Source organism: Passer montanus, unplaced genomic scaffold (assembly GCF_014805655.1).
Source record: "Passer montanus isolate IOZ18808 unplaced genomic scaffold, ASM1480565v1 scaffold8, whole genome shotgun sequence".
In the NCBI taxonomy this organism is placed as follows: domain Eukaryota; kingdom Metazoa; phylum Chordata; class Aves; order Passeriformes; family Passeridae; genus Passer; species Passer montanus.
The window spans coordinates 7,573,179-7,644,555 of NW_024373256.1; the positions used below are offsets into that span (position 1 = coordinate 7,573,179).

The 71,377-nt window shown below is 41.6% G+C and overlaps 4 protein-coding genes across 5 annotated transcripts in view; 1 reads left to right on the plus strand and 3 right to left on the minus strand.

The window, feature by feature from the left end:
* Positions 1-9,542, minus strand: part of LOC120513012 (acyl-coenzyme A synthetase ACSM4, mitochondrial-like) — a 21,580-nt gene extending 12,038 nt beyond the window's left edge. The window contains exon 1 of the mRNA XM_039731937.1: positions 9,465-9,542. The gene's annotated coding sequence lies outside the window, so the exon portion shown is untranslated. The remainder of the gene's footprint in view (positions 1-9,464) is intronic.
* LOC120513011 (acyl-coenzyme A synthetase ACSM4, mitochondrial-like) overlaps positions 1-9,585 on the minus strand; it is a 12,598-nt gene extending 3,013 nt beyond the window's left edge. The window contains exons 1-8 of one of the 2 annotated variants that reach the window (XM_039731935.1): positions 9,465-9,585; positions 4,776-5,041; positions 3,805-4,015; positions 3,150-3,357; positions 2,611-2,754; positions 2,043-2,199; positions 1,510-1,589; positions 703-826 (exon numbers count right to left, since the gene is read on the minus strand). In XM_039731935.1, the coding sequence (XP_039587869.1) occupies positions 703-826; positions 1,510-1,589; positions 2,043-2,199; positions 2,611-2,754; positions 3,150-3,357; positions 3,805-4,015; positions 4,776-4,976 (1,125 nt within the window). In that variant the 5' untranslated portion in view covers positions 4,977-5,041; positions 9,465-9,585. Of the gene's footprint in view, positions 1-702; positions 827-1,509; positions 1,590-2,042; positions 2,200-2,610; positions 2,755-3,149; positions 3,358-3,804; positions 4,016-4,775; positions 5,042-9,401 lie in introns of both variants that reach the window. The other variant, XM_039731934.1, reaches the window with a different exon arrangement.
* A 297-nt stretch (positions 9,586-9,882) lies between these two features.
* LOC120513015 (acyl-coenzyme A synthetase ACSM3, mitochondrial-like) lies at positions 9,883-15,845 on the minus strand. The gene is made up of 10 exons (XM_039731939.1): positions 15,708-15,845; positions 15,004-15,160; positions 14,391-14,470; positions 13,319-13,442; positions 12,936-13,016; positions 12,706-12,807; positions 11,903-12,030; positions 11,706-11,805; positions 10,949-11,068; positions 9,883-10,331 (listed from the first exon to the last, which is right to left on the minus strand). The coding sequence occupies exons 1-10, from the start codon at positions 15,800-15,802 to the stop codon at positions 10,245-10,247; spliced, it is 1,074 nt and encodes a 357-aa protein (XP_039587873.1). The 5' UTR covers positions 15,803-15,845; the 3' UTR covers positions 9,883-10,244.
* A 4,311-nt stretch (positions 15,846-20,156) lies between these two features.
* Positions 20,157-43,764, plus strand: PDILT (protein disulfide isomerase like, testis expressed). The gene is made up of 11 exons (XM_039731938.1): positions 20,157-20,509; positions 28,218-28,424; positions 31,325-31,458; positions 33,211-33,348; positions 33,933-34,043; positions 35,056-35,181; positions 36,140-36,337; positions 37,609-37,729; positions 39,079-39,260; positions 41,740-41,829; positions 43,569-43,764. Exons 1-11 carry the CDS (start codon positions 20,311-20,313, stop codon positions 43,635-43,637), a joined length of 1,575 nt encoding a protein of 524 aa, XP_039587872.1. The 5' UTR covers positions 20,157-20,310; the 3' UTR covers positions 43,638-43,764.
* The last annotated feature ends 27,613 nt before the right edge of the window (positions 43,765-71,377 follow it).

The window sequence follows — 71,377 nt, forward strand, 5'->3', positions numbered from 1 at the left end:
AAAATTGTTGCAACTTCTTGTAAATTTTATTATTGTTTGCATTAGGCATCTTTCCATGACGTTGTTGTGACAAGGGCTGAATCAGGACCAAAGCGCTGTGGGTTTTTGAGAACATCTGAGAGGGGTTGAGAGGCAGTTCAGGTCAGACCTGTGAGAGTTTTGTTTTGTTGAGTCTGAACCAGTGGATTGTCCTGCAAACACTTGACATTTATTTTGCAGGACAGCAGATTATTACCACAGATCTTATTTCCATACTGGGACAATTAATTTGGGACCATTTCAAGGGCAAAATGAGAGAAAGCCTGAGATCTGGCTCTTAATAGTTTTGTTAATGTTCACTTACAGAGAAGTCTGGGATGTGAGCTGGTTTAATATTTACCATTAAAACTCAAACAGGCCAAATTGATAGCTGGAGCAAATTATGTTTTCAGGGTTTTTTTGAAGTAAAGATGACAAAGAAATCTCCTACAATTATTTGATTTGAAGTGTCTCTGGCATGGTTTTTGCAGGGGTCTAAATCATTAAAATATGCAGCTTGCTGATTCTGGAACTGTATAATCATAATTATACATAGTTTTTTGTTTTGTTTTTTTTTTAATAATGTAAGTGATTCTCACCTTTTCCATTGATTTATCAAGGACATTGTGGCTGTGGTATTCTTACCTTTGAATGGGTATTCTACAAGAATTAATGCAAACGTACTGTTTCGGACTGGCCATAACCTTCATGGATATCCAGCCCTGTCTGGATTTTCCACTTTGAAAACACTTCAGGATTGAGTGCTTCCCCTCCAGTTACACAGTGCTTCAGACTTGGGAACTTGTAGCTTGAGAGGAACAGCAAATTAAATAATTCTCTTAACTCCTAAAATGAGCAGTGAGCAACCTTAACTAAACAGACTTCATTAGCTTTCCAAGTACACCTAAGCTGAAGGAAAGGCTGAATAGGAAGACAGAGCCTGAGCTCTCTGCTAAAGCTGGGTTGGCTTTTGGCAGGATGAAAACCTCTGTGACAAGAATGAGTACCTTACCAAAGATGTGAAAACTCCTTACAAACCACTTCTCGAAAGCTGGGTATTTTACAGAGTGACAAACTGGGGGGAACAGCTGCCAAATAACTCTCAGCACGTGGAACTCCTCTAACTGCTCCCTTCATTCCCAAACATGTGAGAACAACTCCATGGTGCACCAGTAACTCCCTGATCCAATGCTGCCTAAATCATTGACTTAAATTGAACTGTGAAGCCTAAGTTCAGAGGAAGTAATAGCTTAAAAAAATCTCCTCTCTTTCCTCTGTGCTGTCTATTCAAAGACCCAGTCCTGAAGTCCAAGTAGCCTATGGTGTGGCTAATTCTTCTCACATTTCAAAACTGAGAGCCTTCTTTACTGAGAGCAAACTTTGCTAATTAGGTTTCCTTGAACTGAAAAAGAGAATTAAGGAGCCTAAGGAGCTAACCTTGCAGAGCTGTCCCAGCAGTATACCCCAGCCTCCCTCCTCTCCCTGCTGTACCTGCTCACATCATGTTGGACCAACATGCGGAAGGCAATGGGAGGCGTGCAGAAGGTGGTGATGGGATATCTTGACAGAGTCTAGAAAAATAGGAAGTTATCGTGCTGAAAACCTTGTAATGCTGGGTCTGACCTTGTGAATGTGCAGGTGATTAACACAATTTACATGCTCAAATGCCTGTAAGATGGAAACCCTAAAAATGCTGTATCAGGCAGTCCAACTCCTGCATAACATGGAACTTTCTGTCCAACAGAAGTCACTCATGTAAATGAAGGACTGGTGAGAGCAGTAGTTCCAATTAAGGGGTTTTTTGGGTTTTCCAAGGCATCTGTATCCCAAGCTCAAGCCTAATTGGTGATAGGAAATTATACCACAGCTTTTCCAGTATTATTCTTGGGAAAGTCAAAGTTTCCACCCCACACAAGAGGCCAATGTTGAGGAGAATCATCCAGCTGAGTGGTTTTGAAAAAGAGCTGGGGAGAGGAAGAGGCACTCTGGTATCTTTGGATTGTTTGGGATGTGGGACTACTCACCTCTGCAATAACTTCTGGTAGAAACTGTGGCATACTGTGTACAAAGACACAGGCTCCACAGATCCATGGTGAAAAAACACTGCCATAGGCTGATTTTGCCCAGCCAGTATCAGAGGTATTCCACATTATATCAGAAGGAGTCAAGTCCAGCCAATACCTGATGAAAAAGCAGAGATGGAAAAAACTTTCAGGGAAAGCAAATCAGTACCAAACCACAGATTTAACTTTTGAGGTATAATGAAATGGCCCAAGGTTGCTTTGGTTCTCAGGGAAGGTTGACCCAACATGAGAGCACTTGACTTCCTCTGGTGTGGTTGTAGGGACACTTTCCTTATTGCTCCTCTGCTTTCAGTCCTGCGAGTGACACAACTCTGCACATGATGAGCTCAAATGGGCCTTCAAGAAGCTTTTAATAACAAGGGTTTTACCATGAGAGCAGAAAAATGAAGGAAGTTCAAATCCTACAGTCATGAAATGCCTGCATAACTGGAATGTTATGGTCTCGTGTTCACTTTAATGCTGATCACAGCACTTAATCAGGACCCTAGGAGGAACTGCAAGGTAATACCTGCCAGTGGTTGCAAATCCAATGCCATAACTGCTGTAGGAATGCAGCACCATTTTTGGGAAGCCCGTAGTTCCACTGGTAAAATACACGAGCATTGGGTCATGACTCCTTGTCTTGATACATATTTGATCAGCAGATGCAACCCTTCAGAAGAAATGATATATTCCAGTCACTACATGCAGTTTTCCACTAGGGAAGCAGTATTTTTAATGTTTAAGAGTTCAACAGGAAAGCTGCCCCAAATTATGTGATCTTACTAAATCCATTATATATCACGGGGAAAAGTTAGAGAACACATTTTGCGTGTCACATACACTCTGAACCACAAGGCTGAGGAGCAAGAAGAAGCTGAACTTGGGTCCCAAAACCTTGATTGCATGAATCTGTATTTAATGCAGTGTAATCACAGTGCTGCAAGTTGACAGAGAAACATAACTAATTTGCATTCTAAAAATTACCCCCACAACTCAGCAATGTCACCTGACTGATACAGCTCCCTTCACCTCAAAGAACTGGGAAGAAAAGAGCTGGATACTCACGCAAGGAGTTCTTGGAGGTTCAGCCAGCCATCCCTCCTCCCTTGGCCTACAAGGAGTTTACTTTTCAGGAACTGGCTGCCAGGCAGGACAGATTCCACTGCAGGTGCCAGCGTCTCATTGGTAACGATGCACTTGGCCTTTGAAGCCTGCAGTCGGTATAAGATGTCTTTGGCTGTTAATAGAGTTGTTCCTGGAAAAAAGACAATTCCTGGAAAAAAGCAAGAAGCAATTGAGAAAACTCCGCATTTCCCAAAAAGCCATGATTGTGTCTCTCTGTTGATGCTGATTTTTTCCATCATGGATGTTTATCAGTTTACAAACAGAGCTAAATAGATATATTGAATTATTAATGACACCAATGATAGAAGTTCTTCCATTATAAACTCAGCTCCCTTCCCATGTATGTGGTCAAGTCTGGCCTTAGGTTGCAGCCATTCAGCCCTCCCTGGCTTCACCTGAGGATGCCATTTGACTGGACCAGCTCTGGCCCTGTGCTTCCTGTGCCAATTCTCCTTGGAGGCACAGGAGAACAGGATCAGTTGTAGAGGTCCCAAGAGAATATTGCTGTTTGCATGTTCTTCACCCCAGTCTAGTACATGGTTTATAGGCTCTATTTGCTTTCTGTCTGCCCCCAACAAGTCAGCGAGTCACTCACCTGCTCGCATGCAGGCCACGTTCAGGAGCCACCACTCAGGCACACGAGGCAGAATTGCTACAACTCTGTCTCCTCTCCTCAAGCCACAGGCCTCAGAAAGGACATTGGCTGCCTTCCTGGACAGAGAGCCCAGCTCCTCAAAGCTCCACTTCACCTCCTCTCCCTTATCACTGACCCACCAAAAAGCTGGATTTGCTGGTTTTTTTCCACTCTACAAGACATGAGAAGACATTAAAATAAGAAAAACCTTAAAAGGCTTTACTTCAATACAAAATAACTCTAAACTAAGCAAATAATCCCTGGCAATCACTCTCTTAGGGTGACACCTGTATTTCTGATAAACAAAATAAATTAGTGCTTTCCACTCTGCAGCCAATCCTGCCCAGTACCTATGAGGAAAACGGATTTGTGTCACCTGAGATTCTTTCCACTGTGTCCTCGTTTTGGCTGGAATAGAGTAATTTTCTTACTATGTCCTGGTAAAGTGCTGTGGTTTATGAATTTAGGATCAGTGTAGTGTTGATAACACACTGATGTTTTAGTTGTTGCTAAGCAGTGCTTACTTTAAGTCAAGGACTTTCCAGTTTCCCACACTCCACCAACAAAGAGGCACACAAGAAGCTGGGAGAGATCATGGACAGGACAGCTGACCTGAAGTGCCTGAAGGGATATTCCACATCACAGGAGGTCCTGCTCAGTTTATAACCTGGGAGGAAGTTTGTTGGGAGGTGTTTGGGGATGGGCTGGGCATCAATCAGTGGGCAGTGAGCTACTACTGCTACTAATATGATGATTATTATTATATTTCAATTCTTAAACTCTTCTTTCCTCAAGCCATGGGTTTTACCTTTTTTTTTCTCCTGATTCTCCTCCCCATCCCACTGGACGTGTGTGTGTGTGTGTGTGGTTCTTAGTTGACAGATGGGGTTAAGGTACAATTCAATGTATATAAAATAAAAGACAAGTACTACCTTTTCCAGTTGTGTCCACTTATCTAAGACATCACTTGCAAAGTTGAAATATTCTGGCAGTTCCCTTTCACCCTGGTTTATAGATTCATAATAGGAAACAATCGGAGATGTAAGAAGCCTGTTGTTTCCATGGAATGTTCTGGAAGGTGACCTGAGAATCCACAAACACTGAGGAATCCAGGATTTAAGAAATGTTCTCATGATAAATGATGTTTTATCAGATAGTGAGGGGAAGGAATCAGATGTACACCTAAGGAGTCAGTCACCTGGAATGAAAGAAAATACATTTAAGTGAATCCAGCTATTGGATGCTGTCCCATGTATAATGTTAGAATGCAAACTAGCTTGAATAAATAGGTTATTTACACACATCCTCATTTTATGTCATGTTACCTGTATTTTTGTGATGTGAGTATTTAACATTATGGTATACAAAAGGAATAAGCACAGTCATCTTGAGGTTAATAAAATTAGCAGAATTGCTGTTATGAATGCTGCAACAAAAACAGCAACTGTGGAGTCTCGTCCAGCTGGGAGAAATGGTGGTCTAACCTCAGTAGCATATGCAGGGGGCATCAACCTGAGGCCATGGGAAACAGGACACTGAAAAAAGGACACCTAGCCATGTCATGGCGAGAAGAGTGGGATCATGGGAGTCAGTATGTTAACAGAACTATCCTCTATTTGGGTCATCTTTCTGGTTCTTGTTCTCAGTTGGTTCGGTATCTTTTACAAATAAGTCAAGTTCTGAGTTCACATTCCTGATTGGATCCTTGCCCTCAGAAAACCCCCATACCTTATGATGTTTGCCACGCTCCCCCCATCTTTCGACCTTGCCCCTAGACTCTGTGGTTTCTACCCTTGTTATTTTGCTTCTAAAGTTTGTTGTTTTGTTTTTTTTTTGGGTAAAACGATTGTTCCCATCCCTTATTTTGAAAGTTCCCCCAGCCAGGTTGAACTAGGGGTCCAAGCGAGTGAAGACTACAATAACTGGTGCTCAAACAGGGACCTCATATTGAGGGATCTTTTTGTGATGTGAGTATTTAACATTATGGTATACAAAAGGAATAAGCACAGTTATCTTCAGTTCAATTTTGCTTGGTTTTGGCCAATCGATTGGACCCTTTTTTTTTTTTTTTCTGCTGTGGATTAATTCAGCAGGCCTGACATGGTTACAAGCAACCCTTGGAGTCAGATCTTTCAGATGCCTGCTCGAAAAAGCAGGTAAGCAGAGAAAAGAGACATTCCTGCCATTCCTACCCCAACCAGGCGGGCACACCCCACCTAATCCTGATTATTATGGGAATAAGACCATCAAGACTAGACAGCGACAGATATGACAGCTTTAAATTATTCTTAGCAGCCCACAGAAGAAAGGCCCAAAATTACAAGTTAAAAAACTTCCTAAAATGGCTGGTTTGGAACTTTGCGGCAACTGTAGCCAGTGGCACCGCAGCAGGCCCTGCCAGTGCCAGGCCCTGCCAGTGCCAGGCCCTGCCAGTGCCAGGCCCTGAGCTGCCTGCCCAGGGCCCTGCCCGGCCTGGCCGCTGCTGCCTCCCCAGCTGCAGCCTGTGGGACAGGCCTGCCCGCTGCCACTGGGCCCCGCAGAGCGCGGCGGAGAACAGCACGGACTGGGGATTCTCTCTGCGGGATTTTGGGGTTTTGTGGGTGTCAGCTTTACGACCCAGCTACCAGGGGACTCTCTCGTGGCGTGTCTGCTGCCTGCTTTCCGTGTGATTCTCAGAACGCTCAAAGCCAAAGAGCAACAACTCGCGGCGCTCGGCCCTCCCAGGCCTTGCTGGCGTGGCAGGAATCCGGGGGGTCTGGGGCCACTCCACCGTGCAGGACCCCTTCCCAAACCCAGACTGCTTTTAACCCATCACCCTGGAGATGGAACTCGAGGGAAGAACCTGTCCCAGGCACAGGAAGCAGCGCAAATCGCAACGCCTGCCCCTTCACCCAGCAAACTCCCCTAGCATGGAACTTGACAAGTTCCAACAAGTTACTCAGCGACCCCATATCCCCTTCTGCCTCCTCTGCTCAGGATCCCTCTTGGATCCCCCCACCTTCCCTGCTCCTTCACCATGCTAACCTCTCTCCTGTTCATCTGAGTGCCCTGTTCTATTACCTGCTAACCACACTTCTAACGTCTATGCCACCAGAGGCACCATGTTGCCTCAAGCCTCCCCCCTCAACGCCACCTCCACCACTCATGACTACAACTCCCAGCATGCCTCGGGCCACGCCCCTCCCGGGGAACGAGAGCCACGCCCACCATGTCCCGGAAGCGCTGCTCTCCAACATGGCCGCGCCCGTGTCCCCATGGCAGTAGAGGAAGCCATGCCGGAGAACAAGCGCTGCAATAACAACACTGTGCTCGCATCCTCCCCCCTCCTCAGAAGAAAACCTAATCCCTTCTAGATCCAGTGATTCCCCATGGAATCACTGGATCTAGCAGGGATCCATGGCAGAAGGCCCAGACAGTATGGTAAAGAACAGAAGGAGAGGGACTGGTCCAACATGTAAATCTCTAACCTACAGAGAAATACAAAGACATATAAAGCTGCCAAAACTATGGAAAGGCTTCTCCTTTCTTGAGCAGTCTAGTGCAAGCTGCTTTCACTGCATATCTTTGATCCCCTCATGATTTGAAGCACGAGATGACTCTGCTGCTGTCTCCAGCTGAATTTGCCCTGTGGGAAAGGGGGTGGAAGAGATGGTTAAATCAATTGTTGCTTGTTAAATCAATTGTTGCTTTACAGTGCTGATTTGCCCTGTGGGAAAGGGGGTGGAAGAGATGGTTAAATCAATTGTTGCTTTTCAGTGCTGTAGACCAGGCATGGGCAGTGCTAACGCTAGAACACTCTGCTGGGGAGGGAGCACATACCAGCCCCATAATCAGGCTGCAAACCTCCCACAGCCAGTGCTTGATGATATTAAAAATGAGCAAGGAAAGCACTCATGCAAATGCCTGATGGTAACACACCTGCTCCAGACTTTGTAGGTATAAAGAAAAGCCTAGTAAACCATGCATAAAGCTGAAGTTTTGGCCCCCCTTCACCAGAATAATCCACAAACAATTGTTTATCATTATATGGATAATATACTTATTGCAGCTGAAAATGATCCATCTTTGCATTCAACTTTGAAAGCCACCATCACAGCCATGCAGCAAGCAGGACTGACCATCACAGAGGAAAAGATACAGCAAACATCACCCTAGAAATATGTGGGACTTAAAATTCTCTCTCAGACTGTTACAAATCATTAATTGGGCTAAGCCTTTGCTAAAGATCATTAATAAAGATTTAGTCCTGTTGTTTGTTTTGTTACATGCCTTTTTAATTTGGTAAGTGATCCTGCTTATTTTACAGGTATCTTTGAGAGAGCTGAAAATTCATCCCTAGAGACAATTACTAGTGATCAGTTATGCTCCTTCTTAAAACTTGTTATTCTTTCTCAGAAACAGCATCTCTATTTTGTCATGCATGTATGTTTTCATTCTTCTTTGCCAAGATTCCTAACAGAAGGTAATAAATAAACTGACACACATTGTCACTGCATGCCCTGACTGCCAGAAATATTCTCTGCTGTCTGTTGGGGCAGGAGTAAATCCTAGAGAGCTTCACAGTTTGCAAATTTGGCAAAGCAATGTGACCCATTATGTGTCTTTTGTTTGCTTTAAATCTACACATGTTTCCATAGACAGATTCTCAGGAGCAATCTGCTCACATAGCTGACATTATTAAACATTTCCCACAAGCATTTTCAACTCTAGGCATCCCACAAGAGATAAAAACAGATCATGGGCCTGCCTGTCTTTTACCCCTTGTACCATGTCTTCAGTTGTAGCTGTTTATTCTCACATCTTTGATGCACAGATGTCAGCATTGGTCAAATTTTATTCCTCAAGAAAAGTTACTTATTTAACATTGGAACTATTGCCTTACTCCTTAGTAGAACCTTATACAGTAATATTTAATCTGCCCATCAGGCAAAGGAGTTCAAATAGCCAGAGCTTAACACAACTTAATCTTTTCAGTGGTGTCTGCCAATATAAACAATCTGGATGCAGATTTTCCCCACCAAAGAGATATTTTGTCAAAAGCAGCAGAAATTCGTGGTGTTCTCCACAATCTTTGGACATTGTGGCAGAGAAACACTGACTACTTGTAAATCATCCTTAATCACTTGGGGAGATGTTTCTCCTTTCTCAGTCTGCTCTAATTCTCTGCTTTAGCTGTAACTTGCATTTTTTGGAGCATTACAATGACAAAATCTACACAATAGCCTATCAGAGAAAGAGGAAGGACATGATATTTAGGAATATTTAGGGAGATTATATTCAAGACTGACAAGATGAAACACATTTGGAGTTTGGGATTCCCAAGTGCTCTACAACAACTTCTGCCAAGAAAACTGTGAGAACCTTCACGTTTTTAGCACTTTCTCACCTGCAAATGTAGCGATGAAAATGAAGACAGAAAACTGAGGAAAAGACTCAGTAATGGCAAAGTTCTCAGAATGAGGAGTGAGAATCAAAAATTATTATTCCTGATTGAATACTATTTGCTTTGCACAGTGATCATCAATACATAGAGTGCAGATAAATAACATTTTCCTCACCTTTCTGCTGTGGACAGGAGATCAGGAGCTGCTGGGGGAGATCCTCTTCATTCATTCACTCACCTCTCAGGACAGGTTTCCCATGTGAGGCACTGTAAGGATCAGCTGTTCCCTGGAGATGTCAAACCTGGAAACTCCTTCATAAAGGTTTTGCAGTGAAATCCTTCTGGCTTTATTGCTCACCTCTTCTGAGTAATGAGAGTGTGGCACAAAACAGACCAAGCAGCAGAACTCTTTCTGTGGAGTAACTTTTTTCTTGTAATCATTTACACCATTGTTAATTGTGCGTAATTTGCACCTTAACCTAAAGCACTTTTTCCTCCAGTTTAACCATTTAAGTACATCACAAATTCGTCATGATGAAGAGAAGCATTAAAAAGAAATGCATTTTTCCTTCTACTCTGAAAGAATTTGAGCTTGTTACAGTGGTAGGTTTTGGATGTTAATTAATTGCTGATACCCACCTCAGGACAAACATATCTTCATATTAATTTCTCATTTATTTGTAATTTTCAAAGCCTTGTAGTTTCACCCATTTTTTTAAGGAAGATGTTTATACAAATTGTGGTAAAAAAAATTAGATCTCTGTATGCACCTGAGTCTTTGTCCCATCCCACACTTTGAATCACTTGTACTTCCTTCCTTCGAAAATTTGTAGGTTGATGGCCAAAGCGGTTCCAATACCACACATCCTCAAGAATGTTTTCTCCTTTTTCTTCTACAGTTTGTTTTTCCTGATGTTCTTGTTCTGCTGTGGGTCATGACAACCTGCTCTGTGTCTTGTGTTATGGCTGGTACACACGATGGAGAGTTTCCTTGTTTTCCAGATCACTCTTGCTCTTTTTATACCTTTCCCCACTCTTTGTTCTTTAGAACCTTTCTCTGGATTTTCCCAGTAGCTGTCTTTGGCAGATCCTGAACAAACTCCACCTGAAAAGCAAAAATGCTCCCTGTAGCCAAATAACTTGTGGGTAATTTCCCAGGTGCAAGAAAAGATTGTGAAAACACTTTTAGCACAGGATAGCTGGGGATAAATGGACGGCAAGCTGCAGAACCAGGGCTGGAATGGTGAAATTCCTTACTACACCTTGTAGCTACTGCACAGACAGTACTTGCAGGGAGATGTACCATGATCTCTAGGAGCTGAGTGCTTCAGCTTTCAGGACAGGGAGTTACTGGTGTCTTTCCTAGTGGGAAGAGATGGATTCCAACCCACTGATGCTAGCAGGAACTTTTGATTTAGCCATCTGTCAGAGGAGAGCTCAAGGTAGAACTGGTTAGAATGGAATGCCTTGCACATTTGAGCTGCTGTGAAAAGCCCAGTACTCCATGAAAGAAAGACTGGGCCCTCATGAAGTAAAATTTCATGACCATTGCCTGCCCCTGGGTCCATTCTAGCACACACAGCCAACCCAAGGCATCTATTTTTATTTTATCTAATTCTGGTTGGAGTGTTTTCAGAAAAGGCTGAAAAAGAGCTAAGGCGGGACAAAAATGGCATAATTTCTGGTACAATGAGAGAACCTGTCTTTTTGGGCTGTACTTACCTTCCTTGGATACTTGTATGGTGCAGTCACCTTCTTGACATGTTGTTGAAGGTCATGAATTAATTTTTTTTGATCATGTGACGCAAAAGCAGGAGCTAAAACAATGAAGGCTTTGACCACCTGTGCCACAAAAAGGAAGGGGTTCCATTAACTTCCACAGCTGGCAGTAAAGAGATATATTTGATGTGAAAAGCTAGTGTCAAAATTCAGAATGCCAAAATTTGATCTTTTTCCTTAATTTCCCTTTTCATTAGCTGTTTGTTATCAACTACTGTGCTATGAAGGACCCATTCTGGAGCAGAGAATGTTTTGCTATTTTCCACTTTTTTTCTAACTTTATATATTATTAAACTTTCAAAAAGTTCTAGTATAGAAAATAAAGAGAGTTTAAAATATTGTCCCAGTTGCTCAAAGAAATGTTGCAAAGTTGGAAAAATATAAAGCAAAAATTCAACACTCTGGGTATCATTGCCACCATATGCTTATTGGTAAAGGAAAAATAATCAAAATTTCACTGCTTAGACAAGAAGGTCACATGATTAGTCTGAAAAATCAAATTTTCTTCCCACGAAAAACATTGCAATTAAATAATTCTGATATTGTAAGATGTGTCAAGGTATGGATTTTAAAAATGTTTACGGCCACCTAATTTCAAAAGTCTGCAACACTGAATCCCAAGGAAGCCTAGTACATACAAGGAAGTTGATACTTAGCACAAAGGGTATTTCTTTCACATTTTTTCCCTAGTTTGTTTTACCTCCCCTCGCTCTGGGTCGGGACTGCTGACAACAGCCACCTCTGCGACTGCTGGGTGCTCTATCAATGCACTCTCCACCTCAAAGGGGCCAATGCGGTACCTGGGAGCACAGAGACACCTCAGCCAGCAGCACGGACCAGCCCTCTGGGCTTTCCAGGCTGCATTTCATGAGGCAGATCTAAAAGGAAGTGCCTTACCCAGCAGAGTTAATGATATCATCAGCTCTTCCAACAAACGAGATATATCCCTCTTCATCCATAACGCCTCTGTCCCCGGTGACATAAAAATCTCCTTGCACAGAGGCAGCAGTTTTCTCTGGATTATCCTGGCAACAATCAAACATTTCCAGAAAAGTATCTTATTGTTAGTGAATTGTAATGCATTTCCTTAACAGTGATGACTAAAAATGAACAAAAAATGGTACTCAAAATGAGTGTGTTCAATACAGCTTTATATTTTCACTGAGGTGTCACTACCTCCGAGCCACATGCTCATCTCCTTGTGAGGGGTTTGTGCTGTAGCTTGTGTTTGTGCTGTTGATCTTGTGCACATGTTGTGTGTGACAGGCATCTGTACAGAGGTTTCTCTGACTGCAGTGCCTGATGGAATGGGGGTACCTCTGACAGTGGTATGAGGGAATAAAATACCTGTGCCTTGGAAAGCCTCCCTGAGCTTCTGTTGTATAAGAGTAGAATTTATGGGCTTTCTTCAGTAACGTTTAACCAAAGATAGGAATGGAACAGAGGGAATAATGGTGCTCTGAACATGAAGCAGATGGCACATATCTGGAACAAGGTATCCCCTGGTTCACGTTCCGTTTTGAAGCTACACTCTGTCAGTCAGTCTGTTCCTGAAACTATGCACTGATCAGGCTCAAAGTCCTGAAGTAACCCAGTGAGACTTTCTGAGGATCCTGCATGGGATTCTGCTCCTGGCAGACCTTTGCCCTGAGTCTCTCCTGAGCCCCTCAACAGACACAGACACAGCAGGTCAGGCTCACCAAGTACTCAGAGAACAGGCAGAAGGGTCGTGTGGGTTTCACTCGGATGGCAATGGTGCCCTCTTCTCCTTTAGGCACAACAGCCCCATGGTCATCTACGATCTGCAGAAGGGACAGACACAGCAGGGGTGCTTTGATCAGCTCAGAGGAACATGTGCTGCAGCTCAGTGCAGGGCACAGAAGGGACACAGACAGCACTGCCTTCTGTTCTGCCCACAACTGCCTCCTACCTGCACATCATAAGGAGGAACAGGTTTTCCCAAAGAGCCAGGTTTAATTTTCATTCCTTTCAGATTGGCACAGATTGTCACCTGCAGAATAGATTTTTAAAAGATTTTTTAAATAATTGTTGCAGCTTCTTGTAAATTTTATTATTGTTTGCATTAGACAGGACTCCTCCTTGTGACTTTGTTGTGACAAGGGCTGAATCAGGACCAAAGCGCTGTGGTTCTCAAGAACATCAGTCTGGGATGAGAGCTGCTTTAATATTTTTCATTAAAACCTCACACAGGACAAATTGTTACCCAGAGCAAATAATAAATTTTAGTTTTGCTTTTGAAGTAAAGATGGTGAAGGGTTTTACTACCAGTAATAACATTTATTGTAAACATACTGTTTCAGTCTGGCCATAACCTTCATGGATATCCACCCCTGTCTGGATTTTCCACTTTGCCAACACTTCAGGATTGAGTGCTTCCCCTCCAGTTACACAGTGCTTCAGACTTGGGAACTTGTAGCTTGAGAGAAAGAGCAGATAAAATAATTTTCTTAACTCTTGCGAAGAACAGTAAATAGATTTAACCAAACAGCCTCCTTCAGCTTTCCAAAAAGGAAGGACACCTAAAAATTCACAAGCTCCTTTGGAAATGATAATCATCATCCTGTTATGAACACCTTGACTAGAATCCTAGTCTGCTTGAGTTGCCACTGAAGATGATGTGGTTTATGCATGTGTCAACAGAAGTAGGTTTTTCTACTGGAATATGCATGAGCAAAAGTGTTTCCTTGGGAGAACTGTTCATAAAAGGAGAAATATGAACAAGCACGTCAGATATGTGTGGAAAGCTGAGTTATGTGCCAACATCTAAGATCAGATATAACAAAGAGAATTTTCTAGAGCAAAAGGAAGGATGAATAGATATACAGAAGCTGAGCTCTGCTAAATCTGGGTTGGCTTTTTGCAGGATGAAAACCTCTGTGACAAGAATGAGTGCCTTACCAAAGATGTGGAAACTTCTTGCAAACGACTTCTCACAAGCTGGGTATTTTACAGGAAGAACAGCTGCCAAATAACTCTCAGCATGTGGAACTCCTCTAACTGCTCCCTTCATTCCCAAACATGTGAGAACAACTCCATGGTGCACCAGTAACTCCCTGATCCAATGCTGCCTAAATCATTGACTTAAATTGAACTGTGAAGCCTAAGTTCAGAGGAAGTAATAGCTTAAAAAAATCTCCTCTCTTTCCTCTGTGCTGTCTATTCAAAGACCCAGTCCTGAAGTCCAAGTAGCCTATGGTGTGGCTAATTCTTCTCACATTTCAAAACTGAGAGCCTTCTTTACTGAGAGCAAACTTTGCTAATTAGGTTTCCTTGAACTGAAAAAGAGAATTAAGGAGCCTAAGGAGCTAACCTTGCAGAGCTGTCCCAGCAGTATACCCCAGCCTCCCTCCCCTCCCTGCTGTACCTGCTCACATCATGTTTGACCAGCATGAGGAAGGCAGTGGGAGCTGTGCAGAAGGTGGTGATGGGATATCTTGACAGAGTCTAGAAAAATAGGAAGTTATTGTGCTGAAAACCTTGTGAATGTGCAGGTGATTAACAAAAAAGGTCAATTTTGAGGGGCATCAATCAGCTGATTGGTTTAAAGTGACTTAAGGGAGGAATAAGCACTCTGGCAACTCACTGAAAATTCAGAAATATAGAGCCTTAATTCAGGTTTACGCCTTATTCTGAATACTGGCCCATACTCAGCCTGACCCCAAAGCAGCTGGAAGTCCATACCTGAAGTAAGGTTTAGGTTCAATATTGGACAATACAGCAGTGATCCCAAGATCTTTATATCCTGCATCTTTATCCAATTCTTCTCTACACTTGAACAATGACACATGGCCTAACCAGGAGGGAAAACACTTGTTCCTTGATCTTAATGGGCACCAAATGGAGAGATGATTCCTTGGGTGTGGGAAGTACTATCCCTGCTGCTACTAATCAATGGTACCCATGGACTAAAGCTCAGTTTGTTTTTTTCACTTTTGAACAATGGAAATAAATATCACAGTATAAGATATTAAGCTTACCTCTGCAATAACTTCTGGTTTAAACTGTGGCATATTGTGTACAAAGACACAAGATCCACAGATCCATGGTGAAAAAACACTGCTCCAAGCTGCTTTTACCCAGCCAGTATCAGAGGTATTCCACAATATATCTGAAGGAGTCAAGTTCAACCAATACCTGATGAAAAAGCAGAGATGAAAGAAATAATGCAGAGAATGTGAGAGACTCAGGTCCAGGTCACAGCAGGAGGCTTCCATTAGAAGATGGTGTCAGCAAGTAGGGCTCTGTAGAAAGTTTGAGAGAGTTGAAGAGTCTTAAATATTCTCTGATTTCCCTTCCTTCCCTCCTGCTTAACATTTTGAGCATTTATTTTTCCTGTGAGCAGTGCAAAACATCTGTATCTTGAGTTGCAGAATCTGGATCTAGAACAGAACCCAAACAGATCATCTGAGTAGGCTTTCCCTACCTGGTGCAGTTGAGACATCAGCTAAGTCACAGCTCATTTCTCCAGGAAACTAAACAAGTTACTTCTCTGGACCCTTGATCACCAGCTTCCAACTCAGAATGCTTTGGGAAAGGTATCCTTTAACTTTCAAGATGAGGAAGAGGCAAGATCCCACAGTCATGAGATGCCTGCATTTACTGGAATGTTACGGCCTCAGGTTCAGTTTAATGCTCATCACAGCACTCAGTCAGGACCCTGGGAGGAGCTGCAAGGTAATACCTGCCACTGACTGCAAATCCAATGCCGTAACTGCTGTGGGAGTGCAGCACCATTTTTGGGAAGCCTGTAGTTCCACTGGTAAAATAGATCAGCATTGGGTCTTGACTCCTTGTCTTGACACACTGGTGGTCAGCAGATGCAACCCTTCAGAAGAAATGATATATTCCAGTCACTACATGCAGTTTTCCACCAGGCCAACAGCATTTTTATAGTTTAGGAGTTCAACAGGAAAATTTCCCCAACGTGAACAATCTCAGTAAATAAGTGGTAACACAGGTAACAACAGTTAGAGAGCACATTTTGCTTGTAACAAGTGTGTCCTGTATGCCAGCACTTTTAAGATATGAGCACCTACAGAATATTTCAGTGACTTTGTCCTCAACTGTTTTAGCAAGGGCACTCCAGATGCTGATTATGGAAGAGCAGCCAGAAATCAGTGTCTGCCTCACACAAGCAAAAACCAGTTAGGAAATCGATAACTACGGTTATTGTGCAAGTACATTAATCTTATTACAAATAGTAGATCATTCATGTTCAAGAGACTGATGGATAATTCAGATCCTCTGAGCTCCCAGGATAGCATAGGGAAGAAAGAACTGAGCACCAAGAGCTAGCAATATTTTCCCTTTTAATCAAGAGCCATTAGAATGGGCTCCAGCAGACAAGCTCATAACAATTGTTTAGAACTTTGTGAGCTTGTGTGGTGATCACAGTAGAGAGCTTCTAAAACCTGGCAGGCTGCTAAGTGAAGCTGAAGAACATGAACTAAGTCCCAAAACCTGGATTGGATGAACGTCTACCAGTATAATCACAAGAAAGGGAGCTGATAGAGGAATGCAAATATGTAACTCATTTGTATTTTGAAAATTACCCCCACAAGTCAGCAATGTCACCTGACTGATACAGCTCCCTTCACCTCAAAGAACTGAGAAGAAAAGAGCTGGATACTAGAGATCCAGGGGCTCTGTGGTTCTTAGTTGACAGCTGGGGTTAAGCTACAACTCAGTGTCTATAAAATAAAAGACAAATACTACCTTTTCCAGTCGTGCCCATTCATCTAAGACATCACTTGCAAAGTTGAAATATTCTGGCAGTTCCTTTTTACCCTGGTTTATAGATTCATAATGGGAAGTAATCTGAGATGTAAGAAGCCTGTTGTTTCCATGGAATGTTCTGGAAGGTGACCTGAGAATCCACAAACACTGAGGAATCCAGGATTTAAGAAATGTTCTCATGATAAATGATGTTTTATCAGATGGTGAGGGGAAGGAATCAGGCGTGCACCTAAGGAATCAGTCACCTGGAATGAAAGAAAATACATTTAAAACCAGACAGTTATTGGATGCTGTCTAGTTTCTCATGCTGGATGAATTAATGCAAACCAGCTTGAATAAATAGGTTGTTTGAACACATCCATGTTTTCCCTATTGTTTTATGTTGCTTCTTTTCTTGTAAAGGGATTGTGCACTGCTTTTCATTAGAATATTTGTCCTCTACTTTGTCAGCTGATGAATGACCCTCATATCTCATCTCTAAAATTTCACTTGCCATTCCTTTTCTCAATATCTATGTCTGGATTCCTGTAAATTTTATGTTACTTTGCCTGCTTACAGAAATGAAATACCACTACTTTTGAAGGGTTTTAGGAGACTATCACCTTGACTTAAAACTGTCTCTGTAATTATGTTATACCCTAAACCTGCACTAGATGGCGAGTCACACTGAATTTATGCACCAATAAAACTGATGAATCTCTGATTTATTTTCTTATAAGTTCTATTTCCTTTGAGGGCATGGAATAAACACAAAATAGACAGTAGGTGAGCAAAGGTGAAGTGCCAAAGACTTCCATTTGCTTTGCACTTCAGCTGAAGTGTGAAGCTTGGGAAAAGATACATGTTGTAAAATAAACTTGCAAAGAAAGTGCCAACATTTCCAGTTTCTCCTAGTCTTTCCTACACAACATACAGGTACATGTGGAAGAGACAGAATGGATAACGCTACAGGTATTTAAAGCCCAGCCCTGAAAGTCAAGAAAACTGGATTTTCACTCACAGGACCTTAATCATCAGATAAACTTGTTTTGAGTGTAATTAAGTCCTTAAGGATGTACCTATATATCTGAGGGATTTTTTACTCAATTCTATAAAATCAGCTTAGCTTTTAAACTTTTTTGTGCCATGATGTTGTCCTTATTTAACAGCCAGCAGTACATACCTGTCTCCCAGGGATTCTATGCAGTTTCTCTCACCTTTGCATTATTTATTGCAAGTGTAGGAGTAGTGAGAGGTTCCAGTGCTCAGTGCCAATAAATAACAGTAAGTGGCATCACTCTGAAATCACTGTATTTGTGAGGCAAACCAGAGAAATTGAGACAGAAGGTGCACGTCAGGCAATCTCAATGGTTCTTGGCCACTTATTTGACAGGGTGTGAGTGGTAACTAAGTAGAAGGCTCTAGAATATTATTGATCCTGAATCCAATGTTTCCTGCTGACTGGACTGTGACTTCTGCAGGGGGCAGGTTTTCCACATTTCTCAAACTGCAAAGCACAAAAGGAAAGCCAAAGCTAGCTAGCACTGATGAAGAAATACACAGAATGTGGTCTTATCTGCTCTGTGTCTAACAGAAAACATTGTTCTCCACCAGTTCAGTTCCATTAAATCTCACTCCTTTCCTCATTGCACATCTGTCCTGGCAGGATGGACTGTTGTATGATCCTCCTTTTTTCTGCAGTTTCCTTTCAGTACATTGAGGTTAGAAACCCTCTCCATGATGGAGCCTATTTCCTGGTAGGAGGTTTCCAGGAGGGATTTAAGTTGATGGCTATTTGTTTTAGTGACAGACAGGGGAAAACCAGATCTCTCAGCAAATGGTTTTGTCATCCTAGGTTTGTTCTGGGAGCCTTAGGCTGTGCTCTGAGCTCAAATAACTGCGTGCCCAGCTCAAACAGGCCTTGTTAGTTTTGGTTTTGTCATCCTAGGTTTGTTCTGGGAGCCTTAGGCTGTGCTCTGAGCTCAAACACTGCTTGCCCAGCTCAAACAGGCCTTGTTAGTTTCAACCTGCAATTCTGAGAGATGCTTTTTAACCTTACTAGTATGTTACTTGAAAGACATCTTTGAAAAGAGCTGTTGTGAAGAGAAAGAGACCACAAAGTCAAATGGGAGAAGCTTATCTTTCTGCTTGTTTTTCTCCTTTAGTACCTGATTGCTGAATCTGTATTTATGTGTGATCTTATCTTGCCAGCAGCCTGACCACACAGCTCCTGATTGCATTAGGCACGCTCTGCCAGTGCCAATGGAACACATCTCAAGGTGCATTACAACACAAAGCTTCGGAGCCTGGTAGAAAAGAGTTTGCTGGAAACCAAGTCCCACTCACAGCAGGCATGAAGACAGAATAAATTGCAGCAATATGCCCCCCAAGAGCCTTCACCCACAGAAAATGGAGGCTGCCACATCAACCCCCATTATGAACATTCCTTCTTTTTACTGGTGCCCTCCTGAATAAAAAGTCTGCTAAAGGCACAAAGTGCAAAGAATACTTGCTGCTCCTCAAGAAGAAAGAATGAATCATTATTGAAGGAATTTCTTCTTGATTTTACTAATCCAGACCCACCTGTTGTCAAGTCAGCTCTGTCCTTCATGCCACTGAAATACTCTGTCCTTTGTGACTGGTCTCCTCTATCAGCTACAGCTCTGGGGGTAAAGTTCACAAATTTCATCAGAGTTTAAGGGTCAAAGATATTTCTGCTACAACTGTAGACTGGCAGGTATTTACAGAAATAATTCCATAGTAATTGAAGGAATTCCAGAATCTCAATATTTCTGTAAAATATTTTTTTAAATGTTCTGAAAGGGCTGTCTTGGGAGGCCTCGTAGTTCACATGCACAGCTGATAGCAATCCTAAGGATGAACTGGTACATTTAGCCCCTTCCATTTATTGCACAGACTCTGTGACCACTGAAAACCAATTGCAAAACCTTCTGGTTTAACCCACAAAGTAGTATCTTACTTGAGCTACAACTTGGCACTTAAGTACAGAGGGGCCTCATAGACAAGTCATCAAAGAGTTACAGACATTAAAATTACCTGTGCAAAGAAATGAGAGTTCTCCCCTGACTTCAGCACACTCTCAGCCCCACAATTAGTAGATCCATAAGTGCAAGAGACAAGCAAACCTGAGGCAGAGGAGCAGCCCTCAAATACTGTTCCAGGTACCTGAGCTTTGTCTGCAGCCCTGACAAGAGAAGGGTTTCTAATTACACCAGCACACTTGGAATCCACTGGTGCTTCTGTAGGCATTTCCTCCTGTGCTCTCTCACCTTCTCCTGGGGTTGTTTATTTTCAGACACAGTAAACCCAACTTCCCCATACTTCTTCCCAACTCCTCCACCCCTGAACCACTACTAAAGATGGGGAAGTACTTAACTAATTTAATCTTCCCATGGAAAGGTGCAGTTGGCTCCACTGGTGGTGGACTTATCAACCTTATCAGCCTCTTGGTCTGGCTGATACAGCTGCAGACATTTGAGCAGCAAACCCTACTGCTTAATGCTGCTTTGTTTCTTTCTTTCTCAGTATCTGGATAAAGGCAGGACAAGATGAGGACACATCCATTTTCCCTTCTTCTATTGTTGTTTCTCACAGGCTTCCTGGCAGCAGACAGCATAAGCCCAAATGAAGCAAAGCTAAAGAAAACCAAGCTCCCCAAAATAAAGAAGGAGAATCATGTCCTTCTGCTGAAAAAGAGCAACTTTGACAGAGCATTGAAGGAAACCAAATACCTCCTGGTGAAGTTCTGTGAGTATCAATTTCCCCTCCCTTACCCTGGTGGCTCTGCAGAGAATGACTGATGTTGGGGCACTCAAGACTGCTTGTTTTACCATTGCTTTGTCCCCTAGTAGTCCTTGTTTGTTTTGGTTTCCTCTACGTATCTATTTCTGATCGTAACTACAGTAATTTATTCTTTTTTGGGTGGTTAAATACCAGTCTGCTACATAAGACAGTGCTGAGTTGGCATTCTTTGCTTCCATTGCCTAATTCTGCAAGTCTGTGTTTCACAGCAGTGATGGGTAAAACATATTTTAAAAAAAACCCAACCAAACAAAAGTTAATCAGAGAGTGCTTTTCTCCCTCTTGCATTTTCATCAGCACTTTGTATGAGATTTTTTGGATGGCATCTCTCCTCTGCGAGCATTTGGGCTTCAGGGATTGTCTTTTTACAATATTTTGATATCTGTAGTTGCATTATATTGTTCTTCTTCCCTGAAAGGAGCGCTTGATTAGGTAGAGGCAGGTTTGTGGTCCTTCCTTTAGGTTTGTGTTCATTTCTTCTGGGCACAAAATTGGTGGGGTTTTGGAATAACTAACTTTGTTTTAAGGTCTGGCCATCAAGTAGATCACAAAGGCAAAAGCCAAGAGGCAGATCTTTGTGATGTTACCCATCTAAAAGTTCAGATGTTGCATAATCTCCCGTGCCCCAAACTGGGATCTGCACTGGCCAGCAGCTGGCTGGTGGCAGAAACCCTTTGATCAGCCTAAGGCAGAGAAATCTTTGTCTCTGTTGCTTGGGCTTGACCTGGCTCTGCTGAGCCAAACTCCCTGAGCTCAGTGCACACATCCCCTTAACCTTAAATTACACAAATACTTGCAAACCAGACCCCCTTTGGAGGCAGGTGCCAGACACAGGCACAAGCTGAACCCCCAAACTGTTCCATATTTGGAAGGAATATTCAAAATTAAGGCAATATCCTAATTTTGCAGAAGTGCATCTAATTTGTTCTTTTGCATCACTATCAAATGTGAATTTTACTCCTGCTGATTAAATATAGCATAATATAATATAATATAATATAATCTATTAAAATATTAAATATTAATATGAATATATAATATATGCAGCATAATAGTATAGCAATAAACAATAAAACTGATCATAGCATAAAGAATACAATTAAGACAATAATAATAATAATAATAATAATAATAATAATAATAATAATAATAATAATAATAATAATAATATTGTTGTAGTGTAGGTCAACCTGAAATGAAAATACTTGTATTTTCAACAACAAAATCTAAAATATACTAACAGATTCAGGAAACTAAAAATATGTTTGGATCATACCAATCATTTCATTAGTCCTGAAACAAGGTTATAAAACTTCAAGAGTTTTTAATCTTTCAGAATAATCACATTAGAAAATGATTTAAAACAGAGTGTTTAAAATTTTTAGATACTTCTGCAAGTGTTGAAATTTAGAAGATTTCGTTTACTAATTGTGGAGGATTTAAAGCTATTTGCCAAATTCAATCGGCAGTTGTGTACTGTTTTATTTCTCTGAAGATGTATCATTTTGGTGAAAAAATAACTTATCAGAAAACAACCTTAGTCATTCTGCATTCTCACCTTTGTAAGAGGTTTCAAAGCACAGGATCTAAGTGACCAGGTCAGAGGAGAGTTTGTAAACAAACTTTCTCAGTACTGGCAGAGATTATCAACAGTGAGATATTGCAACACTCTTCAGGATTGCAACCAGGTATGAGTGGAAAACAGACATGGAAAAATTCAGAAAGAGACAGGAGATGGAGAAAGGATTGTTCAGAATAGAGTAGCCCAGGGACTTGGGCACTGCAGGGATGTGGGGGTCTAAAGCAGGCTTCCTTGCCCCTTCTTCAGAGCAGTCTTGGAGCTCTCTGACCTCCCACACCCTCACACCTGGCTCCCTCAGAAGGGAAGGACAAACAGACTCTTCCCTTCCCCACCACATCTTCCAAAACACAGAGGTGAAGCTCTGCTCCCCAAACACATCTTGCTCCAGTGATCCTCATCACTCTCTGGTTTGGATCAAAGGCCAGCATGTCAATCTAAGGCCTTGCTGAAAACCCATGGGTTGCCTTTCCCCCACAGCCATAAAGGCATCCACAGTTCCTGGAAAGAATTATGGAATCATTTCCAGGAGGGATGAGCTCCACAGCACTGATCCATTATCTGGAAATCACTGGCCTCAATCTCTGTAGCTCCCTTTGGAGACATGCCACTGGACAGCCTCTGGGGCAGTGACAAACTATCCTGCAGTGAGGCACTGCCCTGGGGTGGAGGAAACCTGACTCCACAATGCTGAATGAGCTGACTCATTTGCTGGAATAATTTCATTGCCACAACACAAGGAGACTAAAGATGGGACCTGCACAGAAAAGCCATAAAGCCCATATCTGTTATATGCTACTTCTAAAAAGTCTATCTAAATAAACAATCTATGTTAACAAGGAACTATTAAAGAAACTTAGGTAATGTGAGAGAAAACAATATTGCCCAGATACCCAGGAAATCTGTGAGGCTACGAGGAATTAGCTTCAGATATCCAGAATGAATGTGAGACCTGAGATCTTTTTCTTCCTGACTCATTAGAGATCACAGAGACAGAGAGTGGGAAGGGATCCCAGAATTCCCAGAAAATGGGATTTTTTTCTGGTGCTGCACCAACTCCAGAAAAGTTTGAGCTACAAACTTTCATTCAAGACTGTGCCTTAGACCTCTCAGTTATAAGAAAACCCCAATGCTTTCCCTGTTGTATAATATTATTTACTCACCAGTCCCACAGTATTTGTCAGGTGAGGTCAGCTTTGACGTTGTCTACCCAGTGACATTCAAGCCTTTGTAATACCTGTCAGTTCCACCCTGACAGTGTCCCAGGTCTGCCTTCCTTCAGGAAGGGTTACTATAAATACATGCTGACTTTCAGCCAGGCAATGTACAGATCCCTCTGGAGCTGGGCAAAGTTCACAGGGCAAGTATTCAGTGTGAGAGCAAAGCATTGACCCAGGAATCCAGCGCTCCTCCTCTCTCATCCCAGCTGTCCTGTGCCACAAGACTTGTCTGAAAACGATGCAAGCATCACCAGCAATGTGTGTCCTGCACCTCATCTCAGCACTCAGTTGGAAGTGCTCTTCTGCTGCAGGCTGGGGCATCTCCCAATCCCCGTTAAACTGACCTGAATTCCACAGAAATGCTTATGAGCACAGGGAATTCAGAGCACTTGTCACCAGCAGAAGGTAGACCTTAGATCAGTGCTGCCTGCATGGGAGAGTTTCAGTGTTTGCACTACACGCTGCCTGAATATAATCCCTCTGTTGACTTTCACTGCAGAGAAAAGCAAATAAGCACCATAAAAGGTCTCAATCACTCTAACAAATATGTCTATCACAGAGAAAATAAAGTTTGTACACTTAGTAAAAGCACAGCCGTCAGAGCACATGCTAACACCATTTCTTCCAACTTATCAGAAGAATTCATGGAAAGACACGGACCCTAGGGAATGCCTGACTCCACAGGCTTCTGAGAATGCCTGCTGCTGTTCTTTCCAGTGAAAAGTTTTCAGATCCTAGATAAACATGGGGATAACCTAAAGACAAGCACACAAGTGGTGCAGACATTGTGCTGCTGCTTTGTGTGCTAAGCACGCTCTCATTTTTGAGAAGGTGATGTTTACCTTTTCTAGCAGAACATTTGTACATCTACTGAGGCATTGGGTCAGCCACAGTATTCCTGCAACCTGTGACTGAGATAATGACATTTAATAGGCAAGATGAGGGTTACTCTTGAAGAAACTTCTCCTTTTTAAGGCACAAAAGCTGAAGGTGATGTTATTAAGAAGAAATTGCAGTTACCTGCAGCAGAATTACTTACTAGCATGGGTCCCTCATGTTGGTGTCTCCCACACACTTATTTTAGTGAATGCTTATAATAATCCAAACTTAGAATAAAGCCTGGTGTTTACATAGAAGGAAATATCAAATGAATTGCAAACTTCAGTTAAGAAGTAGAGAGGTCAGCACAGGAGGTTATGGCTGTATCTCACTCTAGAAGAGAAGGGGAGAATTCAAGGTCACACAAGCAAGCTTGCAACTGCAGCAAGATCAACATCCTTCTACTCTGATACGTTAAACATTAATCTATCCTTCATCTCAACACTCTTCTACAGGGAAATTTATTTATCTGTAGTGCAACTGTAAAAGCAGTCTGCACAGATGAGAAATGGGACTGCTGAAATAGTTTTGTGACCATGTCAGAAACTAACAGCCAGGAAATCAGTATCTGGCAGGACAACAGGCACATTCACAATGACTGCTGCAATCCCTAAAGCATCCATTCAGACAGAATAATGAGATTGGAGGACACCAGCAATTAGCTAAAGGAAAATTAACTCATTGTGCTTCTAAGTACACCCACTTCAAGAATTCTTTAGGGTCATTAAACACATTCATGTCTCAGCAAAAGATTTATCTGTCCACATTTCAATATATTGTAGCTCAGTAAACTGCACCATGAAACAGAAGTAGCAGCTTACTCAGGTTGTCAATGTACTGAAGAGGTAAGAGTCAAAATACAGGATTTCTGGTTCTCTTCCCACTTTTAATTTTCGAACCCTTACTTTATCCTTGTTTTTATTTACAACCCAGCTAAAACTACTGATATGGAAACATTCTCCCATGTTAATACAATGTGCTGACAGCCTTTGAAGGGCCTCTTGCTTCTGGCAGCTGTGGCACAGCACACTGGCTTACACAGGTGTCCTGCCACCCACTCTGCCTTCCCTGGTGACCTTGCCACCAGCTCTGCTGCCTCTTATCCGTGTCTGCTCTTGTTCCCTGCTGATGCTCCTCGAGTTTGGAGCCTGTGATGCCACATTAGCCCCAGCAGCTGCTTCCTCATCCCACGGCCTGAAGTGATCGGTGTCAATAAAAATCTAAACCAGAGGAAGTGAAAAAAAAACCTCAAGAAAAGGTTCCAAATAAAAGGAGTGATGATTTCCTGCAACACTCAAATGACTTGAAAGATAAAGCACCTGGGAGGCAAACAGAGAATGAGTGGAATGAAAAGGAATTGATGGAGAGCTGAAGAGGAGTCTAATCACTCAGGAAAGCAGGGGAAAGGTGCATGATGGATGTTTCCACATGATTTCTGGGTAGTCAAGGAAACAGTTTTTATCTGTCTGTTCACTCACTGAACTTGTGCTCACAGTTAGCAGGTTAATGGTACTTAAAGTTCTCCTGTCTCAGACTGCTGGAGTCATGCCCAGCTGCAGCACAGTTACTAACTCTACCAGCTCTCATTATCTAAGCATGCTGCTTACATTCCCAGTTAGCTGCAACTCTGAATACTCAGGTCATTCAGTCATAAGAGATCATTCCGAAAATATCCGTTTGGAATTAAAATATTTCAGAGAAAAATGGATTCTATGCCCTCTTCCCCCCCCCCCGCCAGACAATCTACCTAAATGTCTAATGTCTAAGCTTAATATTTCTTTTATGTTTGTGAAACTTCAGCTTCTGTTTCTGAAATTCACCAACAGTTTGTTCTACCCCTTCTTATTTCACTGTGCAAAAAGCATTTCAGCTTCCACATTCCCAGCTGTGGTAAAACAGCTGTGCAACCTTCGGTTAATAGAAAATAAAACATTCTACTGAAATTGCCTCTGATGTAAAACACAGAATTAGCTGAAAGCTGCTGGATCCTGGTTTGCTATGGGGTTTCCTGCTCCAGCTGCAGTCTGTCCAGAGCCACACACCCTCCCTCCTGGAGTCTCTGTGTATCAGCACTCTCAAATTGCATTGCAAGTACTCCATGGCTTATTGAATAGTCCACCTCTGCAATCTTTTTCAGAAAAAAAAATAAAATCATAAAGGCTCAACACTCAGTGTCCCTAGAAGCAACAGTATTTTTATAGGGTAGACATGCAATTTCTTACATTGACAGGTCAGATTTGCAGGCTTTCTGCTGTTGTCTCTAAAGCATGTTGAGGTACAACTGGAGATACTTTTGCCCCCCTTTTTTGGTGCTAGGAGATAACAAATTACAATCCTGCTGAGGGAAAGGTTCATAAGACCATTTTTATCAATTGGAAATAGAAAATTAAAGTTTGGGTAAAATTTATTTGAAAAATCATAATAAGCTTATTTGATGAAACACTAATTTTACAGGCCATTAGGACACAACATGTGTTTGGACTGTTGTCTTCAGGCTCATTTATTTTATTTGGAGAAGCACCTTCTCTTCATCACATGGTATCTGAGTATCCCCTGAGCAGACTCTAAGTTTTGTTCTGCAAACAGAACTCTTTGGTTTATTAGCAGCTGGAGCAGCTCTTCAGCGCAGGGGTTCTGTGAGCCTCTGCCAAGATGGGTCTGGATGTGACTGGATGTGGAAGGGCCTGGCACTATCACTTCAATATTTTGAGAAAATAGCATTATTTGATGCTAATCTTCACACTTGCTGCAACAGTAAGGTGGAAGGAAATGATTGATGGCTGGGATTCAGAGCAAGGATAATGGTGAATAATGCAAGGAATGTAACTCAGCCCTGAGTTAGAATATGGATTTATCTTTAATGTATTAGAACTCTTACAGAAATGTCCATTTACTTTTTGGTTACAAATACATTGGTCAATGTCTTCACCAGATATGCTCTTGAGAAGTGCATCTGCTATTTTGTGAAAGAACAAAAGACAGTTGTTTTGTTACATTTATGCTTTGGTGTATGTGCAGTTATATATCTGAACATGTGTATACACAAAAACACCCATATATACACAAAAGAACAAACACAATTTTATGAAACCAAATTTAACTGCATGTTTTTCATCTGTTCCTATTTGCAAAGTATATTGAAGAAACAAAAACTTTTATGTGCACAATCTAAAGAAAAAAGTTTTGTTCTTTATAATAAAAGAAATTTAACACGACAGGGTATCTCAATTTCAATCAAAATTTGGGTTTTTTTCAACCCAAGTTGCAAAAATATAAAGCTCCAGGCCTTTATTTCTTACTTGTCTTTGAATGCAGAGCATCTGTGTGCCTGGTTTCCTTCTCTTGTCATTTTTTCATGTTAATATAACTTCAGAGCTCCAGGGCCCAGCCCAGGATGGCCCCTCTCCTTCCAGCAAACACAGCTGCCATTTGAGCTGGAGAAGGGCTGGCACTCAGGACAGCACGAGGAATACCTGTCCTTTCAAACATGTATTTTTGAAAAATATTTCAAACACTTTTCAAACACCATACTTTGCTCCTCTCTTTCCCTCCTCCATATCTCATCTGGTAAAGTATTTTCTGCATTACAAACTTTGCCTCAGTGAAGTGCTTACAAAAATGGGATCACATTTGTGATCCATATTTAACTCTAATGTGAGCCATATTTAACTCTACCCTTCACCTCTCTTAAACTCATATCCAGCATAGTCAGTCAAGTTACTTTTTAATTGCTCCACATATTTTCCCAACAAAGAATATTGAAATGTTGCTGGTTGTTCATCGTGATTGGTTCAAAGACATGTGGAGTGGTAAAAAACCAGCACCAATATAAAGAAGTAAATATAATCCCTCATTTACCTCTGAGTCATAGAAGACCTCATTCAAACCCTCCAGCTACCACTTGACACAACAGCCTCCATAGAAAGCTTCACACTGTGGCTTATGTAACCCATTTGCTTTTGATTGGCCTTTTCAGATGTTACTTTATCTCAGTCTTCTCAGAATTTATCTGAAGAATTTGCTGAAGCTGCACGACAGCTTAAAAAAGAAGCTCCAAGCATCCAGTTTGGCAAAATTGATGTGACACACCAACCTGACTTGAGAAAAGAATTTAATATTCAAGCCTTTCCTACTGTGAAATTTTTTGTGAATGGCAGCAGGGAAGCTCCCATAGACTGCAAAGGTAAACTGTCTCATGCACTGATAAGATAATGATCTGTAATGACAGGATGTACCCATCCATTACCCTGCTGAGAAGAAAAATATAGATGCTCAGATAAAAAATACACGAGGTGGGAAGCAGGTTTTGCCCATGGTGTTAAATATGCAATTGCCTCTGTACCAGTACAGGATCCTGAATCTGAATTCATCGTCCAAGGGCATAACTGAGTATCTTCTCTCTATTGAGTTCACACAGTCAAATTAATTACTGGTGTTATTCCGCCGAGTACAGAATTGCCCAAACAAGACAACTTACTCCCAATTATTACAATAAACATTAATGAGTTATGCCAAACAAGAATTGGGTCCCCAAACTGCTTCATTACTCTTCTGGTCCACTGCAATTCCCATGAGCAGTGTGCCTGCAGAAACAGGCTGGAGCAACACCATATCTAACAAAGAACTGGGAATTCACAGGGTCCTTAACATACAGATCCACTTCCTAAGCTAAAGAAAATAATTTTGCCATTTAGCCATCAGAGGGAGCTCATATGTGGCTTAGAATAAAACATGGAATAATTTGAAGTATTTTACAGAAAGTTATTAAGCAAAGGCAATCACAGACTTGAGCAATCCCAGAAATCCAGGTCTTATTAAACATTTTTGTTCACTTACAGTACATACAAGAAAGGTTATGTTTTTCATAAAATGATGAACTTTTACAGAGGTGATAAAAATTGCTTGACTTGGCCAAGCATCTGTTGGTGTACTCTGAGCACATACAGGTGAGTCACAAGTTTAATACAACGAACAAAAAAAGGAACCCAAAGTTTGCCTCCTGAACTTGTACACAACCTAGTGCTAAGATATCTTTAACTGCTGAGCCCCCAGTGGCTCCTGCTGAAACCTGATCTTCAGTATTTTTAGCAACTTGCTCCTCCTTGCTATTGAATTTCTTACCAAGTTCCCACCACCTAGACTTGTGCAAACAGCAGCCTCTGCACAAATGCCACCGAAAGCGTGATGTGCCATACTGAACTTCTATTAGAGCTGCTGATGCCTGAAAGCAAAAGCCCCCACCTTCAGCCTCTGATTAAATCTACAGCATTGACAAGAAAACCTCTCTGAAACTGGTAAACCTGACAGATTTTCTGGTGTGAAACAGGGAGTACAGAGAATTGTAACACACACACATAGCTGCCCTGAAGCAGAGAGCTGCTATTTCAGGCACACTTTCTAGCAAGATGCAAGAATTAGGAAACTGGCTGCTGCTCTGTGCTTTTTACAAGGCAGACAGCACCAGTTGTTTGGAGGACATGTACCACCACCAGTGGCTTAAAATACATTTTGTTCACTGGTAAATGCTTATGTGTAACCCTGAGTAAAAGCACGTGTACCATGTTTGGCTTTTCAGCCAAAAGCCAAACATTGGCAATTGGAAATGTGCAATGGCCACCCAGTGACTTCTCATACAGGATTTGGTACATGCTTCATAGCACAAAAAACCCTGCAGTTCTTGCTTAAATCAATAAATTAATTAAACTCTTTATGGAAGATGGATTTTTTGAATGGTGTCCCTGGCAATGGACATAACATGAAAGCCAAATTCTAGGTTTCATGAAATCATCAGTTACAACTGCAAGGTCAGAAACTGGCCAGTACAGAGGCTAATCAAAGGAACTCAATAGAAAGATTAACCACACAGAAAATATGCCTAGAAGCTATAGCACTGACACAAGTGACAAGACCTCAATTCTGCATTTAGACAGCAGAAGTCAAGCACTATGTGGCCACTAGATACTGCTCTGCACTTTGTTCTGCAGCCTATACACTCCAGAGCAGATGACTGCCTGCTTCACTTAAAAAAAAAAAAAAAAAGAAAGTATTTTAAACTAGTTGCAGTGCTGTCTGCTGCAAAATTGTGGCAGTAAAACAGTCTGACTAAATTTTGATCTTGTCAGACTGCTAAAATGCACAGTACCAGGACTTGCAGCTCTGGTAATCCACTTGTACTATACATCTTGACTCTAACACTTAGCTTTTGTTTTTCTATGTATGATTTTGATTAACCCTTACTCTGGTCCAACAAACCTATCTGTCATAAAGAGATGAAAGGGCTAAGATTTTAATGGCCTGAGCCTCAGTTTGTTGCCTCAAATTCCCCTGAAAACATGATAGTTTAAAAATGTAATTTTTAAAGAGATTCAATACTGTAAAACTTCTGAAAGCTTAGGACAATTTACCAAATAAACAGACTGACTATAATCTCAGTAAAAGTAGTAGTAACTTGGAAGCCAAAAGATGGAACAATCCAGAACTAAATGACAACTTTGACACTTCAGCTTTGTTTCTTATGTCTAAACTGAAATGATGCTATGGCCCCACAGAGGAATTTTAAAACGTCTCTGTGCCTATCAGATCCCTCCTGCAGCATCAAAGGAACAATTTTGGCACCTAATGTAATTGAACAAACAGTTCAATAAAATCTGCAATTGGTTTGAAGTCATTCTGGATTAAACCTTAGGTCGATAGCACTTTATAGCTTACTGTGATTTTGGGATACATGAAATCTTGCAGGACAGGTTTCCTACCTGTCTGAATTTCCTCATCTCTATTCTCCATGTGTGATTAATCATTTAACTGGACATAAAACCATTTGCAGAGGTCTCAGAAAAAGCTGTACTAATCCACTGTTGGTCTTCTAGAGTCACAATAGTTTAAATGGTTTAAATGGTGACTAGAACCTGAGGTTGAACTTGGATACCTCAGACCCCCTGTCAATCAGCTTTGACCTCAGTCCTAAGGAGCCCAGGTCCATTTGTATTCAGCATTCCTCTGCACCTCCACTGCCTCTGTCCTGATTGCACAGAAATTTCTGTCATTCATTTTGATTTTCATCTTAACTCTCTTTTCCTTCCACAGGAGTCAGAAAAGCCTCAACCTTTATTACATGGGTAAAAAGAAGAACTGGACCTAGCACTGTTTTAATCAACTCTACTGATCAGGCTGAAGCCATCATAAAAGCTGATGATTTAGCAGTGATTGGCTTCTTTAGGGTAATTATCTGGAAAACTAAAAAGGCTGGTTCTGTTCCAGCTTTGGGATATACTGCTTGCTATCACCACCAGAGCCCACACATCCAAAAGACCAAGAACTCACCAGAAAAATGCAGACCCTCAGTTTTCTCTACATTTGAGAAAAAAAAAATTAACAGTCTCTATCTATTTGTTCACAACTTTTAGACAAGCAGCCGAGGCAGAAATAAGGAAATCTTACACCACAGCACATTTCTTTAACCAGTACCTGGGCACAGAGACCCTGAGATCTGCTTCTGAGAGCAGGGTGCTCCAGCAGTGTTTCCTGCATCCTCAGAGAAAGGCCTCTGCCAAACTCTCCCAAATGTTCCTGATGTGAAGAAGGCCAAATCTGCATGGATAGGAAGTAATAAAATATTACCACTGTGTATGATCCAACACATGTAGTCCTTTCTCAAGCAAATTCTACCAGTTTCCAGAGCAGAATAAGGTTCTTAGGATTTGGGCTGAATGCTAGTGATCAACAGTCAATAGGAATGCTGTCAGAGTGAGTAAAATAGGAGTAGCTTTTTCCTGCTTTTTCAATGTGTCCTTGAAATCTTTAATATCTGGAAATTTAACCAAGGATTTTCTCTAACTAAAGAGACTTTTATTCTGATATCTCTCTGCCCAGTGAAAAGCACAATGTCTGGATTCATACCTGAACTGATAATATCCCAAATGTGCTGGCTACAGCAGACAGTCCAGGTTCTGTGGATAAGGAAAACAGGACTCATTACCAAAATGCCCCATAGTAACGAAGCTGGTGAGCACACAGAACATAACAGGACAAACTGTGAAAATGCTCAGTGCCCAGAATTTTGCTTTGCAGCAATCTGCTTGCAGCCATTTAGGAAGGAAGGCAGTTTTCCAGTGCTGGGGGAAATTGAGAAGCTCTTTCTATCACAGTGATGCCAGAGAGCTCCCTGAACCACACTGATAGCAGATATTTCCTGCAGATGTGTTTGACTGGACACTGGTTTCGCTCAGGGCTGAAATGACAATAGATGAGCATGAGCTAGGGCATGTCAGAAATTTAATGGGTGGAAGCCAACAAAACAGTGTCCAAGCAAATAAAGAGCTGTATTTGGGCTTCAATTACTCACAGATTGCTCACAAATATGAGTGCCAGGATGTGTTGGAAGGTCTCAGCATATAAATTACTATTCATCTAGCATGAAATAATTGTCTGATTAAATCAAATCTGGAAGTGCTGTTGCCTTTCATCCTGCTTATTTACTATTAGTTTGAGGGTGGACAGCACAGTGACTATTTGATGATGCAGGAGTCAAGGTCCCTGCCTTGAAGAGCACTCAGTCAAAACCCCAGATGTGCCAGTGAGCTCCTCTTGTGAGCAGAGAGCCCTCCTGCCATCCCTCACCTCCTGCTGGCTGTGCAGGGGGAGCAGCTGCTGCTCCATCCCTCCCAGCCTGCAGAAGGCTTTGCAGAGGGTGGCTGTGCCAGAGGGGAGCAGGGGGGATGAGATCAGTGCAGGGAGGACAGAGGGGACCCACCACCATCCCTGCTGACCCAGGCCAGCCAACACAAGCTGTGTCACAGCACTCCTAGGATCCCCCCTTTGAGGTAATCCTGGAAAGCATTATCCACTTCACAATTACGTTTGGCTTTTTACTTCACAAGCATTTAGGGCCCTGCTTCACCTGGAGCTCTAACTCCTACACATCTTAGCAGGATGTAGGGCAAAGTCTTAATAAATACTCTTTCTGGGACTAGGAACTTCACAGTGACAGTGTGGAAGTTTTCTGTGAGACAGCCAGAGATGTGCCAGAAATGCCTTTCGGGATGACAGCCAGTGAGGATGTCTGTGCTAACTACGGCGTCCAAAGGAACTCTCTCGTTGTGTTTAAGAAGGTAGGAGTACAAAAGTCCAGCAGGTAAGGTGTTGTGACAGCTGTGGGCTCTGGAAAGGTAGTTTGGGAATTTTTCAGGTTATATATAAATTTTATATATAACCTGAAAGGATCTGGATATAATATCTTTCCAATCTGCATTCTAATCAACATTTGCTGCCCAAGTTCAGTGAGATTTGCAGACATTCATCTCTTTTCTTGTGTGTTGCTTTTGACCAGGAAATTTCTTCCAGTCCACAACAGAACAAGTGGCCAACAACAAAACAAAAACTGCAGAGAGTAGCAGCAATATTTAGACTAGGAAGTAATCAGAACAATGATTTCCTGAGCGAGCATATCTCACAGATAGTGTGTATAGATGTAGGAAAGATCTTTCAGTATGTCAACATTACTGAACAAATTTAAACTGTCAGCTGTACCTTGAATTTTAGCTGTAATCTTGTTCTGCAATCTAGCTGTGACATTCATTTTACAAGCTATGGAATTTCAGTTGCTGAGGATCATAAAACTCTTGCTTTTAAAGCCTGTCATTTTGTTCCTATAATTGATAAGGCCACCAACCTCACAAGTTCACTATTTGTCCAGGGAAAACCTGTGCATAATGAAGTGCTTGAAGATGGCAGACAGAGCAAACTGGGCCTGACGAGGCTAATCAAAACCTTTACCTTGGATTTAGTCACTGAATATAATATTGAGGTATGTGCTTTTCACTGTATTAGCAAAAACTACAGGAGAAAGACAGAAGTCCATGCAGAAAGAGACCTAGGGAGCTACTCTGCACCTTAGGGAGTGAGAATTTTCTTTGCTTGTTTGACAAGGCCACTCTTAAACACATCTAGAAATGCCAGCAGAACCCAGCATGCAGCTCTTGGTCTAACCCAAGTGATGCTTCCCTCTGGCAAGATGTTGTTTCCCAGATGTGTTGGAAGGTTACGATGAGGAGTGGCTGGTGGAACAGTGAGATCTGAGCATGCAAACACCTCTCTTCTGTGGATCCAACAACAAAGTCTAGGCTGCTTCTGCAGCAGCTCAGTGGGGTGAGAGGTTGGAAGGTCAGTCCCTAATCCTGGGTTCCAAACATTCCCCCCCAGCACAGCCACAGGGAGCTCTGGGCCAAGGCAAGAAGGAAAGAAACTGGCAAAAATTGTTGCTAGTGCAGGTAGGGAAGGAAAGACATGGAAATACCTGCTTGCCTGGGGACACCCCATTGCCTCTGATTATAGGGTGGCATGAGACAAAAGGTCTTTGTATCTCCTTCCCTGCAGTCGTGTGCAGGGAAGGAGATACAAGCTGCTGATGCCACCTAGAAGGGAAGGAAGTGCCCAGCCCACAGCTGCTGCAGCTGGGCCTCCCTGGGTAACACCATCTTTTGCTTTCAGCATTAATTCTTCTCTGTGTGTTGTACAGGAGGTCAGACTAGAAGATCACAGTCCCTTCTGACTGTAAAAATCTATGAATAACTATAAGGTTTTCCTGGAACAGAAAAAAAAAAAAATCAACCCCAAAACCTCAGCAGCTGCTGATTCTTCTTACTTTATCTGCTTTAAAACAATGAAACAAAATCCAATGGTTATGGAAATGACTGGGAACTGAGTCTTAAAAAGTAAAATTTGCAATAGCAGAGCCTAGGGATACTGATATGCTGAGCCTCTGATTCACTGTTCTGCCTACAAAGAGTGGAGCAGATGTTGAGTCTTTTGTTTCCCAGACATCTGTGAAGATTTTTGATGTCCCTGTTGAAAATCACATCCTGCTGTTCACCCCAATGAACTCGGAGACATTCAGTGAGATTTACGAAAACTACCAGTCTGCTGCTGCAGAATTCAGAGGAAAGGTTTGTAGCACTGAATCCAGATTTGCAAATAGGAATGTCAAAAGATCAGTGGAAAACCACTCACCAATATTACTGGTAAAAACACACTGCTCTCAGTCCGTGTTCTAACTCTACCAAACCATTTAAAAACAGTTTCAGTAACTATTATTTGAATTTGTTAAGGACAAGCTGAAAGATAAACTTCACTTGGAAGTGATTTTTTAAAACACAAAGACCACAAAGAGAAGCACTAATTCCAGCTGCTCCAAATTTACCTGTTTCAGATCTTACAAATATAATTTTCTGGGAGCAACTTCCAACCAAAGGTAGTTTTAGCAAAATTCTGGCAATTTCTGGCTCTACCAGGAAATATCATGAGGATCTCAGAATATTGCCTGAAGAAAAGGCTGGAGGCAGCTACAAAACCTGAGCAATATTGCAAGGTATGTGCATAGCCTTGCCTGCAGCCACGTGTCTGCAAGTATAGAGACAGTTATAGGCAGTCATATACACAAGTATTTTGGTTTTCCGTGGTGCTACTCCTGCTCCAGGAACATGAGACACTGAAGAATAGTTAAGTCATCTTGTAGTAAAATATCACATATTGGTAAATCCATATGGATTACAGGTGTTTCAGCTCTTCTGTCCTGTTAAGATTTATGAAGAAGAGTAATAAGCACTTTGGGGGGTAATTTAGAAGTGTTACTGAAAGATGTGATAGCAAACCACTGTGAAGGGACAGAGAGAAAAGCTTCAGTACTTTTGGCTGCTTTAGCATTTGTTATTAACTAGGATCAATGTGTAATAAAGTCCACAGAGCTTCTGGGTTTTGATCTGAGACCAAAAATGATTCTCCACAATTCCTTGAATCTAATGTTAGATCCTACCCCACTGCCAAGCCCCAGAGTCCATTTCTCCAAAATGGCTACACCAAAGCTGGAAAGTTCAACCAGATGCATGATTCTCTCTTTGTGATCAGATACTGTTTGTTTTGGTGGATACTAATGAAGCAAGGAATGGACGGATTTTTGAGTATTTTCGCATCAGGGACATTGATGTTCCTGCTGTGAGAATCCTAAATCTGAGCAGTGATGCCAGGTACAAGATGCCTGCGGATGAGGTAACCGTGGAGAACCTGAAAGAATTTTGCCAGAGCTACCTAAATGGAGAAGCAAAGGTATGTCCTTTACTAATGAGACAGCTCTCTACTACACCAGCTAAAACATAGCAGCTTGGCAGAGCACCCCCTTTTAAAATTAGAACAGTGTCCTGTTGTGATCACTGGTTTATTAATTTACTGTCACCCCAATGCATTAATCTACCATCTACAGCTGTTGACAGAGCATTCCTCTGTATTTAACAACTGAGGTGGACTACAAGTCCTCCAATGTAAATCCTGGCTTGATCATTTATGCCCAGTACTTTAACTGATGACAGCTGTTTTATTTTAGTTTTATTTTTTAAAACTCCCTATACCTCTATCTTTCCAATACTATAATGGAGATATTTCCTTTCCTTCGTTGGGGAGAGATACAAACAATCATTGCAACAGATTTTAAGATTACAGGAAAATCCAGTAAATCGAAAAGTGACAGTTTCAGAGGGGATTAACATTTGGTATTTGTTTAAAGCAAGTTTAGCAAAGTGAATTTTCCCAGGGGGATAATTCCCAATGGTAAATACAGCATTTGTTGCCATAATGAGGCATCATCACACTCATGTGAAAAATACATTAAAACGTTGTGCTTATTCAGAGCTCCTCAGGGTGATTTACAGACAGAAAAGATAAAGCAGTCAGACTGAGAGCAGGCAGAATTTAAGAAATGTGAGTAGGTAAATCCTGTATTTAGTGTTGGAAGGGAGCAGAAAGATGGAAGCAGAGGGGATGTGGCCTCTTTCTCCTCACCAAGATCTGCTTCCATGGGGCACATGTGCCTTTCTGCTACTGTGCTGTGGTGTTAAAGAAGAGAAATTCCCAGCTACTGCACTGTAAATTGTGGAAGTCATTTGGGGACCATGACTGGTGGTGAAGCCAGAGATTTAAGCAGCAATGCACACTTTCTGATGTGTTTTACATCACTTTTGAAAGCCCACAACACATAAACTGTTCAGTAGTCCAGCTTCTGAACATTGGCCAACAAGAATTCAGGACGAGGAATACAACTGTGTTCCAAAGGGTCATTTTCAGACAGTCTGCTACAGAGTCTGTATTCAAGAGAGGGACAAGTAGTTCTGAGTACCGACTTCCCTGGGGTGTGAGATCCCAGCTCCTGCTGAAGGGAGAGAAGGTGGAACCATGGCTGACCAGGAAGTAATGATATAAAAGAGTTATCAGACAGTAACAGAGCACATTAGGTAATGTCCCATCAGACTCACATTAACTTGAGCTAGAGTACAGTTTCTCAATGTTCCCTGCACTTTCACAGCAATGTTTCTTTTTCTGCTCAGCAACATCTCTCCAGTGAAGAAATTCCACAAGACTGGGACAAGATGCCTGTCAAAGTGCTTGTTGGGAAGAATTTCAACAGTATCATCTTCAATAAGACCATGACTGTATTTGTTATGTTTTGTAAGTGTTGTCATTGAATTCAGATTTTAAGCTCCTATAACATGATCAATTGGAAGGAAAAAATGAAAGCTCATCCTTATATACCAAACTAATCTTTGCACTTTACAGAATCTGAGCTCAATGAAATTTTAGTGTTTCTGGAAAGAATTGAAGAAAAATTTGTATCATATCTGTGGAAATGCTGTGATACCTTTGCTGACTTAGTGTTGCACTGAGTAGCACTGGATCTCTTCAGTAAATATTGGTCAAGACCATATGAAATCTCTGTGTTGAAAGACAACAGGAGTGGAACGTGGTGTATGATGGAAGCGTGTTGCACAGCATGAGCCAGGCTGTCTTCCAAGGGCAGAGGGAGAGTTAAGTGAGATTGTCTGGTTATAATGCTCTAGGATCAAATCCCACATAGGAATTGTGGTTTAGGAAATTGTAACTCTTTTTTTCCTTCTCTGTCTGCTAGGGATGTGGCTTCCTTACATGACTCTTTCCAGCAAGAAACCTCTGTCCTATCCTTGTACCAGCCAGCAGGGATTACTTTGTGCCTCAGTTGCTTCAGTAAAGCAAACATAGAGCATTAACAGAAATATAAACAACTAGCTGTACTGTCTTGAATTCCAGAAATTCCTAAAGGCAGTACATTCCTGCCACCCTCCTTGCTGGCTGCAGCTGTGTCACTCACACAATTTTTACATTTCAGTATCATGAACAAACTGAATGAGCTAAGCAAGAATTGAACCAAGTTCTCTGGAAATGAAAGGCAGGGAATGTACTGTATTCAGTCAAGTGCTCCTGAAATTTTAATTCTGTGTGAACCAAGTGTGAGCATTGTTCTCCTGACTGAGGGACTGGAACTGTATTGTGAGCTTTTTAAAGGGACATTGGGCTCTCAGCAGTTTGCCTTTCTGGTGACCTGCATCAGTGCAGTGCTGAGTCAGAACAGCACCATGACTCAAACTCCTCTTTCTAGAGTCAACACAGCATAGTTTATGAACACACTTAATTTTAGTATGCAGGAAGTATTTTGTAGTTCTGACAAGTATTCCAGCACGGGAATGATGCAAGACTTAACGTGGGTTGCATTGGTTATCTGGCACAGCCCTCCAGCAAAGTAGTCCAAGTTCTGTGTTTGTTACAGTCATGAGGCTAAAGAGAGCTAAGGCAGCACTGCTATCAGACATGTGTTAGTGAATAACTAGTTATTACTACATGGAAATGTGAAATTCATGAAGGGCAAACAGTTTCAAGCAGTTATTTACCACAAACTCTGTTAACCTGAAGGGCTCAACAGGTCCCGTTGATTGCATCATCACATGCACTGCTGTGTCCTTATCATTTTATTCCTAAATTTGCAGATGCCCCTTGGTCCCATGAGTGCAGAAAACTCCTGCCAATCTGGGATAAGTTGGGAGAGCAGTACGAAAGTCACAAAGATGTAATGATTGCAAAGATTGATGTCACAGCAAACGACATCCTGGGCGTGGGGCTGGACCGCTATCCGTTCTTCACGCTCTTTCCTGCCGGCTCACATCACCAGGTGAGGAGGAAGCTCTTGGGGGAGATTGTGGAGGCACAGCTGCACAGCAAGGCAGGGGCTGTGCTTGCACAGGCGTCACAGGGAGGAAGGAGTCCTTTCACTAGGAAAGTTTGGTCCTTTTCTGCTGAGAACTGGCTTCTGAGTAGACATTGCTGCCAAGAACCTGAATTAGAGGGGAAACCCTTCCATTGTCTCATCCTATACATGAGGGAAACCCTTCCATTGTCTCATCCTACACATGAGGAAAACCCTTCCATTGTCTCATCCTATACATGAGGCTGTGGCAAGAGCTCAGGTTTCATTTACTCACTTGGACTACAAGTCCTCAGGGCCCCACGTTCTGCTGTTTAACCATCTCCAATCAGCCTGTTGGGTTCTAGCAACAGTCTGAACTTGGAGTGAATTTACAGATACCTCCCAATGACTGCAGTGCCTTTTTATTTCAAACCATGACAAGAGATGTTCTGTCAAAGAACTACTTGTGCTATTTTTTTCCAGAGCATGTATGATAAACGTCTCTAAAATGTTGGTACTGCTCTTGTTATTTTCCTCTACATTTTCACAAAACTCAAATTTAAATCTCTCTACTATACATTAAAGCCAGTAATTTTACTTCATTCTGGTATCCCAGCCCCCACTGGTAATAAATATTTGTTGTCAAGATCAATGATTTTTGCAATATGCTACATAATCAGTCAGCTATGTTACACAATAATTAGAAAATGCTGCTGAAATTGGAGGCAAAAAAACCATTAAATAGCTACATTCTCCATCTATGTAGATTATCTAATTAAAAAGAAAATATCACTGAAGTAAAAAAATAAAATAAGGTACCACTATAATTAAGGCATTACTAAGCTTTTCATTTTTCTTCTTAGTAGTAAACTTAAATTAAATTCTAAGACATTTACCCATGTTCTCATTTAATCTCTGAGAGATATTCCTCTCAGATGTGCATGCAAAACTTCTGATGAATTGAAGTGCAGTCCAGCACACTCACACAATGTTTGGTCTTCTAGCAGAAAAGCCGAAACCCTTTAAATGCTCAAAATAAATGTCAGTTTGCAAAAAACCAAATAAACACACAAAAGAAGCCCCAAACAAGTAAAAACTTTCATTAAGGGATTGCTTCATAATTAAAAATACTCTGGAATTAAAGGGTATTTGAAATCTCCAGTTCTTCCTTGTGCACCATTTTTGCACTACTTCCCTCAAGTGCAGAGATTTCATCTTGTACTTGGCTAGCAGTGCAGGTTCCTGCAGATGTCTGTTTCTATGGGTTAAGTGAGAAAAATAACTTTTACATGCACAGATTACTGTAATGAAAAGTGTTGACACGAATCCCCAGTAACCACTGCAGGAATCAGCTGCTTCTCTGGCTTTACAGATCTTCAGGCTCTGAGAAACTGGTGTTCCAGCCATCATCAGAGTTGATAAAAATCAAGACTCAGCTGAGAATGTTAATTGCCTCTGGAGAAATAAAAGAATCTTTCTCGACAAACTTAAACTTACAAACGTAAAAACCATTAAAAAGTAGTTTCAAAGCTGTCACACTTTTTTATTAAAACGGAATGGAAGTACCAAACTTTCAGTATACAAAAAGTGTACAATTTTAGTGAACTCATCAGTCTGTTTTGGTCACAGTCCTTCAAACTCAAATGAGGTGTAAGAGTAGCCAGTGTAAAGTAACACAACGTTATTTGTCTCAGTGGGAGTGAGCTTGATCCAACTGAGAATAGGCCTCCACTATTTCTAAATACACTCAGATAACAGCAGACAATTCCCAATGTCACATACATGAACTTCTACAACTTTTTTCTAAAAAAATTGTGCAAAACCCTTTTATACTTCCAGAGAGCAATGGTTTTTTGGGGAGGAATCTTTAAAACATAATATGGTGCCTAGACTCACTCAGAAAAATGTAAAGCTCCAAACTGAAATTACTTCTTTATTAGACTTCCTCAGAAGAAAATCCTCAGGAAATCCACAATTTAAAGTGAAGAATAAGAAAATTAATGTCACTGCTCATCTTCGTCCTCTTCTTTCAAGCTGTGCAACAGTGAATTTCAAAACTATTCCAGAGTTTGAATTTCTATCAAAATCTTTGAACAGTTTTGAATAGCATGGCTGGACACTTAAAAGACTCTGCTCTTCAGAATATTGCTAAGCAGTTTATTGTTAAGCACAAAAAACTCCACTGATGTCAGTAGCTTGCAGGATCATCTCCACCTAATGCCATAAAATAACGGTTGTTTTTTATACAAATAATTTTCTTCTAAGAAATATACATCTACTTCTTCTTTAAACTCAATTTTCATATAATGTTGGAACCTTCTGTGCCCCTGCCATTGCTTTCTAAACTGAGCACAAAAGTCTAGAGTTTGGTCAGTCTAGAGAACCGAAATCGTCCACTCCATTTTGCCATTATTTCCAAAATTTTGTGGACAGAGTTACATACTCAACTTTAATTCTTTTTCAGGAAGTGGCCTATACTGGGGAATATACATTGGAGGCATTTTCCGAATTCTTAGAAGAACAAAGAAGGATGAAAGCAGAAGCAGGAGAGAAGGTAGGCATTTGATCTGGAGCTGATCTGCTGTGTAACCCAGGCAGGTTCCCAGCCTGTGGAGACATCCCTGAGCTGGCTGCAGCACAGCCACTCCCCTGGGCCCCTGCTCGTGCCTCTGCTGGGGTGGTTCTTACCAGCTCAGAGCTGGTTCCATCCCCGCAGCAGCTGCACCATGTACCACAGCCTGGCAGGCACACACCCACTCACATCCTTGTTCTTGTCACACAGAGCCCTCATCTCCCACTGCTCGTGCTGTCCCTGAGTCACACATCAACACTGGCAGTAAGCACTGCGTGGCACAAAGGAGCCTGCATCCTGGCAGGTGTGCAGCAACACTTGCTCACAATTTTAGCTGGAAAAACAAAGCCCCAGCTAAGTGTCAGAGTTAGAGCTGTTCAAATCTCCATTGCCCACCTCATTCTGCTGCATTCAGTGCAGCTTCTCTTCCTCATAAAAGGAGGACACGACTGAGAGCACATGATGTCCCTGCTCTGAGCAGTCTGGTTGTGATTGCTGTCCAGTTCCTTGACCCTTTCTTCTGCACTGTAAATCAGACCAGAGAAGTGTTTGCTGTCCCACAGCTGCCTCTTATTGAATCACAGACACTTCACTGCAACAAGACACATGGAAAGTGCACAATGTCACTGAGCTCCACACAGAGAACTACAAGGAACAGAAAAAATCCTGACACGTACATGGGGACACTCTCCACCCAGTGTAAGAATCCTGGGCCCTTTCTGCCCAGAATGAAATGGCACTACAGGGTAGTAATTGTTATTAACACCCTTTTCAGCTGGTAGGAAAACTGGCTGTGGGTAGAGAAACAGTTTTGAGTTTGCAGACTTATTTCCACCAGAGGCTCTGATTTTCTCCTGTATTCAGTGTTCAATATGTAGTTATTGCAGGAGAGAGATGACTAAACCAGTACTGGGACACAGAAGGCTGCAGAGCAGGACCAGACACACACCTCTGCCCAACCACTACACAATTCTGCTTTCCAAACCCCAAAGCCTACACCTGATGTCTGCACCTTGCATGTTCCTTGGTGCTGTGTTTCAAGGAGATCTGTTGAGTTCTACACAGTCTTTTACATGCAATATTTGACCTCTGTATATTCTGCTGTCTCTTCTTCATGCTTTATGTCACATAAGAGAATAAGTAAAAAAGTCAGCTTAGAAAATACCACTCAAAACCATGCTCTGTGTAGCAAAAGGGATAAGTAATTGTCATTTTCTCATCTGTTCACTTTTTCTACCGTTATCTGACACCCACCACATTTTCCCAGAAGATTGCAATATTACACCATTTGCAGCATAGTGTTTGATATGAACTTCCCTCTTGAAGTTATTCTTCATCCTCACCTCGGGGCATTCACAAATACACAAACAAGATAAATGGGGTATTTTCTTTTGAGATTGCCAAAGAAAGACAGTCTTGTGGCCATCAGCACACATGGTATTCTAAGTTAATATTAAATCTTCACAAAAAGCTCCATCTAAGCTTTGCCATAAACCAGTGGAAAGGTTTGAAAACAAAGTGCATTTTAGCAACAGCTGCACTATTTCTGACCTCATTAACAAGACCTCAAGTTCCTTGGTTGGAAAGATGAAAATCTCCATTTCAACTAATCTTAAAGTGGGGTGTTTGTAATTTTTTTGGTTTTTTTTTTTAAGAATTACTAGAGTCTTTGTGAACATTTGTAATAAGCAATTTTCCTTTTGCATTTCCTTTTTTAAAAGGAGCCTTCGGGAGGAATCAAAGAGGATTTCAGCCAAAAGGAAACTGTAATAGCAGAGAAAGAACTTTAATAGTATTAAGAAAGAGAAACATTCTGAGGATTGTGGGGAATCCTTCCTGGAAGGAGCTCACTGGAAGAATGACTCATCTCAAGTGAACACAGAGCTGAATAAAAAAATAAAAGTAAAGAATTTCGTATCCGTGGCTTGTTATGTGTGGTTTCTCTTCTGAATCCAATTTAACTCCTAGTTTTACTGGGATCAGTTGTCATGGGTTCTTAAAATACTGTCAATTTTGCTTAAACGGTGGCTTTATTATTAATAAAACTGCTCTTCTTTAGAAAGGTGTGTATGCCATGGCAAACAGACCACAATATAAAATGACTCGATCTGAGCAAGATCTACAACAAGATTGCCACTGATTGCTCTCCAATCAGCCCTCTTGTTTTCAAAGAAGATTAACTGCTCCCAGAAAGAAGGGTCTAACACTACAAAAAGCACACCTAGAGTGATCTTCAGAAAAAGTCATTGAAGCTAGGGAATGAGCCCCAAAGGGCAGCAAGGAGCAGTTCATTATTTTTTTATTATCTAGTAATATAAAATTGCAGAAATAGAGATAAAATTTAATTCCAGTTAGAAAAATACCATAGCTAACACACAAAGTCACAAATATGACTTACATTTTAGTTATGTGAGGTCCCTTAACCACATGTTAAAGTAGTGAGACAAGTGAAACTGCTGGACAACAGTAGTTTCTTCCTGCAAGGACCAGATAAAGCAGAAATAATTCTGAAAATTTGAAACCTTTTCTTACACAATTAAGGAAGGAAGAACACTTATCGGAATTTCATTTCAGCAACAGGTGTTCAAAATCTCTGTTTCCAAATTGTTAATGCTAATAATCACTTTCTTATGTAAGCAGGGGGAAAATGGGCAAAACTTAGAAAAGAAAGGAACACTCATTTGAGTGGAAGAAGGCTCCCACTGTTGAAGAATACAGCACTGAGAGGAAGCATGGAGACCTCCTAACCCTCACCTGCCACACCAGTCAGCATGAGAGGGACACTTTTAAAGTACTGGGCCTCTTACATTTTATGATGGTTTGCTAAAAAGTGCAGTTCATGACAGGTGGCTTGTTTGCTATCCAGGTTGCAGCATGTAATTAAATAAGCACACTTTGAGATTTAAGGTGAATTATTAACTTCTTTACTTCACAGTTCTTGCAAATAAATAGGGCTCCACATGCACCACACCTCAGGAGGCTGTCAGCTGCTCTTCACTGGTGAGAAGGTAACAAAGAGATACAGAAAGGAAAACAGTTTATGTTGATTCCCCACAGGCACAGTTTAATCTCTGCTGGGACTGCAATTAAATCCACTTAATGGACGAGGATTCTTGTGGAAGCATGTTCAGTGCTGGACCACCATTCCTAGATATGGTCCACCTGGCTTTTGCAGGTCTTTGACCTGGTTCTGTGAGCAGTTTACTGAGACAGTCGGAAATTGGTGAAGACCAGGGGCCAGATGGGCTCCACACACTCAGGTTTTCTGCCAGAAACATCACCTACATGGGGAGGAGGAGCTGAAAGATTCACAGGAAAACTACAGCTTAAAAGTCAGCACTGTAGAGGTGAGAGATGGGAGCCACAGCCACATTACTACTATCTGAAGAAAGATTCTTCTTTGAAGATGACAAGTTAAGTTTAATTATCATGTTTTTAATGCACAGTAAATTTTTGATGGAACTTCAATACAGTAGAAACCAAATCATACTGTCACTTAGTGGCATAAGGAAAAGATGGGATGGTTTTAAAGAGTTCAAGCTAAGCTTGCTGTGGGTGGAAGCTCCAGTTGGGTTGCAGTTGGCAGTAAGTGTTTCTCAGCACTCTTGTTAAGAGGACTTCATTTACAAATACCACAGAAACAATGACTTGTCAATTTGACCACTGAGGTGTACCAAAACTGACTCTCTGACACACTGAAGTCAGTTCTCCTCTGGATATCAAACACAAGTTCTCCAGGACACTCCCAGTGGGACTTTGGGCAAAGTAAAGTTGATCACTGCTGGATATTAGGTTTCATTTGACTTTCATTTAACATTGGGCATTCATTAACACACAGAAGCCTTAATTTGATATGCTGGGAGATCAGATTAGGAAGAGAACGAGACGAACTGAATCCCAAAGAGAGGGAAGTGTCAGTGTGCTTTCCCTTTGCTGCTGGCAACATGATGAAATCTGAACAGCAAGCAGTGCCACCAGTATATTTTGACCAACTATTAAACACAGAAGCTATAATCTTTTAATTAGTTTCCTTCCAGAAAAATAGAGCAAGCAATGTTCAGCACCAGTCTGTATCTGGCAGATGGGTTTACCATTCAAGATAATGAAAAAAATTAATTTTCACTGCATCTACCCACTGTACACAAGGCTCAATCCTCAAACTGCTATCTATCCTATTATGAGGTGCAAGATTACATTTTAATGAAAACATGTGACATCTCACCAGTGATGTTCTCATTTTTGTTCCAGCCGCTCTCAGATGTGGTGTCAAGACAAGGGGCTGAGTGCAAACTCACATGCCATGAACTGACACATGACAAGAGTTGCAATTCTACTTCATAAAACGTGTGCTAAAAGCAATTCTACTTCATAAAACATGTGCTAAAATCCTGCTTGAATCACATCTCTTCCTTGGTCAAAATTCTGCCTTGCTGACTGAGTTTCTCCAAGGCTCAGCCATGGCAGAAGGTGCCCATGGTGCCAAAGAAGTGGCCTGGCACGTTGCCTCATTCTCCCTCTGACCCCAGTCAGCTACAGAATATATTCCTGGAACAAAAATTTAGAAGTGCCACAAGGAGAATTGAGCCCTAAGTGTGTGAAATGCAATTGCTTCCTCAAGCTTTGCTAAATTAAACATTACTTCTTTCATTTTAGTCTAAACATGAAGTGAATCTGTTTAATTTTAAAGAGTACATAATTATAACCGTGCTTAGACATTCTAAATATTACTTAAAACCATAAAAAATTTTAAAAATCAATATTTATTAGCCAAACTTGTTTCTGTAAATGAATACCAATATTTTGAATGCCCCACTCACATGAATAATCTTCTCATGCTCATAAATAAGCCCTATCAATTAAGACAGACAGGACTAAGTAAAGAGATATGAATGCATACCAGCAATGGAGCTGCTTTAATCTGCACTGGTTATAAATAGGGAGCAGCAGAAGCAACATTCTCAGCTACAAATCTTAATTATAAAAATCATCACAAAGTTTAATACAAAAAAGGGATAAACTTTAACTATCCTGAAGAAATGCTGACTTGTGGTTTTAATTCAGTGATAGCCTATTCTGCCTTAAAATACAGGCTTTGAGCACCTTGCAGATAGAAATTCATCTCATTTAGTTCTATTCTTAAATCCTAGAGAAGAAAAATGTTGTTCAGAATTGATAATCTTTCATAGATGCTCAGATGAACAGAAAAAAAAATAATCAATCTTAATGACAACTATAATAATTCTTTTCCTCTTTACAACAGATTAATCCTAGCTTAATTTCCCTGGAATTACATTGAGCTGGCATTAGCATAACAGCAATACATTAAAAGGGATTAATACAAATACAAAACAAATGCAACAACTGTTCCAAAAAAATCCCCTTGATGGGTGGTAGTGGCATAATTGGTATAAATCAAAAGGTCTGGCTTGGAGGTCAGAAACTCCTGTTGGTAGAAATAGATGGGTGTTAGATGCTTGAAGGCTGATGGGCTAATCAGGGAGAGGGGTCTAAAGCCAGTATTTCAGGCATTTCATTCAGAGAATTACCTTGTCAAACTCATTAGGAAGTTTGACACTTGTGTTTCCTTTCTCCTGACGGCAGAGAGAGGAGAGTTTGCTCCAAGGCCACAAGGATTTCATGCAGATATATTAACAAATAGGAGCAACTCACACATTTATAAAAATGTGCTTTTGTGTAGAGTTGGGCTAGTGGAAGTTACTCAGTTCAGAAATTTGAAAACCATGCTTGGTATAATCAGCTGTGACAGCAGCAAGGAACCTGTGCTCATTTGCAACTTCACTGTGGGAAAAGCTTTAAACCCATTTGTCCCCTGGGCTTGTGGCCACGCTGGTGGAGCTGTGCATCAGGAGTCTCACACAACTGTCAGTCATTCACCCAAGCTTGTGCCCAGCTCAGAGGGCTTCCAGGAGCACCTCACTGCTCCTGGTGCTCATTCACCACATCTGAGAGATGACACAGCTCAGGGGCCAAGCCAAACACAGCTGTGTCATTGGCTTTGGAGCAGGCAGCTCCAAAAACTGCTCCTCCTGGTGCGGCCCTGCTCCAGCAGGGTCACACATTGCCCAATGTGTCCTCAGCTCGCAGTTTCTGAGAATCACCTTGGAAATATTTGCGTTCTGTGAAACATTGACAGAGCTGAAGCTGTGCCAGCGCTGCTGCCCGCTCCTCTCGCTGCTGAGCAAACATGCAGTGGCTGCTGCCTTTCCCCAGAGCCTGCCAGCTGCTGGGTGGGGAATTTACTGCACAGGGACCCTCACTGTTCACACACTGGACCTGCATCAGCACTTCAACACCACACAGTGAACACAAACAGCTAAAGAATAATTTTCTTCCCCTCTTCTTTCCAGGAAGAAACAACATGCTGTATTTCATTTGAGCTGTCTGGGACAAATGCATGTTACCAATAACTGCAAGCAGTGAATAATAAATATTAATAAGGCATTTAATTGGAATCCTGTTGAAAAGCACTTTCTCCAGCACAGCTGGCAAGAGCCCCCTTGAACAAATGCTGCCTTCTTGCCAAGTACAACACAGGTAGTCATAACTAGTCAGCAGAGGCTAAGGACATATGTGAACATCATGGCTGAAGCCTGAGCTTTTCAAAGCATGTGTTTTATAGACTGAAGTAATCTGGGAATTCTGCCTAAATTTTCCTCCTCTGGCCTTGTCATTTTTGAGAAGAGGCTGTCTATTTCTTAGCGCCCCCACCACATGCTAACAGAGTCCTGAGCTAAACCAGCACCCTGGGATAGCATTCTCTCCAACCTCTAAATGCCAGGGCACATCACCAATGGTTGCCAGAAAAACAGTTCTTTTAGACCAGTAACAGATAAAAGGGTCCATAAAAACTAGTTAACTATCATTTCCTTTCACTTAGTTTGACACTTGTGGGTCTCTGCCTGCCTTGCCTCACCCTCCTTGCTTCCAAAGCACTGCTATTTGCTGAGCAGGAAGAAAACCCACCTTCTTCCACATGCCCTGATCCTTTTCCTAAACAGCTCTTGGCCAAAGTCTTGTCACTTCAACAGACCAAGGTATTTGCCCAGAAATCACATTTGCTTGGAAGAGTCTGGGTTCATGGCAAAAACCTGTACCACTGTTGTATCCTGGCTGCACACATGAGGTGTCTTTGGGAATACCTGGTTTTTAGTGTGGCAATTACAGTTTTTGTAAGGGCCAAGTGTGCGGTGTGACAGCTTTCTAACTGGCATTAAATATGTAGTCTAGTCTAAATTGCTTCTGTTCTAGTCCTTGATAATTTCCATGTAATCCTTTATTAAGACTTTGAAAGAAGAGACTGGACGCTTTTTAATGATCACTTACTTAATTGACGATCTTTGCTGTAGTTTTGTCTGTGTATTTTTCTACTTGAAACCCTTCGATGAAGGTGCTGCTTGACATAAGAATTGTTTGGACAATTTCCTCAGAGAACACACTGGTGTGGAAATTTGAAGGATGTGCTCCCCAGCAACTAGAGGACTTCATACAAGGCAAGGAAGATGGTCTTCTATGGAACACTCACTGGTGAAAGAGAACCATAATTTGCAATACATGAAAAGAACATCCCTTGTGATAAACGAATCACTTCACTTTGAAATTTTTCAATCTGAAAACTTCTCTTCCAATCAAGAGACCCACTGGGTTTCTTTGAACTGAACAAATTCTCATTTATCTTGAGAACACATGAAATACTTCCCCCAATGTGTTTATTCTTCTGTAGCCTTCTTCCCACTAATTTATCCAAGCCTAGTACGACAACGTATTTCACTGATGTGGTCAAAGATGTGAAATGAGGCCGTGTGCTTGGGCAGACCACCCTGAGGGTGAAGGGCAGGAGCTCCGGGCCGCCACCGCGCGCCGGGCTCGGGCCCAGCAGAGCCGCCCGGGCCCGGGCCCCGATTCCCGCAGAATTCCACGGCTCCACCGCCACCTGCCGGGATGGCCGGGCATCCCAGCCCGGCTCGGGAGCCGGGGACACGCCCTGGGCTGGGAACGGCACCTGCGGCGAGGAAGGACGGAGCGCCTGGGAGAGAAAACAGCGCCCGGGCCACGGCACGGCACCCCGAGGGTCACGGGCACAGCCTGTGCCTCAGGGAGGACAGTGAGGGGAGACCTGCCGATCCCTTGAGCAGGATCTGCCGGATCCCTTGCACTGGATCAGCCGGATCCTTTGTACTGAATCTGCTGGATCCCTTGTATAGGATCTCCTGGATCTCCTGGATCCCTTGTACAGGATCTGTCAGATCCCTTGTACTGGATCTGCTGGATCCTTTGTGCAGGATCTGCCAGATCCCCTGTGCTGGATCTACTGGATCATTTGTGTACGGTCCACTGGATCCCCTGTACTCAATCTACCAGATCCCTTGTACAGGATCTACCGGATCCTTTGTGCCTGTACGTAACACACACCTGAGTTCTGGGGTGTCCAGAGACACCAGCAGAGTGCCAGAGCATTTGGAGGGCCAGGGCAGTTCCAGACAACACAATTAACCAGGGACTTCAGTTAATTAATGCTGGCATCAAGTTATTTAGGACAGGTTTAACTTTGGCCAGCTGGAACTGGTCTGACAGATCTGAAACCAAGAAAAAGGTTCAATCTGGAAAGTAAAACTAAAAATATCTTTTTACCTTGGTCCAAACCATACTATGCCCAAGTTATAACTGTACGTCAATGCATATAATCACAATAATGTCTTTTTTTGCCCCATTCTATAGATTTGAAACAACTGACTGGAACTATATCAAAATGTAAGGGACATGCCAGACAATTGGAACATTGGTCAAATTGAATTCCTCATGTGAAAACACATCACTGCAACAGAGCTACCATGCTAGTAATGCATGGTGAAGCTGCAAACCCAGCACTGCTATGTCTGTCGTGAGACCAGGCTGCAGTTTAAAGAATAACTTTCTGGTGTTTGCAGAAAAGATAGAGCTCAGCCATCTTACTGAACTACAGTCCTGACAAAACAAATTCACAGTAAGGGTGAAATCCCTGCACAGCTTATTAAAGAATAACTTTCTGGTGTTTGCAGAAAAGATAGAGCTCAGCCATCTTTACTGAACTACAGTCCTGACAAAACATATTCACAGCAAGGGTGATACCCCTGGACAGCTTACTGATCCCACTAAACCAGCCATTATGCACGGTCTAGATTTTTCCTCTTTTTAATATCCCACTGGCTTGTTCCTCTAAGATGTTCCTATTTTGGATGACTTCCAAGATCTGCCCAGTTCTTTTTTACTGTATTTTCATTACCATTATTTCCTTCAATACTTCTTTATCATCCTGGCTCTAGTATCCTCTCCCCTCTTCCTGGGGCTAAACCTGGCATATTGGAAGGAATGCCCCTGTGCTTACAGAAAGGTGGATCTTCAAAGACAGTCATGTACTGAGGCTGGTGGAGAGTATGTTACAGGTGACCAAGGTTCACTTCTGTACAAATGAATTCTTTGTAGGTGGAGGAAAATTCAAATACAGACAGCAAAGTTACAGCTCTCTCTGCATTTTTCAAAGCTAGGTCAAAACGTAAGAATTTGTTTCTAAATTATTAACTGACTGACAGAGTTGAAACACCATCTGCATTCACTGCCAGGCTGGGAGCTTCCCATCAGCACCGCTGTCGTTGTAACATCACACTCAAATGAATTTACACATTTCTTAAGGACACTGACACACGGCCATTCTGCCACACTCAGAACTCAGCAGGTGTTTGAATTAACACTTGGTTGAACTGATTACAAATAAAACCTTTACATAAACACTATTAAGCCTGTTGTTCACTGTTACTTTCCTTAGAATATAATGTGTTGGAAGGAACCCCCCAAATTACCAGTTCAACTCCTGTCCCTGCACAGGAGAGCCCCAAGGATCCCACCCTGTGCCTGAGAGCATTGTCCAAACACTCCCTGAACCCTGCCAGCCTTGGAGCCCTGACCACCTCCCTGGCAGCCTGGTCAGTGCCTGACCACCCTGACTTGCACCATGGCTGTTTCTAATGCACTTCACCTTCTGGTCATCACAGCTCCTGCACCAAGGCCGTGGAACTGTAGAGAATTCTCCTCCTGAACCAATTCCAAAAAGAAATTTAAACTATGGAAAAGTTTCTTCACGGTCTTGAATTTTGTGAGATCCGCATTTTGAACTTAAAGATTTTAAGCATTAATTTCAAAATACCCTAAAAGACAGTCAAATGAAAATTGACATGACCTCCTTACTTTAATAGAGTCAGATTTCTCATCTGGCCTCACCAAGCTTTAGGAGGTCCTGGGACAGGTTTAGCTTAAAAGATAGGTAGGTGCAAAAAGCTGAGGTCCAGTTTGTGCCAGAGTTACAGTTTTCTCTATGTATGGGAAACTTCTCCAGACTTTTGAAGTTTTCAGGAGTAGCTGGAGTTCATGTGATTGCTCCTTTTTCGTCTTATTGATTTGTTTATTTTCATTTCCTGTTGTAGAATTTGATGACAATTGCAACAGGATCAGGCACATGCTCTTCAACTCATGGAGCTAAGCCAATGGATACACATTGGGGATCAAATAATTGTTTAAACTCATTTTGATTGATATTGTCCTAATTCTAATTTTTATTTGCTCATGAACAGGACTGACCACTAAACACACTTAATTAAAAGTTGCTCAAGTTGCTGTGTTGAATCAACCCTTCCAGTTTCTCTGACTACAGTTTTGATTAAATAAGCCAGTTTTTTCTGCTTTCCTCTCTCTCAGAGGAGGCAAGAGGGGAAAAGGGTATGTAACAGCTTTACACTTGCTCCCTGTCATGGAACTGAGGGAGGCAGAGTTTGTGTTTCCCTGCACAGACCAGCTTTTTTTTGTACACAAACACCACTAATTGCCTTCTCTTCATGTCTGAATATCAGAAAAATTATCTATATTTAGCAGACTCAATATAACATTCGGAGTAGGATGAGGCTTTGGAGCAAAACACAATGATCATCTCATTCAAGAGAACTCAGCATTTCTCGAAGCTTAATGCTCTCAGTCCATTTGCTTATAGAGAGAAGAGAATGAATTTGATTAAATTTTTTGCTATCCTTTCAACCTCATGAGTTCTCAGCGTGAATCTTTTAGAGGACAACACAAAAGACTTATGCTCTGTGCATGTTGTTCCTTCTGTGGATCACACTTCTCTACACACACCACACCATGCTCAAGCAGATAACAAATGACAGACACAATCTCTTATCTTCATCATGTTACATTCCTTTGTCCCTCCCATGTTCTTCTAGTGTCACAATAAATACAGAGGGAAGGGCAGAGTAAGAAAGGTGAGGAATATTTGTGGAATGAAGAGATGCCATGGGTCTGGTGGGAGACCAAGCCACTGACTAAATATGGGACTCCCATAGGGAGGAAATTTACAGGAGGCAGGTAGGACAGGACAAGGAAAGGTCATGAGAGGAGATATATATATATATATATATATATATATATATATAAGTATGAAGAGCTGAAGGAGAAAATTAAAAAAATAGTTTTATAAAAGGAAAGAAGTCCCTCCCATGTTCTTCTAGTGTCACAATAAATCTCCCATTTTTTCCCATGTAAGAAAGGTGAGGAATATTTGTGGAATGAAGAGATGCCATGGGTCTGGTGGGAGACCAAGCCACTGACTAAATATGGGACTCCCATAGGGAGGAAATTTACAGGTGGCAGGTAGGACAGGACAAGGAAAGAAGCTTAGCTGCTGAGGAGGCAGGTAGGACAGGACAAGGAAAGGTCATGAGAGGAGATATATATATATATATATATATATATATATATAAGTATGAAGAGCTGAAGGAGAAAATTAAAAAAATAGTTTTATAAAAGGAAAGAAGCTCAGCTGCTGGCTACTTCTGCATCCAGTCCCAAATAGAGCCCTGTTGTACCCCTTACACCTCACACATACAAGAACAACTATCAATGCAAGCCTCCCTCAACCATTGCTGAGAAGAGCCTCTGGATTCCACTATGGAATCATTTTGGCTTGATTTAGAAAGCCTCTACTTTGGGTAGTGCAGTTTTATTGAACCCCAGTTTTATTGAACCCCAGAAAAGTGACAGACAGCAGAGAACATTTCAGCTAAACCTGAAGTGAAAACTGTCAATAGGATATAAAACCAGTTCCCTGAAATTTTTCTGATCGTGAAGTTTCTATTAAAATTGTGTAGGATGCACTGTGGAAATGTTACACCAGGCTATGCTGGGTTATTTCCCAAGTACAATCAAGTAGAGCCTTGTCATGTTGTCAGGATAAACACTGAGTACAGCTGAGAGATTATGATATCCCATGATGGCACCATCCTTGACTTGAGCCAATGAGAGGTAAAATGTTCATCTCAGGGATGGGAGAGCAGCCCTCATTCTCATTCCAGAAGACACCGACAAGTGGGTTTTACTTAGAAGTACTGTAATTATCCACTTTGCAACAGCTAATGTTCAGTGTTTCTAATTAAAGGTAGGTAACTGTACAGAACTTTGCAATTACATGGGATAATCTTTGCATCAAAATAAGACATAGCCCACACTTCATTTGCATGGGCCATGCACATGCCAAAAACATTTCACTTCTAGCCAGCTGCACCAAAAGCAGACGTACAGACCTGTATGAAGAAGATCATAGTCCTGTAAAATTCATTTCACTCAGGGAACTAGCATGCACACACTAATTTGGGTGGCATAAATAGTACCTACAAGGAAAGTCTGCCAGGCAGATCACCAGATACAAACTGAAGCTTCAACCATACAGTTCCAGCCCACTTCAATGAAATTATTGGGCATCACTTTGAGGAATAGAGCCTCTGGGAATGGCATTTCATCTTAACCCCCTCCACAGTGATTTCTACAGTCTTGAGCCAAGCTGCTTTCTGTCACAAACCCTTTAGCTTGGCCAGATGGTCAACCGTAACCCAGGCAGAGAAATCCCAGGCAATCACTCTCCTAAACAACCCCACATTTCAGGGGAATGAGTAGAAGCAGCTGTGCCCAGAATGATCTGTAGACCATCAATGTATAAGTTATGCAATGTGTTACTTGATGAGAATCCTCTTTCAAATCAACTGCACTTTCAAATCAACAATTTGTTCTTCATTTTCTGACTATCCTGTCCTTAGGGCAAATCACTTTGACGGTTTTGTATCCAGAACAAACCTTCCTCTGTGTGCTTATGGCTGCTCCTTCAGTTCCTACATATTTTTTCTCCTTGCTTCAGCACAGGGATAGGAAAAGACAATGATTGCTTGGAGACAGTGGTAGAGCAAGTTAATAGGGAGCAGTGATGAAGGAATGTGGATGGAGGTGTTACCATGGCAACAGGGGGACAGAGAGTTTTCCAGCTTTGGGAAAGCAAGAACATTTTTCATCACTGTTTCTACTCTGAGTTCTGAGCAGCACTTGTGACTTTTAGGGTGAGGGACAAAAGTGCAAACAGCATTTGGCCCCAGGGAGCTGGTCCATCACTGCAAAAGTTGAAGAGCAGCTGAGAAAGCCACAGAGAAACTCAAACTGGTGTTCAGGTCAACACCTTCAGCATACACTTATGTGACTGAATTGTGTAGTAGATCCATACATCCATTCTTTTTCAGAATAACTTCTAAAAATACAATTCCTGTACTCTGAAACAAAATGTTTATCATCACATTCCCAAACACTGGCTATATCTGCCATATGTGTCACATAGGCACTGTACAGTCAGCATTTCCCTGCCAAAATTGAGTCCAAGAAGAAAGAGCAATACATAACAACAACAGTAGTGAAACAATCCCATTACAAGCAAGGAATATAACAGAAGTAAGAGCATCTATTGGTAGTCTTTTATCAGTAGTAACTTTGCCCCTTTTGGATGGTACAGGTTTTGCAGATGAACAGCACAGCATGAGGGATGCTCAGAAAGCTGCACGTGGCTATGGCACAGTTTGAGTAGAACATTCCCTCTTTATCAGACATAAGAGTGAGGGTACATATTACACACACCAGCTATCACTCACATTAACTGTTGTTCCTAACAAGCCCAGCATAGGAAGGCCAAAACCAGAACTCCTTTCCCCCAATAAAGTTATCAAAAGATCACATGACTGACCAGCTAACATGGCTGTGCTATGGCAGGGGGCACAAATTTGTATTTAAATGTATATTGAAACAGCAAGAAGGCTACAATGCTTTTCTGAGTTAAGATGAAAAACTCACTGCAAGGGTGTGTCTTTATGCATTCTTAAATATAAAGAAGCTGTTAAAGCTGTTAAAGGATGAACCACAATATAAAAAAGCCTAAAGGATGAACCACGTGAACTCTGCGAGTTGGCAGAAGATTTGCAGGGATGCAAAGCTGCCAATTTTCAGAGAACACCTCCTGGAGCAAGCAGTCTACAGTTTATAATTTCTGAAAGAGACTGTGGGAATGCTACTAAGGGGAAGTGCTGTTTGGAATAAAGTAACAAAATGCAGGAAACTGTGTTTGAATATGTAGGTCTGCAAATGGTAAATGTTTCTACTGGTCACTACCAACACATTTTTAGGAAATAATGGTAAGATAAAGATTGATAAGATCAGCAAGAAGATGCAAACCTTTCACCTTCTTCGGGGTGATACAGCTGACAGTGATACATGATATAATCTCTCCACCTGCTTCTTAGGGAAGCTGAGCATGACAGGTAATCTCACACTGTTTATTTTGGAGGAGTAGATAAATTCACCTGGAGAGCCATGAAGACCCTTGTTGAGGTCACAGCAGTTTTTGCAGGATATGTCACATCATTTACACTTTCCAATTTGTTTCTGACTCTGTTCCAAATCAGACCTCAGCAGCACACAGAATGAAGTCCAGAAAGTTTTAGAATTTGACACAACAGCCTAGGAGCAGGAGGCTCATGGTGTTAACCCACCATCAGTAGTGCCTGCTGAGGCATTCAGGCTGCTGGCCACAGTAAACAGAAAACCCACAGACACTTTGCCTGCCTCTGGCTGACAGCTCACCTAGGGCAGGAAAAAGCAAATCCTGCAGCCTTCTACTTTGCATTTGTGGGATGGGAGCATTAAAAGACTGAATTGATTCCTCACCCACAGACACTGAGCACAGTTGTGATCTCCAGGTTTTCTAGGGCCAAAGGATGCTCAGTTGCTGTGCTGCTGTTGGCCAGGGTAGAGTTAATTTTCTTCACAACAGCTGTCTGTCTTGGATTTGTGCAGGAGACACAGCTGATAGTGCAGAAATGTTCTCATCGTTGCTGAGCAGTCTTTACACAGAGCTAAGACCTCCTCAACCCATCCCACCAGCAGAGGCTGTGCAGAAGGAGTGCAGCCCAGCTGACCCAAGGAACATTGCAGACAATAGGGCTTTGTGTTCCTCAACCCATCCCACCAGCAAAGAGGCTGTGCAGAAGCAGTGCAGCCCAACAGACCCAAGGGACATTGCAGACAATAGGGTGTCATGCTCAGTGTATAAAGCTGGGGGAAGAAGAAGGAAGGGGAGAATGGATGGATGGTGTTTGTCCTCCTAAGGCACCATTACATGGAGCTGTGCTTTCCTGGGATGGCTGAACACCTGTCTGCCCTTGGGCAGGGATGGATAAACTCCTTGTGCTGGTTTGCTTGAGTGTGTGACTTTTACTTTACTTATTAAGCTGAGCTGTCTTTATCTCAACCCACGAGTTTTCTCACTTTCCCCCTCCTGATTCTCTCCCCAGTCCCACTGGCAGGAGTGAATGGCTGCATGGGGATGAGTTTCTGTCTAGGGTTGCACCACAACAGCTGCTCTCAGATGGGCAAAGGCTGTGCTGAAGTCTCTGCAGGCCTTTGGAACAAACTCTGTGGGTACAACTACCACATAATATCCCATACTCTCTTATCAAAACCACACAGTACACTCCCAGGCACCTCACACCTCTCATTTCCCACATCTGGTCTTTGATATAATCCACTTGCTGGTAAATGTGAAGTACCAACCACTGTCAGCTTCAAATACACAGGGAAAAAAGAGCCTCATATTTTCTGAGAGGACCCGACTTCATCCACTGATCTAAGGTGGAGGAAAACCTGGAATAACAAATTTGTCTCATTCAGAAGATACAAAACAGTTTTGTGTGAGCCTAGATGTGCCTCTGGGAAAATGAGAGGTCAGGTAGTAGCTGTAGGAAAATGGATATGGTCACCAGCTTTGTACCTCCCAGAGAACTGTTCTCTGGCTGTTTATTAAGTCCCAGGAAAATTGAAGTTATGTGGTTTCAATTGTTACAAGCAACCTTATCAGAAATAACTGCCCTCATGCCTGAAATGATGGCTTAGTCAAGCAGAGTACTCCTCTCCCCTGCCTGTATCCCCTCAAATGGTAATCCTACAATTTAACAGAGGATAGTGCTTGCAGAAGCAGGTTTTTTCACTTATAAAATGCTCCCTGACAGTTCTTGCCCCCTTATAAAGAACATGTTTATATTCACAGTGGGGTGGGTACCTTCTACACTGGCAGGTTAATACACTATCAGACTTTTCTAAATAAAGAATTCAATTTTTCCTTATTCAAACTTCAATCCCCAAAGGAGTTTTCTGCTACCAGCCTGCTACAGTGGTCTGGATCAAAATAATGTGGTGACTGCAGCCAGCTGGTCAAGCAGGAGGATTTTAATCAGCATCCCCTGAGGTTTCTGTGAAGTGAGGACTTCACTTACACATGGCAATCACAGGCAGGAATGATACTGTGCTGTCTCAATGTATGTATTTTGGGTGGGAAAAGTTCATCAGCTCAAGTCTTGAACCTGAAGTCCATTCCTAATTTCCACACACGAGGCAATAGTGAATGTCGGCTATAAACATTCACTGGGAGAATTTATCACCAGGAGACTTCATCCTTCAGGCAGCAACTCATTGCCCAGGGTGGGTTGGAGGTGTGAACAACTTAGACCTGAACAAACAGATGGTCCCCAGGTGCTGCAATACCTCTTCTTTCATGCCTGGGATGAAAAAGAAAGAGCTGTTTCTCACTTTGCCAGCCTACCACCAAGCCATGTTTCCCAGCAAAATGGGTGATGTTGGATAAATTTCTGTAATGCTGTACCAGGTGTTCCTGTAACACCACAAAAGCACATCAAAGTAAGATATAAACTATGGTTGCCCAACTCTTTCATGGAAGTATAACCTTCTGTCTTGCTACAGAAAAAAAAGAAACAAGAGAGCATTCCCCAAGCATTTCTCTTGGGGAAAAAGGGAAAAGCAAAAGGAACCAAACAGAACAGATCCAAGCAAACTGCCACACATTCTTCAAGAGGTTTGAAGCTTAACATGGAAGAAACACTGAAAGCCGAACCACAAGCTGCAAATTTTTGCATTTGCTTCCTATTTCTGTTAAGAATCCTGTCAATCACACATAAGCACTGCTAGCAGTTCCACCTTACCATAGGCATCATCTCATCTTCAGTCAGCAGAGGTGAACAGGTTTTCTTTTGCACTGCTTTGGAAAATCCTGTAGATCTGCTTGGAAAGGAAATTTCCCAGCTCAGGAGTCCCTCAAGCCATAAGCCAGCAGAAAAGCCTCAGCAGAAGGGGGTTACTCTGAGCTGCTTCCCCAAGTGCTGCAGCAACACTTCCAGGGCTGCAGAACACAGCTGTGGGCTGAGGAGCTGAAGTGCCCTGAAGTCCAGACTCCAGCTTGTTCCCTTAACACAGCACCTGGCCTTGGTGAAGGCGTTTTTTAAAAAGCACCATAGCTTGGGAGGAAAAAACCCTCCAGAAGCAATGAAACTCTTTCCAGTTGCTCCTGCCTTTCCTGCTCCATTCCCAAGACATGCAGCAGCCTGGCTGGCCATCCTTCCCTCTTCCACCACTAAATAAAGCTCCAGGTAAGAAGACACCCAGCTCAACAGAGCAGCACGTTGTCAGAATTGGTTCCTCCCAGCCTCCTTGACTTGGCTTTATTCACTTAATGCCTCTGACCATGACAGCACAGCTACTATGTCTATCCTCTTTTGACCTAAACTTCTTTACATAATGGTGAATTTAGGCACACAGGGGAAGAAAAAAGAACAACAGCAAATAATTTTATTCTTGCAGAACGATCTATTTGCAGGAGAAAAGAGATGGTAAATTGTTGCTATTTTACTGTCTTGTTTGAATAATTTTCTGAAGGAGAATTTTTAATGCCTTGTGTATCAGGAAGGGGCAGCTGCTCTGTTTTCCATATGGGTATTATGGTACGAGGCACTGATGCAATTTGGAAGATGGACTATTGACTGTTGTGAAATGATGCTGAAAATGATGCAATCAATTTAATTCTCTAATGGCCTAAGTAAAGGAGGGGAAACTTTCTGGGCATTGTTTGACCTGCCTTATGAGAGACTGAAATTTCTGTTCTGAGTAATCAGAAGATGGATCTCATTTTATACAACTTTTTTTTGACTCAGTAGCTGAAGGAGGAAGAACTGAATCTCAATTTATAATTCTAGTTCCTTCCACTATTACTCAATATGAATAAAGATGACAGTTTTCATTCCAAAACCTGGAGTGCTTCAAGCCTTTAGATGACCTTCAAGAAAACAGCAAGACAGTCTGACTATAGCCATCAAAAGATTCCTGGTTTAATTGGTTCTTGTAGAAGTGTACTCTTTTATTAAATATTTTGTGGCAATGAATTGAGCCTTTCTTTTTAAAAAAATAAATACAGAGTGAGATGGCTGTATCATAGGATGAAGGGAAGCACCATTTCATTTATCTCTGTTCTGACCAAGCCAGGGATACCTGGGATGAAAAATGACCTAAGTTTGTGAACCTCTGTGTGTGAGTTAGAGGGTAAGTAGGAGAGCACATGCATCTTGGTATCCAACAGAAAAATGGACTTTTGTTCTGAAAATACAAATTTTGGCAATTTGGCAAAATACAAAATTTGGCAATAAAAACTTTGGCAATTCTACATTCACATTAAAAATAAATGGTTCTTATTGCTCCACATCAGAATCAACATGCATTTCAAAACATGAAAACTGGATGAAATTAGAATTGCTGCCTTTTCATCAATAAAGTACTGACATCAAAAAGAGGGAAACTGTGACATCCTCTAGATCAATACAGGTTGCTTCAGGGAGTGTGTGTACCTTAGAAACCATAATTTCTGTTACATCATTAGGTACAGTGGAAGACAAAGATCATATTACCATGTTTCTATATATATTTTTTTAATGAAAAATTTATTTAAACAAACAGGAAAACTACAAAAGCTAGTTTTACCTCACACCTAGTGAATTGAGATTCCATGGATACGTTCAAAATAGGTAACTGAAATAAACCAGCCCTAAGTTCAGAGCACTGTCTGCTGCTCTACATCTGAAGAGCTCCTGTGCATCTGCAAGGTCCCTCCTGAACCATTCCCTTACTGTAGGGGCAGCTCTGGTATTTCTCTCTGCTTATTGTATCATGAATTATCTGTTTGTGATGTTCTTCTGACCCTAAACACTTTAACTTGAGCTGCTCTCTATCAAGGTCCAGGGAGAAATGCTAATCCAAAATCTGTGTGTTGGCATTAGCTTGGTGCTGTCTCTAAAGGAGACTCGGATTCATGAGTTCTGTTTTTAATTCTCAGCTCCACTACAAGTTTCCTGAGCAGGGCATTTAATTTCATTACAGCTGTCACCTACTTCAAGCATACACTTACTGCTTAAACTGTAAATTACCCAAGACAGAGCTGCCTGAGTACCTGTAACAGCTGGCAGAGAGCAGAGAATGGCTCACAGCTGGACTCCAGTGCAATATTGCACTAGAAATGCTACAACACAGAGCACGGTCCCCCCAGACACTGCACCCCAGCTGGGCATTTCTCCCATCCTTCACAGGCATTCACAGGCTGAGCATGCAGTGAGATGCTCTGCACAAAAAGGCAGGACCTTGCTGGTTCAGCCTGCCTGCCCTGAATCCACCACATATTCCCTTTATAATGAGTTTTCAGGATAAACAATGCCTGAACATTTTTGATTAAATGCTTTTCAAGCTCTTAAAGTCCCTAGCAAGTGAGTTAGTTTGCTCTGTGATATTGCATTATACAAGAATGATTGATTGAAACAAACCTTTTCCCCTCTCACTCCATAGCTATTTCCACAAGTATTTTGAATCTGGCAAGAAGTATGACATTATTGATTTTCTCTGCACTGCTTGTTCTGGAGCCTCATCTGCAAACACATTATTCTTTATTGCTTCAATAATTTCCCTGAGTGCACAGAACTCCATTGTATTTTTTTTTAACTTAGCATGTAGTGATTCTTTAAATTTTTTATGTGCTCTGAAGCAGAATATCAGCCATTTGCAGAAATGCCCTGGAAGGCAACCAGAAATTCAGATGTTTCCATAGACATGTGACTACTACGTTTGCTGATCCAAAGTTGCCCACAGAGGTTTTCCTTGGTCTGGGGCACTGATAGCACACTGCATTTAGGCAAGGCTTCAAGTGGTGAGGAGGACTGGGCAGAGAAGAGAAACTCATCTGAGCTCAGGACAGAGCTCAAATGGCTCCTGCTCAGTAGAAGTAAAAGCAGTGTTTGGTGCCTCAGCCAGACCCTCAGCAGTCCCTCTCAAAGCACCTTCATTTTAACCCTTTTCCTTTCCAAAGCCTTCTGCTCATAGTGCTGAATGCACAGCACAGTCTTAACTTGCATTAAATGCACAGCCTTAAAAACCCTGCATGATTTGAACACCTGCTCCTTGAGAGGTGAACTATAAACCCAATGGGACTGGAAAATCAGTGCTGGGAGAAGGAGCATCTCCAAAATCAGGCAATGAGGAATTCATCCTGGAGCCACTCCTGTTTGGAGGAGGTAGCAGACTGGCCCTGGGGTGCTGCAGATCCAAGGAAGTGCAGTTCTGTAGCCCACTCCAAGTAGGGGAAGCCCAAGAACACACAAATGCTGACTTGAGGGAGCTTTGGTCCAGAGGTTTTGTGATGGGCCAAACCTCTCACAACCCCTGAGTGCTGCTTATTTTCTCAGGCTACTTCCTTGTGTTTCAGCCACCTGCTATAACCCAGCCTGCAGGTTGAGGACCAAAACAATTACAGTAAGATATAAAACCTCCCACTCTCATTAGAGATGTGAATGAGCTGTGATCTTCATTTAGAAGCATTTTAAAGTTTCCAGGATACTGCAACATACAGAGTTACTTAGCAGCCTGGAAAGGTCACATCTACTCTGCTTCCCATCACTGTTTACAGAGCACAGTGGGTATCAAAAACAATAGATCATGTATTTTCATGCTATAGATTCAGGGGAAAGAGAAATTAGAAAAAAGAATGTGTTTGCAAAATAACAAAACTGTGAATAGGGAAAGGAGACAGTAAATACATCTTATGTCACATGAAAGTCACCTTTCACTGGTCTTAAGAGAAGCACCAAACATTTTCCACATCTGAGGAATCAGATTCAAGCCTTGGATAATGAGCCAAGAATAAATCCACAGACTAAGATTTCATTACACACAGCATCTGCCCAGAAGCCATTTTACACCTTAGTCTTTGCTTTATGACCAAAGAAATTAACAGGTTCGTGTGAGGTGTTGGGCAGCGAGTTCATAAAACCAGAACCCCAAAGCTGCTCTTTGTCAAGCTGCTAACTTATCTATTTTGAGTAGAAAAGGGTGTTCCAAAATAAAGAACAGTTTTGCACCCCAAGATCTTGCAGTATGACACTTTAAAGATGCATGGTCTTATAACAGATAGTGTGGCAATCTTGCCATGTAGAAGAGATATATCTTTAGAGGGTATGTTTAGAGGAAGGAGAATGCTATAAATTGTGCAATGCTGCAAGCATATACTGAAACTCAAGATATAAAACCTTCTCACATGTTTTCCCTCTCTCAGAGCAGCTGGGTGATGTGATGCAACAAGGCTGACTCATTCCCATTGCCATTAACCCCAGACAGCTTTTCCTTGCAGGGTGGAGGCAGAACATCATCCCAATAACCAACCTTACTTCTAGAAGTGCTTCACTTCACTGCAACCATCTCCTTCCTTACTTAAAAAATACAAGATCTCTTTTTAGCATGGTGGAAGTCATACCCAAATCCTCACATAAACAGCTCTCCCATGAAAGCACAGAACCTGAAGCTGAACACAGAGCCTGGACTGCCGCTGTAACTGGCCCTGCTGCATCACTTGCTGCAGGCACACACACAGGAGTGCTACTCAGAGGGTCAGAGCAAGGCTCCATTGAAGTTCTTGTTTTGTCTGACTGAAAACTGGGTCAGGTCCATTGCAATCAGCACAGTGCTGCCTCCACACCAGTGAGGAACCAGGCTCAAAACTAAGTTTATCATGTTTTTGAAGATTTTCTCAATGATTTTACACGTATTTATTTGGTTGTGCATTTTTTGACCTTATTTAAGAGACTTTTCAGCAGCTCTAATTTGCACATCTGTTCAATGAAACAACAGGGCAATTACAAAGCCAATTTCAAAAGATACTTCTAGTATTTAGGAATGACAGATTCTTGCAGGTGACAGCTGTTTTGCCACGCTGCCAAGTTCACAGCAAGCTTTGTATCACACCCAGAACAGCTCCAGGAAAACTATACCCAGGCCACCAGTCTCTGTGGTGACATGAAGGCTTTGTCAATGGATAAAACATCACACAGTCCTGCCAGGGCACGGGGGAGGCTGGGCTCACCTCAGCTCACCTCCTGCACTGCCAGCACCCCTGTGCTTGCTGCACACAGAAACACCCTCCTTCTTCCAGACACGTTTGCTACATCAGCGTCTTTACACACACTTGGGAGAAACTGAATTGGGGGGCTGAGGGGAGAGGACATTATTTTTGTCTTGTTTGTACCTTTACAGATTTAGGCTAAGCCTTTTAAAATAAGGGGTACTGTCTGCTGATTTCAGGGAAATCAGGGGAAGTTTAAAAACTCTTCAACATTTTTTTCCTTTAAATTAACACCTACATTTGTTTTTCCATGTTTAATGCAAGCCTTGCTAATAACAGTTGGATATTAATTCCCATCCTGCAGGTCATCAGCCAGCATCAAGCTCAGTGAAGGAGAAAGGCACTGACTGCACAGCTGCTGTATCTGCTACTGATCAGATCACATCAAGAAATGGGGATGTGCTCTTGATCACAGCTGCTCTTCAATAGCCCATTAATATCTGTGCTGCTTCAAACCCTCTCTTCTGATTTTAATTCTTAGGGCAGTCAATGCCATTGTAGTAAGTGGCTTCCTTGTCCCCAGCCCTGCTTATTTTGTATTGAATTATGTACTTGAAGAACATCTTTCCAACTGACTGACCAAACCTATCTTTGCTGGGTGAGCTCTGGCTTTAATATTGTACCAGAAACATGTTGAGTCCTCAGTCTGTTGGGAATAAACTAAGTTTACTGAAATATTGTAAGAGGCTTTTCTCTAAGAAGTCATTAAAGCAAATCACTTTCTCTGTAAGTAAACAGACATACTTCCTATGAAATACTAAACATTTCCTGCTTTCATTATTTCAGTATGAAAATTGTGCTTTTCTTTTTCTAAGCCATTTGAACCTTCAGTTTGAAGGTCTAAACGAAGCTCAGATGTTGTAATGTCCCTGCATCTAATTTTATATTTACCTCTACTGCAAATGTTGTTCATGGTTATTTTGATTTTGGATTTGTGAGTCAAAGGAACTTATCTGCTCATTGTTGGCAAATTACTCCACAGAAATGGTACCTAATATATTTAATGAAGACTGGAATAAATAGTGAAGTTAGGTGGGAATTTTGCTCCCTCTTTTTGCCACTTTCCTGACAGCATTCCCTGCTTCCCATCCTAAACAGCACCAGCTGCAGATAGCTACATGTCAGGCACATTTCTAGAGCCCTCTCAACTGCCAGTTACAGAATCTGACTTCATCTGTTGACTGTAAATTGCTGTAACAAAGAACAACTCCATGGCTAACAGCAGCATCTCTTCAAAATATGACTCTTAATACAGTAGATTTAAAAGCTGTTGCCTGACCTATTTTAAAAAAATCACATATGGTTCAGAATATACACATTTTTTGCTATTTCAAAGTGCTTTTAAAATGAAGAAAGAAGATAAATGAATTGCTAGTAGGGAATTATATAGGGACCTATATAATAGAGACACAGAAAATCACTGCGGAGCACTGGAGAATAATACAGCCACTCTCCTCTCTCACACCAGGCAGTCAGTTGACTGAAATCACCATTTATTATTCCATTTGCATCAGCTGAAATGAAGCAGTGTGTTAATGTGCTTTGTCAAATAAGGAATGGTGGAGGTCTGCTCAGCACTTCCACAAAAAGCTGGTGCAGGAGCTGATTCCTGAATTCAGTGTGCAGGTAACACTCAGTGCCTGCCCCTGCTCTGCACCAGGAGGGCAGAGTGGGGACTTTCCTCTCTATCCCCTACCAAAAATTGTCTCTGGTAATTGTTCATTTCTCATAGAAGCTCATTACCTTTAATAAGACAGGAAAACAATATCAGACTACAGTAAGAGGACTCAGCACCCTCTTTGCCCCTGTTTCCCCCACTGCCTGTTCTCCTTTGATTGTTTTTTCCTCAGTAAAGGACAGCAAACCAATTATACAAGAAAAACTGCAGCCCTTGGTTTTTTGGGGTTTTTTTGGACACTTGGATGACTTTAGGAGAGTGCCTGCTTTCACAAGTTGAGTTCATGCCCACTACACTTGTGCTTTTATCCACAAGTATAGCACAACATCCCACTCTGCATTTTATCTGGCTCCATGTGTCATTCAGTTAGGATGAGGTGCCAAGTGTTACATTTTCCTGGGCCAAACATTTTATAAAGAATATATTTCACCTACCCAGGACACACTGATCAACCCAAAATAAAACCTTCTGCTTTTGGATGGTCTCTGTTGGGTAAGCAGGAGCAGGAGACCCCAGAGCTGTGCCAATCCAGCACTGAGCACCCTGAGTGCAGAGTGCTCTGGGGGCTTGGGGAGCCCCCTGCTTCTGCTTGGACTTCAGATGAAATAAGGGCAGCTGGTCTTGACCAAAGCTCTGCACAGCTTTACACTGAGCTGGTCCCAGAGGATAACAGCAAGGAGACAGCCATGCTGGGTGGCAGAACTTGGCCCCACAAATACAGGGAGATATTCGGGGATGTTTCCTGTATTAAATTTCTCCAATAAATGTGCCCAATGACTTGAAGGAATTTAGGTTGGTTTTTTTTTTGTTTTTTTTTTGTTTTTTTTTTAATCTGAGGTCAAACCAGAAGATTAACAAGTTTTCTGTCAGCAGTTTATATGTATTTACTGCCTATCTAACTATTTACTGGATTTAGGTAGTGTTATATCCAGTCTGCCAATATCTGATTTTCTGTCTTGATTTGTGAAGGAACATAAATTTGGAGAATGACTGCACATCCTTTTTTCTTGAAAAATCTAATTTTATTTTCAGCTTAGTGCTGATTCATATAACTGCTGATTTTTAAAAAGAACATTTTCAGATGTTTCGATCTTACAAGTGTTTTTAAATTCAAGAGCTTCATCCACACTGGAAAACCACTCAGAGAATACATACAGAAAATTAATTAGAGTTCAGTTCCTGACAGAAGCTGAGCATCTGCTGAGTACACAGATCCCATTTCCAATGGGAAATAAATAAATAAAAATCAAACCCTAAATTAAATCAATTTGTATTACAGGCACTCAGAAGCATTCAGAACTGGGCATTTGTGATCTAACTTTAACATAAAGATGTTCAGAGCTAGCTGGTGTAAGCAGCTTTTTCCCAGCAGTCCTACCATCAGTGTAGCCTTGGCCCTAAGGAGTTGGGGACTGCCTCAGAGCAAGCAGGAGCTGCCTGTCAGCAGTGCCCTGGATCATGCCCAGTTTTGATTAAAGGCTCAGGTATTGTATCACATACTGTGGCAGATAAAAGTATGATAATTACTATTAAATACAGCTGATTTTATAGCAGGATTTAGTTCCTTGTCGAGAAACAATTAAACCCTCAGGATAATTTTTTTTGTATAATTCTCAGTGATTTAGCTCTGTGATTCACTAGAAGTCACTTTCCTTAAAGCCTCTATGTTGACTGTGAAATTTTGGCTGTTGCTTCATATTTTCCTGTTATCTCTCCTCTTTGCAGTTCATATCAATGGATCCCTTTCAGGATTATCTTTGTATTTTATTCTGTGTGTTAAAAACACCCTCCCACCTGGGTCACTCATATCATTAACTGCCAATTGCACAAATTCTTACCTTCCCCTCTCTAACCTCCACAGGAAAAGCATCTCACGCCTCATAAAGATGGTAGCACAAATCCATGTATGAATGGAATTAGAAAATCATTTAAAGGAACAGGTTTTTAATACACATAATTCTTTCAAAGACAACACAGTTACCCAAAAGGTACCAAGATGAAAGTTTTAATTTCAGAGGGTCATTAGTTCATGAGAGCAGGAAGGAGCAGGTACAATCTTTTAGGGTAATCAGATCAGAGCACCATGCTCACTGTGCTGTTACATGCTGCCAGAACCAAAGTTATTGATAACTCAATGTGTCATTATTCTAACTAGGTTATTGCTGACCTAAAAATGCCAATAGATATTTAAGACTCATTCAATATTAGTTGAGACTTCTTGTGATACACTGGCAGGCAGATACAGGTTTGTGTGCAGAGCTTGGAAAACAGTTCTATCCCCAAAGCCCTGGCCTTCAAAATTCTGTCCTGGACAGACAGGCTTTGTTTGTAACATGGAACCAATGTCTCAGGAGTGAGAAATAATAATAAATTATGCAGCTCTTACTGTTTTAGGCTGCTACCTATTCATCCTTCCACTCTCTCTGCTGTCTTTAAAAGACAAAATCTCTCACTAAGCATTCTGTTGATGACCTTTGGGCATATTTCAATACAGGATCAGAAAACAAAACCAAAAGGGAAATATACACCATCCCTACTTGGTAATTAAAAAGGATGACCAGTTACAGTCTAAACCAAAATGTATCACAGCACTGAAACAGTGCAGGATGGTAATTAATAGCAAATTGCAGCATTATTACAGCACTAATGCAGAGCAGTCATGTGGGAATACTGAAATCCCTGGAATGTGAGAAGAATTTAAAATCCAGCTGATAAGGCTGTAAATCATCACTCAGTCAGTAGGAGTGCAGGTATGAATTGTAAAAACAGAGTGGCAGAACTCCATCATTCATTTTGTTATATTCTTTCCCCTTCTGTGTCTCCCTCCCTCTCCCCAGTTTCAATTTCTAACAAAATTATGGCAAAATTCATGTTCTTTTCCATCACTTTGCCTACTTGCTTCTAGCTAGAACTATCATTAGAATGAAAAATGTTTTCTTGCTTTTTCACTGCCTTTAATAATACACAAGACTAATTATTTATTTTGCCACAGATGAATTTGCAGCCAAAATACAATGAAGATACAGTGCATGCCATCTTGCCAAAAAGACAGGGAAACAGTAAACAGGATAATCAGTTGACATGGCCAGGGACAGGCCCACAGTTTAAGGAAATTTTTATTACCCTTTCTTTTTTAATCTACCATGACTACCAATTAATATGTAAAATGGATCCAAGACATTTTTAACTTTATTTTAGTCTGGATGTAGTCAGAAGAAAGAAGCTGAATCAAGCCACTGTTTTGTGAAGTTTAGAAAAATCTCACCTGAGCCACAAAATGAAGATAAAGTACTGAGATGTCACCTGAACTAGGAGATTCTGTTCTTTGCAAAATTAGATAACTGTAGGCTCCAATGAATTTTTAAGTGACTGAGTTGGGCCTACTTCAATACAGTTCTGCCTCTCCAGCCAGCTCTCCTGTACTTGCTGTTCCTCTGACTTTGGAAGTGGTTTATGACATTCTGTAAATAATTACCTGGAAAGTTAGTACTGGCAAAAAGTGCCTAGAATTCTGAGAAGTCTTCTCTTTAAAAGCTGATGTGTAAAAAACACATTTAAAAAAAATCAATGCAAAAAACCTATTCCTACTGCACACCAAATTACTTCCATTATTTCCAGTTTTATTCTGCCTAATTGAAAGCTTTCCTTTCAGAGGGTCATTAGCAGGGTGGGTGCCCCTGAGCTCACCCAGGACTTGCAGATGCCCAGCTGGTGCTGCTGGCTCAGACCTGTGTCCCTCTGCCCACAAGGAATCAGCAGCTGGCTCCAAGGGCATGGAATGGCTGCAGCCTCTGCACCAGCCTTGGTGTCCTTTGCCCCTGACCTCTCCCCTCTTGTCAAGACCAGACTCTCAGAGGTAAAATTCTCCCTTCCACAAAGGGACAAGCTCTGTGCCCGTCTTCTCCTCTCTGTTCAGGCTGTTCCTTGCTCAGCACAGCTAAAAGTGTTTTCTCCATTTTTTTTTGTTTCAGAAGCAGAGGTGACATAGGGCAGAGACCAAATCATCACATACACAGTAAAAATGAGAAGTATTTTCTCAACAGAAGAGAGCAGATGCATTATTTACCAAGACTTAACCAACACCCTGAGAGGGGAAGAACCATAAGTCAAGGAAAAACATCACTTTTCAGAAGTCAGGTCATGCCTGGAGAAGTGCCACCTATAAAAAGGTTTTGCTCAGGTTGTTGCAAACCATGAATAATGTTCTGCACGCATACAAGGTTTTGTGAAATCAAGACCTGAGTAACTTCAGAAATACAGATTGAAACATCCTCTGTACTATTGATGTGTCACACAATGCTGAGTACATTTAAAGATGGTCTTATTTTCCACCAGCATCCTATGAAAATACATTTACTACTCATTTACAAGAGCATAGCAGAATCATGGGTTTATTCAGAAGATTAGTGGCATTGCAGTATATTACCAAATCCATGTTCCCACCAGATCAAACATACCACACTTTAGATTGGCATTTAATACAGATATTTGTAGCCTGCAGGAATAATAAATGAAACTAATTAAGTTTAATAATTCAGGAGAACTTGGCATGCCTGATTGTTACATAAAGGCTAATTATCTTTCTCTTTTTCTTTCAGATCTCCCCCTCCTCTCACCAAATTAATCTGGAAACTTCATAAAATATGAAAATATTAAGAAAAAAAATCATAATGGTAAATTCTTTCAATACACAGAAAATGCACTGTTTAAACAGATTTACAGCTGATGCAAACTTAACTAAAACCTTACAGATGTTTTAAAGAGTAATGTCTGTTTTTACAAGTAGTCAACTTAGTCATAAAGGAGATTTATTTTCTTATACATTCTCTCATCACAATAACAGGACCCAAAAATTGTCTTAGGCAGACCTTACTAAATCCAAGTCATCAGCAACACTTCAGCAGAGATTTCAGATACTGCAATCTCTGTACCAATTATTTCACATGTGTTGGCACAGAATAACTTTTATTGAGGATCTACTTCATTCAGCAGTGGAATATTTAAAAGCACTAGAAATTTCTAGAAAATTGCTGCTCTCTTCTTTCCCTACATTTACCAGACAGGGTCAATCAAAACACAAGCCTGAATTAAATGTTTGAAACCTTAATAGTGTCTTAGGCTGAGAGAAAAACAATTTGTCAGTTAAGAGAAGATAAAATTGAGAGAAG

What these genes read in the sequence shown, in the direction of transcription:
- LOC120513015 (XM_039731939.1), bottom strand. Translation starts at nt 15,802, where the DNA reads ATGCTGATCTATTTTACCAGTGGAACTACAGGCTTCCCAAAAATGGTG. An exon ending in GGATTTGCAGTCAGTGGCAG is followed by an intron (nt 15,161 to 15,707) that starts GTATTACCTTGC and finishes CTTTTTCATCAG; the next exon opens with GTATTGGTTGAACTTGACTC. An exon ending in GTTATGGCCAGACTGAAACA is followed by an intron (nt 13,017 to 13,318) that starts GTATGTTTACAA and finishes TCTATTCTGCAG; the next exon opens with GTGACAATCTGTGCCAATCT.
- PDILT (XM_039731938.1), top strand. Translation starts at nt 20,311, where the DNA reads ATGAGGACACATCCATTTTCCCTTCTTCTATTGTTGTTTCTCACAGGC. An exon ending in ATACCTCCTGGTGAAGTTCT is followed by an intron (nt 20,510 to 28,217) that starts GTGAGTATCAAT and finishes TGGCCTTTTCAG; the next exon opens with ATGTTACTTTATCTCAGTCT. An exon ending in TCACTGAATATAATATTGAG is followed by an intron (nt 34,044 to 35,055) that starts GTATGTGCTTTT and finishes TTTGTTTCCCAG; the next exon opens with ACATCTGTGAAGATTTTTGA.